The 71210-nt window shown below is 52.3% G+C and overlaps 2 long non-coding RNA genes across 5 annotated transcripts; both read right to left on the bottom strand.

Moving 5' to 3' along the window:
* Positions 1 to 18702: 18702 nt before the first annotated feature.
* Positions 18703 to 36215, bottom strand: LOC122450993. Of its 3 annotated transcripts, none has more exons than XR_006272284.1 (6): positions 35505 to 36215; positions 31638 to 33053; positions 29942 to 30936; positions 20788 to 26953; positions 20045 to 20339; positions 18703 to 19706 (listed from the first exon to the last, which is right to left on the bottom strand). It is a non-coding gene; the product is annotated as an uncharacterized LOC122450993 (long non-coding RNA). The 3 variants fall into 3 exon arrangements; XR_006272285.1 differs by having other exon boundaries at positions 29942 to 31724; positions 32724 to 33053; XR_006272283.1 differs by having other exon boundaries at positions 29942 to 33053.
* A 2290-nt stretch (positions 36216 to 38505) lies between these two features.
* On the bottom strand, positions 38506 to 55994 carry LOC122450992. Of its 2 annotated transcripts, XR_006272281.1 has the most exons (5): positions 55558 to 55994; positions 49767 to 49859; positions 41876 to 41956; positions 41009 to 41090; positions 38506 to 39708 (listed from the first exon to the last, which is right to left on the bottom strand). It is a non-coding gene; the product is annotated as an uncharacterized LOC122450992 (long non-coding RNA). The 2 variants fall into 2 exon arrangements; XR_006272282.1 differs by lacking the exons at positions 38506 to 39708; positions 41009 to 41090; positions 41876 to 41956 and adding an exon at positions 47109 to 47837.
* Between the last annotated feature and the right edge of the window lie 15216 nt (positions 55995 to 71210).

The raw sequence follows: 71210 nt of genomic DNA, 5'->3' as shown, positions 1-71210 counted from the left end.
ATGGCTTCCAAAGAATGATGATTCCGGTGTTCAGCATTGAGACACCTTCCTGCTGTGCCCTGGGAGACAGCCAGAGACACAGGGCCTGTTTTCATCTGCTCTGTGTCACTGTCTGAAGTGCCTGAGGGCTCAGCCTACTGCCCAGAGGGGCCCCGAGCAAACACCAGGGACAGACAGCACCACGAGGCTGACCCATCTGTGGGTGGGCAGGGGCGGGGCATGCTCCTCCCTGGGTCTGAGGTGAGGTCTGGGTGTGAGTCAGCCCGGACGCCCCCCTTCTGGTCAGATTCAAAGCCCCCACTCTGTTCTGCCCCCCTGGGTCTCCCCATGGGCCCCACTGTTAGTCCACATCACCCCACCTGGGACGCCCCTTGTGCAGCCAGCCCCTCATCCGGGGCCATGTCATCACATGTGCCCACCAGCCGGGTATCCCCAAAGCCGGCCTTGCCTTCCCTTGCCCCCGTTTCCAGTGGGTGCTGAGGGCATCGGACGCAGCTCGAGAAAGACGGGCCTCATTCTGCTGCTGAGCCACGTCTGCCTCCTGCGAACTCCAGGGCAGCCGTGGGGATGTCAAGTGGGAACCCCCGGTCCACGTGCAGACACATAAAGGCCACATGGCCTATCAAATTCCCCTTGTTACTGCATATGCTTTATGACATTTTAGCAAAAGAATACCTAGTGTTAAAAATGAAGTGCTGTAAATAAGTGGAATATCCAATTTCATGAAATAGAAGACATTTTACTGTCCAAATGTTTTCTTAAAGTTTTGGATTCTCACACAGATGGACTTTGATACAACTTCTCTGTCTTGAGTTGGTATATAAAAAATGCAACACAATATGCTTGTAATTTTTATTGTATTTTTCCAATTACAAATAATACTCACTGAAAAATATTTCAGAAGTTTAAGAAATTTTAAGATGAAACTAAAATATTATTATTCTGGTATAGACTCTCTCAGGCTTCCTTAAGGCCTCTGTGAGGACACCTACATTTTTGCACAGTCACCCATGTTTTTGGGGGATGGCACTGAACCTCCTCTTTTAAGCTGCTTTTTTATGAACCACTGTGTCAGGAACGTTCCCTCGGGTCAGGAAATCCTTGTCCAGAGCCATCCTGGGAGGCTCTTTCCCTGCCCATCACAATTTGAATGTCACCACGTTTGCTGTTACAAATAATTCTCCAAATGAACTGTCTTCGGAGATAAATCTCCTCACAAGCTTCATCGCTTCCTCACTTGGGGTGACTTTGTGAGTAGGAGTGCTGGCTTCCAGGCCTGCATCTCTGGAGATTTCTGGCACATGTGACTACATGGTCCCGGGAAGGCCGGCAGGGCGGGCACGTGAGGACCAACCCTGCCCTGTGCCGCACTATTTACTTCTTTGCCAGCATGTGGGCCATAATCGACTGTGATTTTAATGGATCATGCAAAGCCCTGATTTTATACATCTGTCCCTGAACCTTTCCCTGTAGGTCAACCTCCATGTGAATAACCCTGTTTTATTACTTGACTTCATTTAAAACTAAAAAGCCTTTAAAACCCTTGGGGTGGGACTTGAGGGTGGGGCACCCGAGGGAAGTGGCTGGAGCCTCCCCACAGCCCAGGACATGCTGGGTCCCTGTCCTTTCCTCCGGTGACTTTCTGTAGATGTCTAGATTCTCTGTGGCAGCTCGTGAATGACTTTAGCCCCGAGGGTTCACTCAACTTCACAGCAGGTCCTCCGAGCACACGAGTCCCTCTGAGGACCAGCCTCTCCTCCTGCTCCACGTGGGCCCCGCCGCCTCCCCGCCTCCTCCTTCCAGGCTCAGCGGGACTCAGCACTGCGTCTGCCCCAGGGTGGCCGGGTTGGGGCTGTGGAGAACAGTTGTAACCCGGAGCCTTCCTCCCACTGGCTCCTCAACACGCTCCCCCCTCCACGCCCTGGGAGGCCCCTCTGGGAGGGCTGCACAGCCCCTGAGCAGCACAGAGAGACTCTGTTTGGGAAACAAGTAACTTTTTTTTTTCAGCCACAGGATTTAAAAGCTACCACTGAAAACTGGTAGTCCTGCATTCTTAACCTGCAAATATCTTTGGGAACAAGATTGCACTTGTGAGAAGCCAAGCCTGCAATTGCCTGCATCATAAAATCATCCAAAACATTCATGAGTCCCACCTCGGGCTAAGCTGGCAGGGGCGGGGGAGGTGGGTAACCCTAACTCAGTCCCCTGCCCGGTCCGCAGTGTAGACGAAGGCTCTGCACTCTGCGATAGCCCCGTGACGCCCCTGCTGTCCCCCTCTGCTGGAGTCCCTCCTCCCTACCCCAGCAAGAGTGCTGTCGTGGAGATGGTTCAAGGGAATTCCCATCACACAGGCTCAGAAACTGTACCGATAGCCCCTCTAGAGAAGGTTCTTCCGAGCAGCCCTTCTCAGCATCCCTGACCTCCCAGTCGTCAAGGTTCACATGCAGCTACCAGGGAAAGGAACAGACATGCACCCCAGATCATGTCTTGGTCATGATGCACTCACTGTGCAACTGCCTGGTGATACCCAGAAAGTGCAGATGTCACATGTGTCCCCCTCCTGGGGGACCACCCCTCCCTCTGGGGGGAGCACATGACCTCCTGGAGTGGCTCCTGTCTGGTCACCAGTGAAGGAGGAGCCAACCCTGAACACATCCCAGAACCAGAATCAGCCCCTAGACGCCAGCTTTCCGGCAGAGGAAAGGGCAGCCATGGTGGGCCCAGCCCAGGAGACTCTCTCCCCATCCCAGCCCCATGGGGATACACCATTCCAGGTCCCGTCATCCTAAGTGCGGCTTCCTGCAGCCCAAGCCTCCCACCATATCTGCCAGAAAAACATTCCTCCCCAAGACCCACATCTTCTTGTCTGCCTGTACCTCCTGCTGCCCTGCCTGCCCATCCGGCCTGGGATGGACCCGCTGGCCCTGGCATCTCCACGGGAGAGACAGTCCACCTGGAAAGTGTCTGAGGAAACCAGGTGAGGTCCCAGCCGTCCTGCCCTCGGCCTGTGCACACCGTCTCCTGTCCCCACCCCAGGTCTCTATGTGGACAATGCTCGGGGTCTCAGAGCCGGGACAGTAAGCCAAGTTTGGAGCAAGGCCCAGGCAAGCCGGGGGTGGGCACATCCTCCCTACAGTGGTGTTTTGAGTGGAGCCACTGCCTCCTGGTGGGGCGGTTAGCCCGGACCTCAGGACACGGCTGGGCCCCGCCCTTCCACAAGGAGGCTGTGAGGAGAGGTCATGGGGGAATGTTGGAAGTCCTTCCCTGGGAGGGGGAGCTGGACCCTCACACAGAGGACAGAGTGGTGCCAGACACAGACTTCCATGTGGAGAAGGAGAAGCAGAGGCCATGAGACCCTGCAGCACCCACAGAAGTGACCATGTGGCCCTTACAGAGGCAGGGACCCAGCCCAAGGACCCAGCATGGGGCGGGGGCATGGGTTTGCACCAGGCCCCCCCACCTCGGTCCAGCTCTGACTGCCTCACACAGGCCACGTGGACTTGAAAGTCCGACATAAGTGAAAGGTGATTTGTGAGCTGGTGGGGACTAGAATACGCACCATCCATCAGGGCTGCGCGGAGAAGTTGTGGTCACAGTGGGACAGTCACGTATTCTCAGCTTATAACATTGTTATTGAATTGCTAAGTCCAGTCTGAATCTTTGCAACCCCAAGGGCTTTAGCCCACCAGGCTCCTCTCGCCATGGAATTCTCCAGGCAAGAATACTGGAGTGGGTATCCATTCCCTTCTCCAGGGGATCTTCCTGACTCAGGGAATCAAACCCACATCTCCTGCATTGGCAGGCAGATTCTTTACCAAAGAGGCCCCAAGGAAGCCCCATAGGCTATAAACACTCTACAAAATGTGTTTCATATAAAACGGGAAAACACCTACACTCGCTGCCTCCTCTCATAGGGACTTTGAGAATGAGTGAGAATAAAGTTTATGATGCCATTTTGTAAACTGTGAAGTGTGACAGAAATCTGAGATAAATAGGGGTACACCGTAGACGTGAGTGTCTAGGGCAGGCAGTGTCCTCACCAGGATCTCGTAGCAGATGAATAAATAAGAACACCGCGGACTCGACTTGAAGATCCAGCTCTGGGTCCTCCCCATGACAAGTGTGGAGCGTCATCTGAGTGGCGGAGCTGAAGTCTCGTGAGGGGTTCCCTAGAACTCCTTCAGCCATCTAGTGTATTTAGAGAAATGGCACTCATGAAGCAGGATAAAGCTCCAAAGAAAGTATCACTAGGATTTTCACAAATGTGACACTCTTGGGGTCTGTTTTTGTGAAGTTTCCCCCTGTTAACCCACAAATGCATCCTCCCCACAGACTCACAGAAACACACAGTAGTTTATTCTGCTTATGAGACTCACTCGAGTCCCCTGAAACCCCATGAACAATATGAAAAGGCAAAAAAATATGACAGTGAAAGATGAGCCCCCCAGGTCATAGGTGTCCACTATGCTACTGGAGAAGAGCAGAGAAATAGCTCCAAAAGGAATGAAGAGGCTGAGCCAAAGCAGAAACAATGCCCAGTTGTGGATGTGTCTGGTGATAAAAGTACATACAGTCCAATGCTGTAAAGAACAATATTGCATAGGAACCTGGAACGTCAGATCCATGAATCAAGGTAAATTGGATATGGTCAAACAGGAGATGGCAAGAGTAAACATCAACATTTTAGGAATCAGTGAACTAAAATGGACCGTAATGGGCAAATTTAATTCAGACAACCATTACATCTCACTCATCATGACCCTGCTAATCCTGAAGCCACTGGTGCTGTCCCACTGGGTCCTGTCAACCCCATTCGAGGCTCCAGTGCTTCTGGCACTGGCTCTTGAGTGCTGAAATAGAAATCAGTAGGATACAGGGTTTGCCTGGAAGCACAGGCGTCTGAGGGCTACTGAGCAAACAGCTGCATCCAGGTTATGTGAGCTCCAACCAGTCCAGTCCACACTTGGGTGTGCCTGCCATGTTCCTGAATGGGACACTGTGAATTTGACTAAGTGGAGAACAAGCTTCTTGCCTCTTTGAATTTCTAAATATGACCTGCTGCTGATTTTGACACGTGTAAATGTAGAAGAGCACAGCGACCTCAGGAAACCAGGGTCAGTTGATGGCCGGGAAGGGTGGACACCTCCTTCTTGCCAAGGGCACCATCCTGTCTGGGTCTGTGCACAGAGGCACCGGTGTGCAGAGTCTGCAGAACCCCAGGGAGTGCCCACCTGCGGAGTACACGGTGGGGGGAGGGGGAGGGGAGGACCAAGAGGAAGCGGGAGGGGGAAGGGATGACGGAGTAGCAAGAAAGAGATGTTCTGACTGCCGGCATGGTTTTTAAATCGTGAATTTTTTTTAAGATAACAGGTAAGATGGAGAGTTAAGAGCGGCACTCGCTCCTGTCCGCCGTCAGGTAGGAAATCCTGGCCGTGCAGTCTGGCCTCCGCGGGCACAGCAGGATGTGAGCAGGCTGGGGCCTGCAGCCCAGCGCCAGGTATGCGGCCCGAGGAGGGCGCGCCCACGGCAGGTGCAGCTCGGCCAGCGCCCGCGGCCCCGGGACAGGAGCCCTGCAGGTGCGGTCGGGGCACGCCCGAGTCTGCAGAGCCACGCGGCGCCCTCCGCCTGCAGGTCCCGGGGTGCAGTGGGGCGGGGCCCCGGGGGGTGGGCGGGGGAGGGTCATGGAGCTGGCGGCTCGGGTGACGCCCACGGGCAGCTCCGGGAGGGGGTGTGGGCAGAGGGGGTTCCTGGGGAATCCTCTCTGCAGAGGCCTCGCTGGACACTCAGCGCAGCCCCACCCCTGCCTGCATTCTTGGCACCCACAGCCCCCCTTCCCCCGGGGCAGCCGCTCCGACCGCGCGCCCTGCCTGGACCTGCTGCTGCGAGGGAGGAAGGCCGGCGGTCACGTCCCTCAGGTGCTGCCGGGGCGAACAGTCACAGAAAGTCAGAGTCAGGATGTTCTGGGACTCAGGCCCCCTGAGGTTGTGATCCGAGGCTGGGGGCCTGCAGCCCGCGGGGCCTCAGGCGGTGCAGGCCCCGGTCTGGGGGCGGGGGAGGGGACGGGTGCCAGGTGCCGCTCAGCCCCGCCTCTGAGCTGCGCCGTCCCCGCCCCAGCCCCACCCTGCCTCCCCAGGGTCAGCAGGCTTGCTTCTGGTACTGCCCCTCTGCACGCCCCACCGCCGGGGACCCACAGGAGGGTGGGCTCTGCCAGGCGCCCAGGCCCCTCTGGGCCTCACACCGCGTTCCCGTTGTGGGTGACCCAGATGCCCACCCGCAGGGTGTGGAGACACAGGAAGGGACAGACGGGGAGAGGGGCACCTGGAGGGCACCCGGCTCAGAAGAGACACTCCATCCAGGTCAGCCCCAGACTCAGTCATCCAGACGGCCTCCAGTGAAGAGCCGGTGCTCTGGCCATGTGTCAAGGACTCGGACTTGTAGGTGCTCGGATGGCAATGAGGCAGGGCTCCCTGGCGCCCCTCAGCAGGCAGACTCGCTCACAGGGCCCTCAAGGGACAGAGTGTCCAGGGGGTCCCTGAAGGCGCTGAAGTGCCATGTCCTTGGACTCAAGGGAAAACAGCACAGTTTGTAGTGACACGGGGACACTATGGTGATGTGGGGCACAGTGACACAGGGATGCTGTGGTCACACGGGGACGCTATGGTGACGTGGGACACAGGGACACAGGGATGCTGTGGTCACACAGGGACACTATGGTGACGTGGGACACAGGGACACAGGAATGCTGTGGTCACACGGGGATGCTATGGTGACGTGGGACACAGTGACACAGGGATGCTGTGGTCACACGGGGACGCTATGGTGACGTGGGACACAGTGACACAGGGATGCTGTGGTCACACGGGGACGCTATGGTGACGTGGGACACAGGGACACAGGGATGCTGTGGTCACACGGGGACGCTGTGGTGACATGGGACACAGGGACACTGTGGTCACACGGGGACGCCATGGTGACGTGGGACACAGGGACACAGGGATGCTGTGGTCACACGGGGACGCCATGGTGACGTGGGACACAGGGACACAGGGATGCTGTGGTCACACGGGGACCACATGGTGACGTGGGACACAGTGACACAGGGATGCTGTGGTCACACGGGGACGCCATGGTGACGTGGGACACAGTGACACAGGGATGCTGTGGTCACACGGGGACGCCATGGTGACATGGGACACAGTGACACAGGGATGCTATGGTCACACGGGGACACTGTAGTGACATGGGATGCTATGTGACACGGTGTTATGGGGACACTGTAGTGACATGGGACACAGTGACACAGGGATGCTGTGGTCACACGGGGATGCTATGGTGACGTGGGGCACAGTGACACAGGGATGCTATGGTCACACGAGGACACTGTAGTGACATGGGATACTATGTGACATGGTGTTATGGGGACACTGTAGTGACATGGGACACAGTGACACAGGGATGCTGTGGTCACACGGGGATGCTATGGTGACGTGGGACACAGTGACACAGGGATGCTGTGGTCACATGGGGACACTGTAGTGACATGAGACACAGTGACACAGGGATGCTATGGTCACACGGGGACACTATGGTGAATCAAGACAGGGGGAGCATGCTCTCTTGCCTAGGCTCCCTCAGCACTACCAAGTCCCAGGAGCTCACAGGTGACAGGTGAGGCCCAGGGACAACATCCTGCACCTGCCTCTGACCTTGGACACTGTCCCTGCTGTGTGATCAGAATGCTTGTCTCTGGTGCTGCTATGTGCTATGGTTGTGTCTGCTCACACACACACATATACACACTCACACACATACACTCTCACACAGTCACACATACTCTCACACACTCACACTCTCACACAACTCACACTCTCACACAACACATATACTCACACTCATATATATACACACTCTCAGACACACACAGTCACACACACTCATACACACTCACACAACTCACATTCTCAGCCTCACACACTCACACACACACACACTCTCACCTTCACACACACATATACACTCACACACACACACTCTCATACACCCTCACACATACACATACACACAGACTGCCTCCCTCTGCCTCAGGCGCCCTTGCCATCAACTCCCCCTGCACTGCCCTCCCCTGCCATTCTTTGGTGGCACAGGTGTGAGCACAGGTGTCCCCTCTCAAGAGAGGGTGAGGGCAAGGGGCACACAGCCTTGGGGCCCGGGGGCACCCCACAGCCATGGCTCGCTTCCCTGGGATGGAGGCGGCCAAGCCTGAGAGCACCTGGGGCTGCAGGCAGAGAGCATGGAAGAGCCAACCGGCTCAGGAAACACAGGGTCACCCCAGGAGGTCCTGTAATCCCCTCTACCTGGAAGAATCTGCAGCCCAGAAAGGTGCGAAGGGGTGGGGGCACAGCCCGCTGTGGGTTTCTCAGCACCCTCTCCCGGTCACTCTGAACAAGCCTGTTCCTGCAGCTGCCTCTCAGAGCTGGAAAAATTACTACAGTGTTCAAAGTCCAGGAGCAAACAGCACTTGATTTTACAGAAAGCTTGGCATTGGCTCTGATAGAAACACATGACTAGCGACCTCCTCCAAGGAGCCTTCCAGCCTCAGCAAAGCCCAGTTTCCCTGATGACCGTTGTGCCCTCCTCCAAGGTCACCCCTGGGGTCTGCACAGTTACAACCCACGGGCATCGCAGTCGGTTTGCTCCTGAGAAACCCTGATAAGCAGAGGAGGGCAGCAGAGGGACGGGGGTGAGGTCACCTGGGCCATGTAGGAGGGGGAGGTGGGGAGCCTGCCTCGTCCCATCAGGTAGGAAATCCTGGCCGTGCAGTCTGGCCTCCGCAGGCACAGCAGGATGTGAGCAGGCCAGGGCCTGCAGCCCAGCGCCAGGTATGCAGCCCAAGGAGGGCGCGCCCACGGCAGGTGCAGCTCGGCCAGCGCCCGCAGCCCCGGGACAGGAGCCCTGCAGGTGCAGTCAGGGCACGCCCGAGTCTGCAGAGCCAAACGGCGCCCCAGTCTCTGAGTGCCCTCGGTCTGCAGGTCCCAGACCTGCAGCGGGGGCGGGGTCCACGAGGCCCAGGATCGGGCAGCTAGGGTGACACCCATGGGCACCTCTGGGAGCGGGTGTGAGTCAAGGGGGTTCCCAGGGAACCCTGTCTGCAGAGGTCTTGCTGGACACGCAGTGCTGCCCCTCTGCCCCCACACCAGCACCCTGTCTGTCCACCCTTGGCCATCCCTGGGCACATGGCTCTCTGAGCCTCCAGCTGCCACCTGAGTCTCCTTGGCGGGTTCACACCCACCATGGGGAGGGGACTCCCGGTTCTTTGCTGAAGGACTGCCTGGCCCCCTGGGAGGGCTCCCCCTCCCTAATGTGACCTCAGAAACCAGACAGGGTCCCCGGGTCCTGACACACATTCTTTCTCTGCTTCCTCCAAAGGCCTGGATCCTCAGACTGGATTCGCTGTTTCTATCAGTTGCATTGTGAGATAGGAGACGTGGTGCTAAGCTAAGGGTTGGAGTCCTGGAGGACAGTGTTTCATCAGCCGTCCCATTATTGCAGCCACGCTAAGACCAACCCTGCTCACCCCAAGGGAAGCGGGCTCAGCACAGCCTCCATCACCCTGCTGCCAGCCTCTGCTTTATTCTCAGTTTCTATTTACTTGTCTTGTGGTTTTTTTCATTCTACACAAACATAGGTCCATAAACACATAGGTCTGGCCACTTTTACTCACTCTAGTTCCCCTGCCTTTGCACACACTTGGCACTTAATAAATGTTTCCTGGGTGAGTTGATGACTGAATCCCAAGGCTGGGTCGTGGGAAAACCCCTTTCTGTTTTAGTCTGTGCACCCAGGGCAATGATGACTTCTGAGAAAACTGTCGGGCCACAGCACGTGCCCAATAGCACAAAGTGGGAGGATCAGCTCCCCAAGGCCCTGTCTGCCTGCAACTCACCATGAGACCAGGAGCCTGACCAGCAGTTCACCCACCCATCATTTCAGGGGCATCAGTGTTGACCTTTTATGTTGGTCACCAAAAAAATTAAAAATGTCCCTCTGAGACAAAGAACAATGAACCAGGGCTACTTGGGTATCTGGAAAGTCACTGACATGAGTAGGTCTCTGCCCACGGCTGATTCAGCATCTTTACTTGAAGTTCAGACAGTAAATTTATCGCATCAAATATGTCTTCAAAAAGGGAGCAGAAGTAAACAGACTCCTTTTGAAGCACGGAGTAAGTATGGTTGGAGTTCAATACACTGTGTCCTGCTGAGGAGGCTAGATCAAGCCAAGACAATCTTCTAAGAAACTGACATCCTTATGAAACTTAAACATCAGATATTTTCTGATTCCTGAGTTGAGTCCCTGAAGATGGGCATTGCAGGATTCCACCCAGACCGGGGTGAAATTATAAAACTGAGGGTTTCAAAACTCATGTTTTCATGGCTAGCCACCGAGATCTTAACTTTTAAAGGCTGAGAACGTGCAGGTCAACAAGGTAAAAAACTACCTGGGGAAGTCACGCATCCCGAGAAGTCTCTCTTCCCCCACGGCTATGTGTTACAGGCTCAGAAACGGGCACCGTCTGGGCCTGTTCAAAAGTGTTCTGGCAACCTGATGCTTCCAAGAGGCTGCCCGGCTTCCTGGCTCGACATTACCAGGATGAGGAGCCCTGGAGATGACACCCCTGCTGTCTGCACGGCCTCATACCTCCTCCCCCTCCCTTCCCGATGGTCCACCACCCGCAGACCTCCCCCGTCTCTGCTGAGAGTTCAGCCCCAACCCCCGCCCTGCCCGCTCCTCAGCCGATTCCCCTGGGCCCTGGACCCATAATTCACTGCAATGCCCCTGTCTGGAGGGTGACCATCCCCAGTCACGTGTTGGATGCGTGACGACTGTTAGACCAGACTCGCCGACTCCACGGGGGACTCTGCTGATTCCCCCAAAGATCCCAGAATTCAGATCTCCTGCCCTGAGAATGACAGATGTCCATCTCAGCCCTCCGGGAGCAGCCACACCACAGCCTGGCCGATGCGGCACCCCCTCCTCCAGAACCTTCCATTCAACTGCTCTACCCTCCAGACACGGCCTTCTGAGCGGCTGCCTCTCAAACCCGTCCCGCTGCACTTGGCCTTCCGTGCCATGCACACCTCTGCAGCTCACCCCAGTGCCCCCACAGGCCCCTGCAACCTCACATTTCAGTGCCAACAGGCACCTGCCCTCCAGGAACCAGGTATCCCGTGGATGCTGATAACGAGAGAGCACCGACCGCTGGTCTGAGGACGCTGAAGCCCCCAGAGCACAGCCCCATCACTCCCACACAGGTCCCCCGGCCACCAGGACTCAGATCCCGTTCCCTGAAGTGTTCAGTGAGGAGCCGCGCACTGAGTCACAGTTGGCGGGCTGTCTCCCTGGTGTCCGTGCCCTGACCCTGTGCCTGCAGGGTTTTTATTATTTGAGTGGCACTTTTATACTTTGCAAATCACTTTTATATCCATGACTTCATGAAATCTTACAGCCGTCCCGGAAGTGGACGGGCAGACAGGGTGATTAATGGTGAGCAAACTGAGGCGGGGAGAGGTCAGACCTCAGCCGCAAGGTGCTCACTGGGCGGTGCCGTGGACAGGGTCCCAGTGCCAGCCCGAAGTCACCCCAGCTTCGCGGGATCAACAGAATCCACAGGCGGCATGTATTGGAACACAGACAGCGCCAAGAGAGGCCTGGCTCAAGAGCAGAAGACACGGAGCCTCCACAGCAAGGCAGCTTCGGGGGTGAAAGCAGCTCTGAAACATGTGCTGGGTTGTTGTGCTTGTTCTCACGGCATGCTGCGTGCTCTGGTGCAAAGGCCTAATTACCCTAACGCGGCCTTTAGCTCCCACCTGGCAGAGGTGATGCCTGATGTTACAAAGTCACATCTCTGGCCACGGGCCCACTAGGCCCGGTCACAGGCCTAACACAGGTCAAACGCAGCAGCGGCTCCTGCCAGGGGCATCCCCCTCCATGTCCAAGGACATCAGAGCCGAGGTGACCTGAGACTTCTCGAGGGCAGGGCAGTGGGGCAGAGAGCCCCCCTCCCAGGGCGGGGGGCCAGCTCCCAGGGGACCAGACAGAGCAGAGGGGTGGACTGCCAGCCTCACACAGACGTCAGCTCCCCTGCGGACTCGGAGCCCGTGGTGGGAACTCGCTGCAAACCTACCGGGCTGAAAGGAAATCATTCATTTGCCTGGAGAACAAGATGTACCCAGAAACTCGTCCAACTTCTCGCCGCCACCACCAGGAAAAACACACAGCAAGGAGCTGGACGACGCGGCTAACCATTGCTCAAACCTGCGGCCGGAGCAGGCACCAGCCTGCCCAAATTCCTCCCACCCGCCTGCCCGCCAGGAGCGGCCAGGAAAACACAAAGAGATGTGGAGAGTTCAAAGGCTGAAGAGCTGGTTGTGTCGTTACCACCAGCACGGATGGTAACGGCTGTGAGCGTCCACCAGAGAGCTGACCTGAGGCTCCTTTCCATCTGCATCAGCCACGGCGGGTGAGGAGACTTCCTGGAAGTGGGGCCCCAAGACTCAGTGTGTCCTGCACACGGGCACACTCATACAGCGCACACACACGCACGCCTGTGCAGGTGCACACATGCACGCACACACACACCTGTCTCTCTAATAAGCAACCTGCTGGGAGGAGAGGCCATGAAGACAAACCTCTGTGGAAACCATCCTGACGAAGACTCTGCTCCCTGTTCTGTCAGCTTCCGCGGCTCCTCTTCTCACGTCGATCTCCTCAGAAACAGCACCCTCACAAAACTTCATTAAGACATGGTGCCCAGAGTCTTTTAAGTGAAAAACAACCCTGCCATGACTGAGGGGGAGTGGACACAGACCCTGACTGAATAGAGTTGAGACCCACCCCCCGGCCACATGGGGCTCCTGGGAGTGGATGGAGGGTGTCCCCCACCACACAGGGCTCCGAGGAGTGGACGGAGGGGTACCCCCCAGCAGCATGTCATGGAGACCCCCACTTGGTGAGGGGCTCCGAGCTTCTGTGCTTCACTCTTCCTTTCCGTGTGGAGATGTAAGCGAAATTCCAGCAGCTGTGGAGTCCAAGGACCTGGTTCTTAGCTCAGGAACTTGAGAAAATCTGCAGAACTCAAAAAGGCTCTGAAAGTACAGCAATTAAAAAAAAGCACACACAGCAAAAAATTTAAATAACAGTCCAAATATTAACAACAAGCACGTTGGCAGGGCTAGCTTTGCACCAGCTGAGGTAGAAGACAGCTGTCACGGCCCTCTCCTGCAGACAGAAGGGCGACACACCCGGAAAGGATCTCAAGCAGTGCTTCCACACGTATCACGGTCCTAAGACGTCGCCAGCTGTCGTCTGGGGTTAGGAGAGCAGGGCCCAGCTTCAAGCTGCTGCTACCCGCGGGCCTGATGGGGAAAAAGACAGGTCCCGTCATCACCTGTTTCTGCAGGTAAGGAGCCTGAGGTCAGATCCAGCAGATAAACATCACAGCAGGACAACTCCCCCTCAGCCCCCTGAAACAGCTTGTGGTTTGACTCAGCCCAGCATCTGCACCAAGCAGCCCCAGGATAGTGGCCTCGGTCTGGACACAGTTGGAAGACAGGCTGCTGGCTGAGTCTTGGATTTTCACCTATCACACCTCCCACAGGGTGGCCCCCTCAGTCACCCCAGCCTCGGCCCCTGCCCAGCAGCACACTGCACCCAGGGGCAGGGTGTGGGTGAGGGATCCTGCTGTCCTGGGGGAGGGGAGGGTGGGGGGATGCTCCCTTGCAGAGAACAGCCCCCCTCAGCCACACCTGCAGGGCCAGCCCTGGGCTCCCCCAGCATCTTCTGAGCAAACCCCTAGCAGATGTGACAGCTTCCGCAGCAGGACAGCCACGGTGGGACCTGGAGGAGGACAGACTGAAAGTCCCCCCACCCCCAGCCCACTCTGGGGCCCCAGCCATGGTCCTGCTGTGGACCAACGTCAGCTCTCCTGTGTGGACACCCACAGGGCCAGCCGGGTGATGCGGTGACAGGTACTGATTGTGGAAGCAGCCTCTCACCCATCAGCAGAGAGAAGCATGGCTCACTCGTACAGTGGCTGTGATCCAGCCTTCAAGAGGGCCGCATGCACAAGCCGGTCTGCAGCCTAGGAAGACTGGCCTGAGCTGCCAGGATTCTTCTGAGGGGAGAGTCAGTGATGCCCTGGTTTGTGTGTCCTTAGCACAGTGCCTGCATTAGCTCTTATCTGTATCACCACTGATTTTATCAGCATATTGTGTCCTGATGCATTTTCTCTGCTGTTTCAGTTCCTTGCATGCTGTTCCTATACCTTCATGTTGTTTCCATGGTGGTTGTTGTTTAGTCGCAAGGCTGTGTCTGACTCTTTGTGACCCTATGGACTATAACCCGCCAGCCTCCTCTCTCCATGAGATTCTCCAGGCAAGAATACTGGAGTGGGTTGCCATTTCCTTCTTCAGGGGATCTTCCTGACCCAGGGATCAAACTCGCATCTCGTGCATTAGCAGCTGGGTTCTTTACCACTAGTACCACCTTTATGTTGTTTTCATGGGGAGGCTGCTAATTCTATGTTTGACCCAAATTTAAGTCATCAAACTTTCTCTTTATTAGTCCCACTGAAAAACAACAGTCATCAGATGAAGTGTGTTGAAACGTGGCCACCACCCAGCTAGATGACTCTGCAGGGCTGCAGAGACATGCATGTGCTGGGGCCCAAGCTTGGGTGCCAGTATTTTGTTGTGTGGACTTTGTCTCAAGCTGGAGGGGAGGTTGGCATCTGGGAGTTGCAGGCTCTGGGTCGGGACCCCAGTCCTGCAGAAGCACCGCGTTTCCCTCCTGTGACCATCACTGGACTGTGTGCTGTGTGCATGTGCAGGCCCGGCTGGGAAGGGGAGCTGGTACCCCTAGTAGAGGGATGGGGACCCCCGGCAGCTTGGGATCAGGTGGGCTTCTCAGTGATGGAGCTGTGGGTGGATGGCACCAGGGCTTCATCAACTGTCCCCTGTGTGACCTTGGTGGCAGAGCCTTGTTCCTCGGGTTCAAAGAGGCAGTTCCCAGTCCCAGGTCTTCCAAGAGGCCCCCCAGCCCAGAGAAAGCCTGCCCAGTGCTTCCCACGCTGCAGATAGAGATGAGATCCAATTTTATAAATATAAGTAGATCGTGTGGGGAAAAACAGGTTTGAGTTAGGGAGAAAGTTCTTTATCTTTGCTTAAACAGTCAGATGGGTATTAAGTCCCACAGGGCAGGATGCAGGTGGCTAGGTGACACTCCAGCCAGCTGCTGAGGGCACAGACCCCACCGAGCCCTGGAAGGGGTCTGTGAAGGGCCTGGCAAGGACTGCTGGGAGTCTCTGCCCCATACACGGGGTTCCCCTTTGTCTCTTCTCCAGCCACACCTCCTGGGGTTCACCTGCTCTGTATGCTTTATTTATGACTTCCTGTCTTCTGGAAAGTCACACAGACATGTGCTAACTGGCGGGGCTACGCACGGGGTGTTCGCACCAGGGCACACGTCGTCCTGATTCAGGATCAGGCAGCAAAGATCTGTGTGGCGGCAGAACAAAGGCAGAGGTTGAAAGAATTATTTTGTGTTGGTTTCACTTGAATAGAAAATCCTCTAGAAAGTTTGAACAGTGACCTGGAGACCCAGAGATTTCACACTGATGACATATTCTGTGCTGCCTTCATATCTAGATTAACCCAGGCATTGGTATTTATGCAGTAATTGCTGTGTGGGTCCAAGTTCTACCTTATATATTAACCTCAGGATTGGTTTTTCCTTTGTTACATGGTATAAATCTGGGCAACACATTGTCCTAGTGATAGAATCTAATAATTTCAGACACAAATGATTGGAATAATACTTGCTACTATATAAGAATTTAAAGGGGCCCAGTCCACACTCATGGATTTAGAGTCCATGTTTTGAGAAATGCCATTCTTACTGTCAATATGTAATTCCCAATATCTAATATTAATAATTAGGTCAATTTACTGGCTCACTATTGTAGTATGTATCCTGTTTTGATCTCTTTCAATAAAGTCACCACATACATCATGAGTTTCAAAGGTGATTCCATGAAAGGAGTGTAAGGGACTGATCTGATCAGAAGCCACTGCAAAAAAAAAAAAAAAAAATTTCTATTCTAAAAGGTTTTTCTAAACTTATGCATGTGTGCATGCTAAGTAGGTTCTGTAGTGTCTGACTCTGCCACCAAAGACTGTAGCCCAACAGGCTCCTCTGCCCTTGAGATTCTCCAGGCAAGAATACTGGAGTGGGCTGCCATTTCCTCCTCCAGGGGATCTTCCTGACCCAAGGATCGAACCTTCATCTCTTACATCTCCTGCATTGGCAGGCAGGCTCTTTACCACTAGAGCCATCTGGGAAGCCTTTTAAACTTATATTTAATTGTTGAGCCAGTCACCAGACTCAGCTGGGTGATTAGCATATCTGTGGAGAGCACACGTTTTGCCAAGAGCTCAGGGAGCCTTGAAAGAAACTCCCATGTTAGATCTTCAGGAATGTTTTAGTTGTTTGTTAAATTTCAAATGATTGAATATTAAATTATATAAACTTGCACCTGAATAAATTATATTCAGTGTAAAAAGGGTTAGAACTCAAAACTCATCACTTCCCTAAATATTCACTCTGTTTCACGGTGTCTGGCATCCCTAAGGCCACGTGTGAATCATGAGGCGAGTCAGAGGCTCCTGGACGTGGAGTCCTGCCTGAGCTCACTCACATCTCATAGGTGAATGAGCTGGTCTGAGCTGGGGTGCTGACCCCATAGATGACAGCAAACATCACAGATCAGGGCTTGAGTCCCAAGTGAGGAAAAGAAGAAGAAACATTTATGTTGCAAATGAGACCTGAAGGTGTGTGTTTCTGTGACCATCACACCATGATACAGCAAGACACGTGAGGGCCCACTGCCCCCAGCCCCCCTACCATTCCATCTGGAGAGAAGCCATGCCCCATCCAAGGACAAGTAAGGTCTGCCTCCACCCCGTGTCTCCCCTCTGCCTCTGTGCCACATCAATAAGAAAACACCAGCCCACCATCACATCTGGAACCAGCTGTGAGGTTCCAGCAGAGCCAGCAAAGGCATCCTTTGAGAGTCAGTGGGTTTGTATCAGGAGTGTTGCCTGTCACTGTCGGGCAAAGTGCTCCCAGCCTGAAAGGCAGGCAAGAGGGGCCCCTGTGATGCCACCACAGCTCCTGGGGCAGCACAGTGAGACCAGGGCCACCCATCAGGGGGAGCTGTCCCACCCTGCCCCTGTTCATGAGAGAAGTTCTGAGCAGAGCGTTTCCATTCTCTTCTCCTGTCTTTAGCATCTTCTGAGTGTATTTTTCTAAATTAATAAAACTCTCAATAAGGAACAGAGATCAGGACGAGATAGCTCTGTGATGTTTGCCTCGTACATATGTGGGCTTACCACAGGGTGACCCCCCCCCCCCAGCAGGAATCCAGCAGTAAAATGGTGCCCAGGGCACTCCATCCAGTTTAATGATGCATTTGATGAGAATGACTTCACGTGTCTCATAAACCGATTAGTTATGTTGTTCTACTTCTAAACCATGGTGGGGCTGGGGCTTCAACAGCAGAGGCCAGAGGATCAACTGGACAAAAAACAAAACATGCATTTTTCTTTAAGGATGAAAGGTACAGCGTCAGGATGAATTCAACTGAACACACCACTAAACATCTATCAATACAATAAAATATAAAGAATGTCATGAACAAGCATCAAGGAAAAACATTTGCCTGTTCCAGAGATGTAGGAGGAGTTGACGAGATTTGTCCACATAAAATATGACCCTCTGAGTCTGCCAAGGTCAGCGAGACCCAGGGCGGCCAACTTGGTCTGAACTGGGTTTGTTCGTCCTGCTCATCTGTGCTGGTTCCTCCCTTCTAATATCTCTGCCGCTCTCTTTTACTTCCCCATCGTCCCTCCCTCTTCACTCCCGAGGGGCGCACACCACCCACGGCGAGGGCAGCGTGGTCAGGGTTGAGCACCGAGTTCCCGTCCCCTAATTGGACCCACTATCTCCATCTCCTTGTGGCCCAACTCTCGGGGTGGTGGGAGGACAGAGGCAAGTTTCTCAGATCATCAGAATCACTTTGTTACAAATCAGTCAGAGGGTCGCTAACTGTTACTCATCTTTCCAAATTTCTATTTCCTTCCCAGGTTTTTACAAGCTGGCATCTCTTCACAGGTGAGATGCTGACCAAGTGCATTGGCAGGTTATGGAGGATAAGATTTTGACTACAGTGTAAAATTATATATAGGATGGAGAAAATAAAATCTAAGGCTTTTAATGAATTAATACATTTAAAAGTCTAACAGCAAATATTAAGGTAGGTTAAGCTTCAAATCATCTTCCAAAATAATAATTTCTTCCTGAAGTGAAAGTGTTAGTCGCTCAGTTGTGTCTGATTCTTTGTGACCCCGTGAACTATAGCCCGCCAGACTCCTCTGTCCATGGGATTTCCCAGGCAAGAAAACTGGAGTGGGTTGCCATTCCCTTCTCCAGGGGATCTTCATGACCCAGGGATCAAACCTGGGTCTCCTGCACTAAAGGCAGATTCTTTACCATCTGAGTCACCAGGGAAGCCCAGTTTCTTCCTAGATGTGTTATTGAAAACACTGTACAACTTCTAGAAATACTCTGTGTGTGTGTGTGTGTGTGTTTTTAAGAAATCTTATGTAGTCATGGAAACAGGAATATGGTGAAAAGGAAGAGATCTTTTAAGTCTTTTAGTATAAAATAAAGCAGAGTGAGAAGCCAAAAACAAATGAACACAGAGTAGCTTCTGATGACAAAAATCACAAAAGGAAAAGCTGCAAAAGGATAAATCCTTACTATCACCTTGCTGCTGGGAAGAAACAGTTAAAGTCCCCTAAGTATTTTCTCCCTAAATCCCATTTATCTCATTTTTCTTTATGTACAATTTTCTGAAAAACAAAGCATTTTCCCTGAAAACTTCCCATGCTAGGATTTTCTCTTTCTCCAGGGGTCACTTATTCACATATTGGGAAAATCTGAGCAACATCTGTTCGAGGGTTCTGGCTTTCCGGTAGGATGAAGTGGAGGAAGCACAAGATAATACGCCTGCCCCTGAAAACTATTGGCTCATTTAATTTCAGATCCCTAATCAGCAAAGAAAAATAGCCATTTCTTCACATGACTCAACAAGAAAGGCAGTTGTGTAGAGCATTATTAATTGAGCCTCAATAGAGATGTGCGAGTTTTTCTCCATGCATGTTACACTCTTTGTAAGTCACTCCTCAGACCCATGTGCCAGCGGCTCGATCTTGTCCCCATTCCTTTAGTCGGAGGCGGTCTGTGCATCCTCGGCGACAGATGCTGAGGGCTGGCTGTGTGGCCTCAGTCAGCCTTAGTCCACCTTGGGTGTGGGTGGCTCTCCATCCCCCGAGGACTCCGTGTTCATTCCCTCTCCATCACGGCCCTTACGCCTGGGGAAGTCTAGCAACACCTGAGCTTGGAGGACGGCCGCCTGGCCAACTCAGGACACCGGGGAGGAGCAGGACATAACAGGGCCCAGGCTAGCGGCTCCCCTATCCTGGGCCTTCCACATCCGTGACCATAGGACGTCTATGCAATTTTTCTCCAACATCGAGCTATTTCATTACCTTCTTGTCTTCAAAACTTCATATCTGACATTAAAGTTTCTTTAAAAAAAAAAGGAAAATGTTAAGGGATGTTGAAATTGTGGATGATTTCTGTATATTTTTTAAAGGTTTATTGTTGTGGTGGTGGATCATTTTTTAAATCTTCAATGAATTTGTTACAGTTTGCTTCTGTAGTTTATGTTCTGGTTCTTTGGCCACAAGTCATGTGAGATCTTAACTCCCAAACCAGGGATCGAACCCTCAACCTCCTCATTGAAAGGTAAAGTCTTAACCACTGGATTGCCAGGGAAGTCCCTGACTTCTGTATATTTTAAGGTAGGTGTTCCCTTTTAAATTTTGTTATCCATTTATTAAATGTGACGGAAACAAGAACTTACTTTTGTGACACCCCTGGGGCAGACTCGGAGCGTCTCAGACTGCCCAGCTTGTTCATCAGAGCGTCTCTGACATACCCTAGTCAGGGCTGACGTCTGAGCAGGGCCAGGCAGGAGGTGTTTACACAGACCGTGTCCTGTGTTGCTGTGCGTCGCCAGGGCCGCCTTCTGGCCACTGGCCATCGCTGATGAAGAGAAATCAACAAACAGAGCCTCATCCCAGTTCCTGTGCCGGTCTTGATGACGAGCGCGGCTGCCCAGCAGCCCAGGGGCCGCGCGGTGGGAAGCGTCTCTCTTTCTGCAGGAAACGCACGAGGGCAGGAAGTGAGCCCCGAGGTTAGCTTTCCTCCCCAGCTAACAGGTACCTGGCAGTTTTCCAGATTTTATGACTTCTGTAAGAAAAGTGTACTTTTCCATTGTTACTACTGCAACAATGGTTTTGCCTTCCAATGACAGAATTCTTATCATCTCCTGTGACCCTCGAGTAAGAAGACTGTTCTTTTGTGACACCCACAAGTCCCCTCCGTCAGCAGCGGGATGTCCCACCCATCCCCTCCTCACCCTCCCAACTCTTATGTGAAAAGTGTGGAATCTTACCCAAGCCCAAAGTCAGCGGGTTCTCCCCACCCCACCCCCATCACCCTACTTGGAGAGAAGGGATTACTCCTGACTGTGCACAGATGTACAACTACTAAAAATTTACACCCTGATAAAACTAGCCCTCCATGCCCAACTTGGTGACTTACCACGAAAAAAAGTACTAAAAACCGTCCTGAGTGGATCCTCCCCCTGTGGACAGTCTGAGGCCCTGGCACTCCAGGATCAAAGTTGAACAGAGAAAGAAACCAAGAGAAGTGAAGGAGCTTAATCAGCAACGTCAGTAAGAGGGGAAGTCAGTGCAGGCTTGTTTGAAAGCTGTGTCGACCTCCGCTCACAGGAGGACTCTGTGTATTCTTGGGTGCTGTGCTGCGTAACTTGCGTGTCCTGTTTAATTTGGGAGAAAAGAATTAACAGCTACAAGGAGCCAACATAAGTCTGTGAGGCTTCAAAATGAAGTAAAAGATTTCAAGAGTGCCTCCTGAAGAGAATTCATTCAGAACAAGCAACAAGCTTCTCCACCGAGTGTTAATTATGAAGGAAGTACAGTGATGCTGTGTTTCCATCCATGGCTCCAAGTCAGTGAAGGGTCTTCAAACTCTTGGGGCTCTTCCAGTCCCAGGCCCCCGACACCATGGGAGGAAGCAGTGCAGACTGTAAAGTGCCCGGCCCGCATGCAGCCCGGGAGGGCAGGCATCTCCTTGTTTATTGGCTTGTTGTTTCACTTGAAAGTAATAGTTAATGTGTGTTTACAGGTCTCGCTAGATTCCCAGGTAGCTCAGCTGATTAAAAAAATCTGCTTGCAATGCAGGAGACCTGGGTTTGATCTCTGGGTTGGAGAGATCTCCTGGAGGAGGGCATGGCAACCCATTCTAGTATTCTCGCCTGGAGAATCCCCGTGGACAAAGGAGCCTATAGTCCATGGGGTCGCAGAGTCAGGCACGACTGAGCAACTATGCACAGACACATATATATGGGTCTTACTGCCCGTGGTCCCTATGGGATGATGAGGGGCCGCAAAACACAGATAGGGCAAAGAGGAAGCCCCCCTGCAGGAGGTGCCATCGAAGGGAGGGTCCGGCCAGCCCCCAGGCTCCCCTTATGTGTCTACTTATCTTCTAAACAAAACTAAGCCGACACTCCACTGCTCAAGTGCCCAGCCTCTTGTCACTCACTGTGAGTGACATGTCTCACTGCTCCAGAAAGCCTTGTGCCAGATGAGATAAGGAGGGTGTTTCAGAGCACTTGATTTTCTTTTAAAGTATTCTGATCCACCTGAACATCATGCCCTGGCTGGGAAGGGAACTGTGAATTTCACTGCTGACATTTCCAACCTCCCTTGGTTTACGGGCCCCCACCCATGGCTCCAGGAGGAAGGTAACTGTGCATTAAAACAGGCTCCAGTCCTTGATCCCCAGGATCCACACTTGGGCCAGGGCCATGGAGAGGACACTCGCCTTGGGTTGCTTACTTTCTGAGGCTCTGGCCTCAGCTGAGACTGAAGGGCCAGTTTTCCCAGTGATCTCCTTCCTTAAGAAGCTCAGTCAGCCTCCTATACATCAGTCAAGCCCTGCTCCTGACAACATTGAATCAGTGGTGACTGCCAGCCGTCTTTCCTTTGATAAGATTGACCAGTGTAGAAATGACAGTGACTCTGAGGTGACACTAGCTGCAGACCAACACAACCCATGTCTGAGGACTGAAGGCAATTCGTTAATCTTGGGATTCGCCCCTGACCACGCACAACGGCAGCTGGATGAGTGAACGGAGACCAGAGCATCCGTCCGGGGGCACAGCCTTCAGTTCATTGTGGTCTTTCTTTCTCACTTTAAATGTCCTTAGCCCTGAGGCCTCTTATGCACTTCTCAGGCTCAGTTAAGCTTCCTGGTCTATTGTCTGAAGCATCTTTCTTCTCCTTTAACTACTTGGATATCTCTGGTGACAGGCTGTTACTCCAGGGACAGGCATCACAGGTAGCCGGTCAGGAATGTGACAGAATTGGGAAGGATTTAGTGACAAAAGAGCAGAAGTCATTGGGACCAGAGGAGCTGACATCACAGGGGAAGGTGGGTCACACCTCACAGCCCTGGGAGTCCTGGCAGGCCAACTGCAGGCCCACCCCGAGAGAGAGAGCTGGCCCTGGCAATGGGCGGAAGCTTTGCTAACCATCAACTTTGTCCTCGATTTAGGCTGAGACCCATCAAAGACAGCCCATCCATGAAACTGCCCACTTGCTGCTATTATTAAATGAGAGGAAAGCATTTCCATCCAAAGTGGCTTTGTTAGCCTAAGATTGTTTGCAGATTAATTCTGAAAACTCTCTGCCTATATTTTGATTATCTTCCTGTAACCCTGGGCTGAATTTGCTGATCACTTTTGTTTTGACTGTTCACTTTCTGGATCAAAGCAAAACCACTGAGCTTTCCTCAGTGACCATAGTCTCTTGGGATGGCAGCCTTGCTGGTGACAGGCATGAAGTCGCGGGGCTGAGGGCACATCTGCTCTCAGACACCAGCCTTAATGCCAAGTGCACTTTCCTACCTGCTTCCCTGTCCAGTGGTGTCTGGGCTTACTCTCTGGATCCCAGGCTTCACTTACACCAGCTGAGAAAGTGTTATATGCAGACCACGCTGCACACCCACTACAGGACTGCTGACTGGACTCCCCTTCCCTGGGGACCAGAGCCTCGGCCCTGCCCTGGGGTTCTGCTGGGTCCCCTGGCCTCCCAGCTCCACAAGGATACAGACAGTATCGGACAGAGCAGACATGCAGTTGTAAGGACCCGGTGGAGAAAACTTTGCTCCCAGTACACCCCGACGGCGAGCTCTACCCTGGAGTCTTCACAGCAGGTTTTAAACCCCCGACAATGAGTTTATAATGGAAAAACTGCCGGACCACAGAGACGCTGCTGTGATGTTTATAAGCACCTTTCTCTCTCCTAACACCCGTGCTCATCGCATGGGCCTCCCTTCTCTGTGTAAACACAGAAGACGGCCTGCTTCTCTCCCAGATGGTGGTTGCCCTCCTCCATCTGCAGAAGAAAGCAGGCCCCAGGAGGCTGAGGGGCGCCCCCCACCACCTCCCTACAACTCCAGCCTGGATGGCACTGCCTCCCTCCCTCCTGGCTGTGAGGTCAGCCAACCTGCACATCCCTGAGTGTTTCCTTAATTATTTCCCTTCAAGGATGCACCTGAGGGGGTGGGGGTGACTAAGGGCTGCAGACAACCTGTGAACCATGGGGTCTGACAGAATCTGACCATCAGGCCAGGCTTAAATAAACAGGGGAGAGGCCATGCACATCAGTGAAAGGCCCCTCGGAGGCTGACAGCTTATCTGGTCCAACACAAGTGTGTTTCCAAGGAGATGGACCACATAATAGAGATGAGGAGTGACAAGGATTTCCTGAGTCTTCCTGCCTGGCCACCAAATCCCCCGGAGCTGGGATCTAGGAGGTGGCAGGGCAGCCTGCAGGTTACAAGGAGACAGAGGAAAGGAAATGCCTCCTCCTCCGGGCAGGCGTCCAAGGAACCAGTGCCTCCTCCTGACTCAAGTCACAGGGGGTCACATCTGGAGGGTTGGGGCAGGCGGGCTGAGGCAGGAGCAGCCATGGCCTGGCAGCCCCCCTAACATGGGGTCAGCTTATGCCCAGCCTCTTGGCCTGAGATTTTTCATCCATAAATGGGCCAGGGGTCAGAAGCCAAGACTTGGATGGTCAAGGAAGGAGGAGGGACATCTCCGTCCAGGTGAGAGAGTCAGCTACCACCTCAGAGCCAGAGATGCAGCCCTGGGCAGGTCACAGTGGGACCCACAGTCCAGCAACTGTGTTCACGCAGGAGCTGGGCCACCCGACCAGACCAGTCCTGTCCCTGGGCCCTGAATCAGCTAATGCAAGCCCATGTTTTGCAGCTGGTCTATATCCGAGGAGTTGATTTCAGATAACCCTGCAAAACAGGAAGCAAAGGCTATAATTTTATAGAACTATTTAGCCATCAACCCACGAAGAATAACAATCCTAAGATTCTTTAGTGGAAGGAAAAAGACTCAGAATTTAATGTTAGAAGTGTTACATATCTTTTCCCTGTAGTTTGTCAGTCTTCACTGGGGCAGACATGGGGGAAGAGGAAAGATCGAAAGTTGCCCAAGCAAATAAGTAACTAAAAAACCCCTCAGACCACCCCCTACCCTCAAGACAAAGGTGACATGGTGAGAAGTCAGTTTACTTCACTCTGTAACACATCTTTCTTGAAGGAATACAGAAAGGCTCTTTTGGCAATGTCAAAGTGAAAGCTAATATAATCGTTGAACATGAAAGAAAAAATTAGAATAATGGAGAGAAGGTTGGTCCTTTCCCACAGCATCGCGGGGCCAAGGGCAGAAGTGCCACGTGATGGGCTGCACCATCCACACTTGGGGAGGTGGGCTCCAAGGCAGGACCACCCATCTGGCCTGCAGGCCGAGCTCCTCTTCCCTGACACTGCCCAGCCCCCCAAGATAGCCAAGAACACTGCACATAAAATCCCCCTCATTTCTACACAAACTGAATCTGAACACATCTCAGCAGCTCTGTCTGTCCTGGAGCAAAACCAGCCATCCAGGGAGCGCCCAACCCAACCCGAGCTCGTGGATGCCGGCTGAGGCCCCCAGAGCCGCCGGCCGTCCTGTCCAGCCATTAAACACATGCTATTGGGCCTGGCATGAAGGTGTTGCATGAGAGAAAGAGCCAGAAAACAGCCCTCATAGACAGATGGCTCAGCCCGCCGACTGTACTCTGCACCTCTCTAATTTCTGCCATCATTAATCACGTTCAAAGTTTGCCTCTGAGAGCAGAGTAGGGGCGGGCATAACCCCTGGCCCTGACAGTCCTGACACTCAGAAAACTCCCTCCTCTGTCAAAAGGTTAGAGGTCAAAGGTCAGAGATAGTTGAGATGGACGCTGACTGTGAGCCCAGCCTGGGCAGTCACTTCCACATCCTGAGATGGAGCCTGGTCTGGGTCTCAGCGGAAACCCAGGGAGGGCGTCTGGAAGTGCATCTTCTGTGTATCCACAACCTTCATTTAAGGAGAAGAAACACACCAGGACCACGTGTGGCCCTGCACGCCGTGTTATAGACATGACCATGGACTCAGGGGCACAGCGATGAGGCCCCAGCAGCGCTCAGCCCCCCACCTGCCTGGTCTGAACCCCAGGGGCCCGGGGACTGGACAGGCAAGACGTCCCCACAGCACGACCCCCAACCTCCCGCCTGCTGTATGTCACTGCCTCCTTTTCTCAGAACTTCACATTCCTCTCGATCCCAAATAACTCCATCATCATTTTCACATTTTCAGCTAAACGTTTCACTCTGGAGAAATCTAAGTAAGTGTGAGGCCGGGGGTCACCAGGAGCTGGGCAGGCAACCCATGTGCTCCATGTGTCCTGTTTGTGACACGGGAACGTCCCTCATTCACAGCACAGGGGGACACTCTCCTGTCTTCTTGTTCTTAGAAAAACCATCCTTCTGTCAGCAGGGGACAGGGTCTGGTGAAGAAGCCAGGGGCTCCTCTCGTCTGATGGGCAACCAGCCCAGGACAGTAGGCCTGTCCCGTCTTCCCAGAACCTGACCCACGGTCAGGCAAGGAGCAAGAAAGTCATTTAAATGTGCCCCACACTAAGGCTTCCACCCTTCCCCCAACACAGAACAGCCTCCGAACCAGGTGGGTCTCTACGGTTGGACCCCTGTGCCCCCAAACAAAAGAGCAATGGGAAGTCACTATGCTGATAATGTCCACATCTAAGTTTTTTCCTTCAACACACTGTGTATCTCCCAGGACAGTGTGTGGGGGACACTGTGACAGAGAAGCCAACACAAGTGACCTAGACACCGCGTGCAAAGGAGAAGGTCATGGTCACTGTTAAGTGGTGAAAGTTCATGGAAGCAGCAAGCCCCCCACCAAATCCTGGGCTCAGGGCCTCCCAAAGCATTTGTTAGCTTTAACCAGAAAAGTTACAATCTTCTAATGCAACTTGAAATCACTTTGTATAATGTTCTAATATGGTTTTCCTCACATAGAAAAGCACTGAAACCCCACGCGACCCTTGTAACAGCCAAGGACACGCCCCACAAGCCCATTATCAAAGGACAGCCATGCTCCCAGAGAACCTCATTTGGGTTTGGCGGTGCCTTTGATGTGAACGAAATGCAAACCCGAGGGCCCAGCTGTTGGGTGTTGCACAGACACCCCGGGGTCACTGGCTCCATGTAATCTCCTGCTGGAGTCTCGAGGATGTGAGTCAGCCCTTCTCTCTGATGTCACTTCCACGGCCGTCAGCAGCAGCTAGAATGCAGATAAAGTTCTGTAAGCACAAACCTGGCAACGAGACACACTTTCAATTTTGCACGAAAAGACTCAGCTGTCAGACACAGCTGAAACCTCAAGATCAAAATTAAGCAACAACCTGTAGAATGCAAAGGAGCTTCTATGGTGGTGCAAGTGGTGAAGAATCTGCCTGTCAGGCAGGAGATCCAGGTTCCATCGCTGGGTTGGGAAGATGCCCTGGAAAAGCAAATGGCTACCCACTCCAGTATTCTTGCCTGGAGAATCCCAAGGACAGAGGAGCCTGGCAGGCTACAGTCCATGGGGTTGCGAAGAGTCAGACACAACTCAAGCAATTCAGCCCATAGGATGCAAAAGAGAAAGGAACAATTGAACAAGATGTGGGGAAAGAGGAGGAACAGGGTGCATGTAAATGGAGTGAGTCCAACTTGCTTAGGGAGTCACAGGGCACTCTGTTTCTAAGTGTGTGTTGAAAAATACCCTACAAATGTACTTGAGACAAGATCACTTTGTAGCTTTAAAATGTCTCTCTGAAACGGAACTACTCAAACATTCTGGACTAGCATTTGAAATTTAACTTCAGCCTTAACTACAGTAAATCTTATTGCAAAAAGTAATAATAATAATGACACTAGATCAACGGGTTTTTTGGTTACTTAAATAGACTCCAAGTTTTAAACTGTTCACCAAATGTGATAAGGTAAAGAAAGTGCAACAGGTTTATGAAATGCTTTCTAATAATACAACAAATGATTCAGTCCCAAATGTTCTTTCTTTTTCAATAGTTTGTCTACATGTCAGCCTGATTAGGTAGGAAAGCTCCCCACACGCTGATTCTTGTTTAACAGAAGTGGTTGGTGGGTCCATGCTGGAGATGGATCACAGGAGTCCTGCCCATTCTGTGGTTGTGGAGGGAGCTTTGTGTCTGTGTGAAAACATGAGAAGTTTCTGCGGGGAAGGACATGTGCAGGTCTTCAGAGGTGCCCTGAGCTGAAGGAAGACTGAGAGCCCCTTGACCCTTGCAATGCCAGCACCTCAGTGCATCCTGGCTTATTCTGTCTCTGTGCATAATTATCCTTCAGCTGATGTTTGTTGAGTACCTGTGTGGGGTCGTCATGCATCCCCATCCTCAGAACTCTTGGGCTAATTTGGAGCCAGGGGTGGCAAGAGAGGCCAGAGAAGAAGTTCAGCCACCAAGCCAGCAGGTAGGACTTTCTGTCACAGCCCAGGTGTCGGGAAGAGGTGGGGGCCATATCCGACCTGCTCCGATCCGTCACATTTACTATCCCAAGCTGCCCACAAGCCACCATCTTCAGGCTGGGCCTGGGCCCCAGACACAGTTCTGGGGTGCTTTCTGTCCTTGACTTTATTGGTGATGAGATGGGCCATTCCTGCCCCAGACCTGGAATCAGCCAAACCCCCAGGAAGTTTTGGTCTCCTGTCAGGAAACAGTGTTTACAGATCACAGACAGGATGCTAGGGATTCAAAATTCAGTATCTTTAAAGTGATAAAAGAGACTCCAGTTTTATATGAGATGTTTAGTTCCCACAAGCACACAGTTCAGTAAAGGGGGTGTTCCTCGGGGCAGCCAAGGTGATGGGCAAAAGATGCTCAGATCTGCACTGCACCCGGGCCCAGCAGCCTCACCCAGCCACCAGTGGCTTCTCTCCAGTCCAGGCAGAGCGAGCACGTGCTCCTCCAGACAAAGCGGGGAGACGCTCCTGATTCTCCCTGCACACTGCACCAAGACTCACTAAACTGAATGGGATTGCAAGGTGCCCCGGTCATCAGGTAGAGCGACAAGACAGTCCTCACAAATGGACAAGCTTCCTAGAAAATCATCAGTTCATAAATACACAGAGCTGTGGGCTTTCCTGGTGGCTCCATGGTAAAGAATCTGCCTGACAGTGAAGGAGACACAGGTTCTACTCCACAGGTTCTACTCCTGCTCCAGGAAGATCCCACACGCTGCTGGGCAACGAGGCCCATGAACCACAACTACTGAGCCTGTGCTCTAGAGCCCAGGAACCACACCTACTGAAGCCCACATACCCTAGAGCCCATGCTCCACAACAAGAGAAGCCACTGCAATGAGAAGCCCACAACTAGACGGTAGTCCCCACTCACTGCAAGTAGAGAAAAGCCCCCACAGCATCAAAGACCCAGCCAAATAAATGAATAAAGATTATATATATAAAAAAACCACAGAACCGTTTCAAGCACCATATATTTTGATGTAACAGCTTCACATCCAAGAATCCATTCTGGGTAAGTAAAAAAAAAAATAGAGCTTTGAGTGTGTTTGTTTCAGCAAAAAAACATCAGAAACAGAGAGGGGTTTAGAGAAGGAAGAACAAACGATGCCCATGCAATGCGGTAGACTGAGTGTGGCCCCCTGACTCTGTCACCATGGCCAGCAGCATCCAGGGCTTGATCTGAGCCTCTCGTGCCATCCACACTGCATCTTCACAAGCACCGAGGACAAGGCCCCACGTCACAAGGACAGTGGGACAAGGAGCAGCTGGGAGAGGGGTGGGGCCACAAAGCAGAGTCCTGACCTGCTGGCTTCTTACCCCCTACTGTGGGTGGGATCCAGTGACCCGGGCGACTCTGTGCCAGGATGTGGTGGAGAAAGCACGTCTCCTATTCTGTGACTAGACACACACATACTTGTTCACACTTTGGCACAGCACTCATGAAATACTCTTATATGCATGACCACAATCAAAACTCCCCAGTGTAAATAATGTGCATTTTTCTCAAAATCATAAATGGAATTTGCACTTATTTTTGATGCATCTTTCCTTAACCTTTCAGTAGTATATGCTATTTTCATAGTCAAAAAATTGCCATCACCAAAACCTGCTACACAAAGGAAGAGAAGTTGATCCGTGATTTAATTTTGGTTTCTGGATCCAAGTCTGTCTGCATATTAAAGATTTTTAACTCTTAAGCAGAATGCAAATATTAGCAATTTTATTACTCACTTTATGCTTTGATTTTAGGGGGTCTACTTGGCCATGGATGCTGTGAAAAGCTTCCTCACCCTCTCTTCTCTCTGGAAGACCTTGTTTCCTGCCTTTGGATATGTTTTAGAAGTAGGTACGAAAAATCATACATTATTTCAAAACAATGAATTTATTGTTGGGATCCCTGCATACTTATTTCTTTCTGAGCAAAGTTGGTTTATAAAACCAGTTGTTACAGGACTGCTTTATGACAGCTCTTCTAAAATTCCCAATCATTTTTCCCTTTTAGTAATTTGGCACCAAACCTCGGCTGTTTGGAAGTTGTCTTGTTCCCTCAAACACATTTTGGAATGTGCAAACAGTCCAGATAATAAAATTGTGCTGATAACTTGAGACACTAAAAAACAGAGCCCTTCATGACTATCCCAGGTGTCCGCTCCTTCATACACCTTTCTGCGAAGCCTGCACGCCTGAGCTTGGCTGAGCCACCAGCGCGCTCCAAGGCTGGTCTGGGCTCAACCTTCTCCCCAGCAGCGAGTGCGTCCGCAGGGTCTCCATGACACTCAGCTCTCCTGTGTCCGTGGCCGAATCCAGTGTTCAGGGCACTAGATGGGCCACAGTTGTGTCCCTATCAGGGTCTGACCCGCCTAGAGGTCAGCAGGTGATGGCAGGACTTGGAGAGCTGACGGCAGGAGGAAAGGACCCCAGAGAGCGTGGGCCCACTCCCCTCAACGCCTCAGTTCCCCTGCTCCAGGCAGCCTGCTACAGCCAGTGTAGACACCTGGTCCTTCATTATCCTGTCCCCCCCATCCCCCTCAAGATGATCAGAGTAAACATTTTTGGATCCAGTTTCCAGAGCTGTTTGAAAGGTGGGGAGTGAGCAGGCGCGTGTGCACACACGCATACACATGCATGCACACACATGCACACAGACCCCACATCTCCTCCCACTGCAAACCCCGAATCCCAGGGCTTGGACTCCATCCGGCTCCTTTCCTTTGACAAAACTCAGACTGTTGAGAGAGGGGAAATTTGAGTCAAAACAAATCAAACAATTGTGCTGCAGGTCGTGAGGCTGTGTGATTAAGTTGGCCGCAAATAGCACGCGGGGACTGGCCGTCAGAGGGCACGGAGTAAACCCGCTTGTCTTTGAAAGTTTCCCTTTAAAAGAAATATTTGGGTTCCAGTATCAACCGGGAAGCGGCCACCTGCTGACCTTGACTCAGGAAGCAGATAACGCCCCACCACCTGCAGCCCCGGGCCTCCCACTCCGGCCAGCCCGCCCCCCAGTCTCCCAGCTCCATCCGTCCACACAAATTGCAGACTCCCCCACACCCTCTACCCCGAGGACACAGAGCAGCTCTCCTCCCTGCCTTAGCAGTCTACATGGCATCCTCGACTCTGCATAGGAGCACAACAGCGCAGCACCCCCTGCGTCCCCAGGTCTGTTCTTGGACTCCCCGCCCCCACCACTGCCCGAACTACCACCTCCGCTGGAGCAAATGTGAGGAGTAACTCAAACGCAGAGGAACAGCTCTAGGCTCCTCTTGGCTCCGAGGCTGTGCCATTGTTTCTGGGAAGCGCCTCCCAGCTTGAACAATTGTCAGCGTAAGATAGGATTACACCTTAAGCATCCTTTTTGTGTGACTTCAAACTTTTCATGAATCCTGAAGGCTGAAAGAGCCCTGGAACTGCACTCCTTGCCCAGTCTTACCGTGACCAGCCTGCCATGAAGCGGGCAGTGGGCCCCACAGCTTCTCGTCCTGGCATTTCTGAAGAATTTGGGGTATGCTTTGACCCCCTGAAACCATCAAGAAAGAGAGGAAGCTGAACACAGAGGGACATGAGCTTAGAGTCAATGTGATATCAGCATCCTGTCAGGACAGGAGAGGACCTGCTGTGCTGCTTCCTCAGGACCAAGGCTCATGGGTCCCTCTGTCCCCAACCCCGTCCGGAGAACCCACCACCTCCCCCGAGAACGCGCCTCCTGACAGTCGCGCTGTGGCAGAGGGTCCTGCAAACATGACATCACCTTCTAAATATAACAGCAGATTCGAGAGCCACATGCCTACAACATCAGAAAAGCAATTCAAATGCAAAACCAAAGCCTTGCCTTCCAAGTCTTTGTGCGGATTCTCTGTAAATGTGCACCACATGTCGGCTGTTTACAGAGGAGAGGTCCCTGCTCTCGGGATCACACATGTGGCGGACACGCCAGCCTCCCGAGGGAAAGTTTGGGGAGCGCTCACCCGGCGGGGCCCGGGTTCCTGCACAAGCTGCCCAGCGGGTCAGAGCAGGAGAGGCGGGGAACCAACTGAGCCCGAGGCTCAGGGGCCCATGGTCCCGCCCGGGCAGAGGGCACCTGCAACCAGTGATCACCTTCCCAGAGCCGGAGGACAGCGCAAGAGTCAGAACAGATGTGCAGACTCACCGGCTTTGCGACGTTCCCTTGGTCCTACGTCATCGCCCCCTGTGTACACACCTTCATGTACCCACACGTCTACACATACATACACACGCCTGTGCGCACACACACACACCACAGCCCAGGTGTGGTCCTGAGGATGACAGGTTGTCATCAAAGCTGTTGGGGTTTGTGTGGGAATTCAGGGTGGGTCAGGGGGCAGGGGATTGGGGAAAGGACACCTAGGATGACTGGCGCCTGCCCACCTTGCTCTTCCCACCTCCCCGAGAAAGAGGTGCCCGCTTGTCCCTCCCCCACCCCTTCCTACCTGCCCCAAGATCCCCCACACTCCACCCCGGCTGCCTCATACCCCAACCATGCAGTGCAGCCTCTCACCCGCTTTCCTCCTCCCTGTCTTGGGCCTGTCGGTCACTTGGCCTGGGCTCACTTCTAGGACCGCTGATCACCTTCCCCTCCTATTCACCCCTGTCAGGATAAGCAGTGGGCCAGTCACTGTTTTAAGAGCTGGAGGCTCAGAGCTGCCCTCCCCAAGCTTGGGGCCCGGACAGAGGGCACCGGCCTGATGGTCAGAGGCTCTCATCACTGCCTGTGGGTCTGGGCGCGGGTGGGGGCTGGAAGAACTGCTGAATCACCAACTCAGAAGGTGTCTGCGGCTCTGTGTCCTGGGCTCCTAACCCATGTTTCTCTTTGAATCCTGCTTTTCATCTGTAAAATAAGATTAAAACTACTTACATTATAGAGCCCCCATAAGAATTAAGCGAACAACATGTGGAAGTGTTCTATAAGGTGAAAATTGTATTTTGCAAACATTATGATCATGACCAGGAGTGAAGTGAGGATGCAGAAGCAATCTGTTGGAAAAAACAAAGAAAAGAAAACCCAGGAGGAACCCAGTATTAAAGTGTAGCAGCAGCCTGCTCTCTGTGGGGTTCCTCTGGGCAACCCTCAGCCCCCAGCCACAGCCACCTTCTGATCACTCACTAAAATCAAGGCTTGTTCCTCAGATTTCTCACACTGAAGGTCGCTCACCTGAATCAGGTAGAAGAGCTCTCGTCCATTCTCCCCCAAGCTGCTTTCTGTCTCAGAAACCAGGGGCCCAGATGTCAGGAGCATGCCCTTACTCTCTACTGACCCGTCTGAAGAATCTCACTTTAGTTCTAGACTTTTATTATGAAGTTTGAATGAATTCAGAGCTTGAGCAAATATATTTTCTGTCCCAACAGTTGCATTTTTTACAAAAAAAGCTGAAAACAGAAGCCGATAAGGTGAGTTAACTCTAGCATGAAGTGTATGGTAAGGCAGGGGCTTCTCAGGTGGTGCTATAAGAACCCACCTGCCAGTTCAGGAGACACAAGAGACACAGGTCAGTCCCTGGGTCGGGAAGATACCCTGGAGGAGGGCATGGCAACCCACTCCAGTATTCTTGCCTGGAGAATGCTATGGACAGAGGAGCCTGGTGGCTAGTAAGGTAACTGTGTCCTACACAGAAATACACACGACTGCGCCACCCCAGGAGGCTCCTGCCCGGCTTCCTGGCTTCCCCGGGGCTCTCTGCATACATTCCCAAAGGGGAGGAAGATGCACTCCCGTCTGCAAAGTGAGAGATGCTTTAGAAAATGCAACACTGCACACCTGGGGGAAGTGACCGATGTTGCCTTCTGCTCATTCTGAGAGCAGCATCTATCCTTCCCCTCCCCCACCCCCATCTTCTTTCTGCCTATCAGGAAATGTTCCTAAAGTCTCATGTGGGTAGCAGGCTGGCCCTGTAGCCAGGAGCTGCATCCAGTGTGCCTGCCAGGGGCCCACCTCAGGGCCGGGGGATGAGGAGGTCACTGGACGATGCTGCCACCTTACTCAGGTCCAGACCCAGGGATGGCCCAGGGCTGCATGGTGCTGCCACGGCCCCTCTGGGCTGGCGCTCTGGGCCTCTAGGATTAAGAACAGAGCCTGCAGGGCTGAACGTTTTGCCCCACGCCTGGTGGATGGTGAGGGATCCCAGAGCCCAGAGAAACCGAGCTGACGTTTCCCAGGGAGATAAGCAGAGGACAGGCTCCGCAGAGCCTTCAGGGAGCAACGCCAGGCACACACTCCAGAAGGTCCCCAGCCACTCCAAAGATAAAGACATGAAACCCTTGAAGATCTGAATTCCTGCCTAACTTTATCAAGACGGCGGACTTAAGACAAAGAGGCCGTTCAGCAACTCTGGGAAGGAGGCTGCTGTTTCTCAAACTGAGCGGCTCCCGGGGTTTCAGGAAGGGGTCGGGGCATCCGCACTCCGTCGCTCTGCAGCCGGCAGGGCTGTGCTCTTCCACCCACGGGCCTGAGGACCCCCCTATGGAGGCCCTGCGAGGCAGTGCTGGGTTACCCCCCGTTTACAGATGGGGAAACCGAGTTTCAGAGGTGAGGAGACTGCCCGAGTTTGCAAGCCTGAGGCTTGACTGCCCTGCTGTCTGCCTGCTGCCCTGTCTCTGTGTTTAAAGGAGACAGAAACCCACTCAAACCAGCAGAAACAGCCAGGACCACGCTGCGGAGCCCCCAGGCTGACCCTCAAAGTCTGCGGCGCCACCTCGGGCCACACTCGGGCCCTGAACTGAACATCATGAGGGGAGGGGGGGTGGCCTGTGGTGCTGGGAAGGTCTGAGGTTGGGGTGCCTCCAAGAGGAGGAGGCGGGGGAAGGCAGCCTCCCCACCTGAAAGAAAGCTCAGCGCATCTGAAGGTCGGGCAGGGAGGTCGGGTTTGGGAGAAGCACAGACTCACCCCCAAGACCAGAGGACAGGAGGCCAGCCTTGAGCAGACCTTGCAGGCCGGGGCTTTCAGCTGGAAGACACCAGCTTGTATTTTTAAATATTTTTCATACCTTTGTACCTTTACCTTATCAAGAATTCCAAATTTTATTACATGACTACTACCTAATGGCAACCAAGCTTTACATAAAAATGGAATTAACATTATCTGCAGGAATAATCCGCCCTCACAATCAACTGAAGCTCTAAGTAGAAGGGTGTCAAAGTCGGGAAGTACCCATGTACAGTGTGGACTCTGGACAAACACGACTGCCTGGCTTACTTGTTGAATAAACAACATCTGCACCTTAGTCTCTTCACTGGCTCATCAATTCATACCGATTTCTCATGAGTCAGTGCGGACTTACTTACACGTTAGAGATAATATGATTGCAGACGTCTGTTACATCAGTGTTCAACTTTTACGACCCTCCAAGTGATATCAGTCTGCCCGCTTCCCACATAAGACGGGCTTTGCTCTGCGGCTCGGTTCAGCATCACGTATCGCCTGCCTGTCAGGGACATACAGCAGGCATTAGGGATAAACCTAAGTAAAATAACACCCATTCTTGTTCTCACAGGAGGAAAGACACATTGTGTGCTGTGATGAAGGGGAGCTCACAGTCTCTGGAAACTCAAACAGGGGTTCTTAACTCAATCTTGAAAGGGGAGCAATTTAAGTCCAAAAAAGCAGACAATAAAGGATGGGAGTTTGTTTCAAGCAGAGGGGACATAGAATGGGAGTGTGGGCAGAGGAGGCAGCTGAGATTTCTGGCCTGATGGAGGCAGCTCTTTCTAGCACATTCTCATATGAGTCACAATATAAGCCATGGTGTGACCTAAGCTTTCCAGTAGCCACACTAAGAGACTAAGAAAAAATAGGTGAAATCAGTTTAAAATGTTTTTACCCCATTTATCTAAAATATTACCAACTCTACACATAACTGATACAAAATTTACTTTGTTGTTCAGTAGCTCAGTCGTGTCCGACTCTTTGTAACCCCAGGGACTGCAGCTCACCAGACCTCCCTGTCCTTCACCATCTCGCATCATTTGCTCAAATTCATGTCCATTGACTCAGTAATGACATCCAACCATCTCTCACCTTTCATTACCCGCTTCTCCTCCTGCCTTCAGTCTTTCTCTGCATCAGGGTATTTTCCAATGCTCTTTGCATCAGGTGGCCAAAGTATTAGAGCTTCAGCTTCAGCATCAGTCCTTTCAATGAATATTCATGGTTAATTTCCTTTAGGATTGACTGGTTTGATCTCCTTGCTGTCCAAGGGACAGGGACAAAAATGACTAATGAGGCCTTTTACCATCTTTACACCCAAGGAGCAACTCTGCTTGGATAGGCCAGGGTCTGCCGTGAATGTACAGCCCAGGGTCACAGACTCAGGGCCAGGGAAGGGGAGGATCAGATAGGCTGGAGAAGTGAACAGTCCCATGAACGAATCACGAGAAGCGGGGGGAGGGGGGGCAGGGGGGGACACAGGTGGAGAGAGGGGCTTGCAGGGTTAGCGCTATCTGAAGGAGGCTGACACTGGGGCCCAGGAGAAGGAGGTGGAGCTGGAAAGACAAGACCCTGAGGCTGAAGGGTGGGCTGAGTCTGGTGGATCTGCATAGGGAGCTCAGCCAGGGAGCCCAGTGGCAGATAGACAACAGGAACCCGGTCCTCGGTGCAGAGCCGGAGGCTGCAGGAGGCTGGCGAGAGCTCTTGCTGTGCTCACTGCCATGCAACTGGTCACACACAAGACACCCATGTGTCACACACAGACGAGGGCACGTCCCTGTGTCACCGCACAGCCCTCTGCTCTGAGGGTGGAAGCGGCAGAAGCAGAGCTGCCAGTTTCAAGCTCGGGGCCGCACTGTCAGCACTTGGCTGCCTTGGGGAACAAGCTCCAGGGGCAAATCCCAGCTCACAAAGAAGAGGGCCCGGGGGGATTCTCCTGGGCTCCCTGGACCCCACCCTCTTCTTAGGGGATGGAGCAGGCAGACACCACCTGCTCCCCACCTAGACCCACGGCTGGCAGTTTGGACCCTGCAGCTCACGCCTGCCACCGTGGGAAGGAACCAGCACCCACGGCTATGGGTGCTCCCTGAGAAGTGGGGTCTGGTCCTAGGAGCCCAGAGCTGGTTCCACAGAAGCCTCGGGCTCCGGCTGGCCATCCCTGGGAAAATGCCCACTGCAGCTGCCCCTCCTGCTGGTCATTTGGTGAGTAGGTGGGCATGGGCCTCCAGCAGGTGTTCACCGTTCCTTCTAGAAAGGCCAGGTTCTGTCCGGGGCTGGGTTTGTCATGGACACCACCTGTCTGCTTGTGTGCGAAAATGTTCTTAAAGGGAATAGAGAGTAACAGAGGGGATGGGTGAGAACCTGCCTGACCTGCCGGGCAGAGTGTGGACAGGCGCCCCGAGGCTCCGCGTGGTGACCCTGGGAGGCAGTTCCCAGGCCGTGCAGGGCCATGCAGAGCTGTGCAGGTGTGTCCTGGGCAGCGCAGGGCCCTGGGGCCAAGGAGGAGACAGCTGATGTTTGGGGAGAGGAAGCGGTCTTGTGCTCGGGAGGGAGGTCGGGGCTGCCCACAGCTTGGAAAGCCCAGACAGAGGGGACCAGGATGCCGAGAGCTGTCAGGAAACGTGGGCCAGCTGTAGGTCTGTGATTCAGGGAGGCTTTTGGAGGGGCTCTCTACAGGGTGTGGACACGAGGCTGTGGCCGACCAGAGGGAAACAGGGAGACCTGGCGGAGGGCGGGGGGAGCGGCGGGGCCAGCATAGGCCATGTGGGGTGAACCCAAGGACAGCAGTGGGAAGGGAGGTGAGGACCCCCGGGGGGGGCCACAGAGAGAGGAAACAGGCAGGAAGAGCAGCTGGGCATGCGGGCAGGGGGTGGACGGAAGTGCTCACGGGAGCCCCATTGTCTTACTCAGTAGACGGAGTGGACAGTGGTCTCATTTCCTGAAATGGGATTTCTGCGGGGGAGGAGGGGCACCACCACTGATGTCGTAGACATGCTGCCTCTGAAATTCCCGGCAGGTGTCCTGGAGGGCAGGTGGCTGTGAGGGTAGGGCTCTGGGGACAGGCCCACAACAAACTGGGGTTTCTGAGTGACATGGACCAGGTCCGGACAGGCCCCTCCACATGGGGGCAGGTGAGCCAGGCTGGGGAAGCAGGGTGAGCAGGCGGTGGGGTGAGCTGAGGCTGGGATGCTGACTCCAGGCTCTGGGGAGCCCGCCCCGCGCCTGGATGGGGGAGACCAAGGGTGGGTGGATGGACCCCTGAGAACCAGGTCGGCCCATCAGACTCTGGCATCTTCCCATACCTAGACAAGCATTAAGTCGCTAACTGGTGGTATCTGTTTTCAGTGATCAGCAGATATCTCTTGCTGTTAACTGGATTTTTTTCTCAGCCAGGAGCTCCTTTAGGTCCTGGTTCCTCTCTGACCTTTTCAGGATGGCCCCTTGAGCTACTGAGAGGCCACCTTTGGACTACAGTCCTCTGTACAGTCCCCAGATGAAACACAAATCATCCATGCAGGTTGTGCCTTCTCGTCGTTCACACCCAGGAAGTTAACACTTGTCCACAGTGGTCCGGACCCCTCTCCTCCACTGAAGCGGGCAGGTGATAACTGGATGTTTCTGTGAAAGTCCCTGAAGCTGGGGGGTGTGACAGGCAGAAGACCTACCAGGTCTATCAGTTGGCCAGACACCAGCCCCAACAGCTGAGCACAGGTGGGCGGGTGGGCTCCAGCCTTTCACCCCCACAAGTGGGGCTACAGACAAGGAGTCCCCAGGCCAGAAGAGGAGACTGGTGGTTTCAGTCTCCCAGGGGAACGGTGACAACTATGTGAGGAAGGATTGGGTTGGGGCAGCAAGAGCAGCAAAGTCTCACATTGCTCGTTCCCTCACTGTGAAAATCTCATCTTCTGTTTTCTTCTAAAGAGCATTATCTCAAAGGTTAGACTGATTCAGCTAAACTGTCTCCTAAAAAGTTTGATTATGGAAAAGTTTGATGACCACTGTCCTCTCCCTCTGAGCCTCCCCCCCCCCACCCCACAACCCCGAGGTTAATCTTCAGTATAGAAACACCCTCCTCAGTCCTTCGGGATGTCCTCCCCCTCCAGCTCATCCAAGCCCACAGCCAGGCTCATTCCTGTTCTCAGCAGAGGGGATGGGTGCCTCTGCCAGACTTCCTGCAGCTGCCTTCTCTCAGAGCCTGTGCTCCAGTTTCCCAACTTGAAAGGTGTCCCAGAAAGGCTTGCCTCATCCCGTTACCCGGGGGAGCCTAGCATCCCCAGGGACAACAGACAACAGCTGGTCCAGGCGCAGGCATCCAAGCTTCTGAGGCCATGACCAGCAGACCGCGAGGATCGACTTGGGGAAGGCGAAGCGGCTTTCCCCAGCCACCAAGCAGGGCTGGGTGGATAACAGAGCTGTGGCTGGGACCCGGGGTCCTGGTCCTGTCCGGAACATGGGCCATCCTGTGCCAGCTCCCGTGACGTCCTAATCATTTCCATCTTGGTAACGGCTGCCATATCACAGAGCTATGACTTCACAGGAGGCTGGGCCAGATGAGAAGCAGAGCTGCGAGCAAAGAATGCTTGTTAAAGCAGAGCTACTTTCGGTCATGGAAAGAGGAGTTTCAGAAACTGATCTGGCCAAGAGCTTCCTTCTTCACGTTCTCAAAATTAGAGCCATGTCCAGCCCCTGTGCTGACAACACCCAGGACAGTCAGGATAAACGAGCCTCCCAGAAACCTCGTGAACAGCAACCTGGGGGATCAGCGGCCACCTGTCCTCCAGGACAGGGTCCTAAATTCCCCAGTCCACAAGCCTTCCTCCACACAGGAGGGACCCACTTTCTTACGATTTGGAAATAAAGAATGTTTATTCTCCTGAGGCCACGTCTCGGGGTGCAAAGTGGCTGATTTCTACAGACAAACACTGACAAACCATTTACTCAACCTGAGCAGAAATCAGGGCTGAGTATCCAGCATGAAGGGCTGGAGGCAGGGACATGGGTGAGGAGCATGAAGAGGCCGCGTGGGTGCATTCTGCAGCCCCCAAACCCCTCGGACCACAAGATGAAGAGAGGGCGGTCCTGGCAGCGTGTCTCCGGGCCTGGGGGCAGGAGAGTCCCTCACTAGCACTGGTGTGTGGCTGCCCGTGGCCACATGGGTCAGGCAGCCAAAAACCACATCCCCGCTTTCAGAACCCCCCTCGCCTCCTCTCACTGCAGCAGAGTGAGAGGGTAGAGAGAATTGTGGCTGAGACCATCTCCGAGCAGAGTGGTCACTGCAGGGGGCGGGGACTCCCCACCAGAGGAGGACGCGGTGGGCAACCAGGTGGCCGCGGAGATGCTGCGGGCCGTGGGTGGGGGGGCTCACACAGGAAGCACCTCCTGTGAGTGAGAAGGAAAGTGTGCGGTCAGCACGGGGGTGGGCAGCTAGAGGAAGCAACCCTGAACTGTGTCCTGAAACACAATGTGTCCGCTCTGACCAACCGGGAGCTGCAGGAAAAGTGTTTTGACTTGTATATCCTTTCCGCAGACAAAGAACTCTGTGTATCAGTATCTATTTAATCGGCTGTGCTTTCAGGACAGCTGCTGAGAGATGACCCCGGTCCTAAATAGGGACGAGGCTGATGCTAACACCGGATAAACACAATCCACCTGGCAGCGTCTACACAGTGAACCCCACCTTCGGATCCAAGAGGCAAGTCTCAGCTGGCATCACACAGACCCCTCAGATGACCGACAGCTCGGGAGGCTGTCCTGGACTCTCCTCAAGCCGCCTGGGTCCACTCACCTTCATCTGCCCCAGTTCTGAGAACTTCAGAAACTGACTCCACCTCACCTGTGAAATGAGAATGGTGCTAATACTCACCTGATGGTCTGAGAAGCAAGGAGGACCATCTTGTTTGCACAACATCATCAGGAAAGAGAAGGACGCTTTGTTTCAGGTATGACTATAAAATAATCATAAAATAATACTACCTTTCTGTTACAAGTACAGCAGAATCCCAAGTCTACATCCCCAACCTTTTCAAAGTAACCGGTTAAAATTTTGAAGCTGGTACATTTGAAAATATTGAGCCACAGGAAACATGAAAGATCTTCTTAGGTGATAATTTGATTCTGTTAAACTGAAGGTGTTCTGTTTAACTGAAGGTGTTAAACTGAAGTGTCTGCTCAGGGCCGTCAGAAATAAATTCTTCTTCGACCGGCGGCTGCCAGCCGGGATGGAGCAGGAGGAGCAGCCCAGAGCCACAGGCCCCCAGAGGGCTGTTCCCTGTGTGGGCGGCTGTCCAGGTAAACCCTCACTTCCATGCTCTTCCCCACAGTGGCCTGGGGACCCCTCGGACCATTTACTCAGGAATTTGAAAGGATTTCTGTTTTTATTCTAGAAAATTATATTCACACAACAATGTGTATGCAAATGCTTCTGGAAGCATTATTTGTAATAGCCAAAAATGGGGTCAACTCAGGTGTCCTTCAGCCATGAGTGGTTACAGGAAAGGTGTTCCTTCCAGACTGTGGAAGATGCTCAGACTGGAAGGATACAGAGAGCGGACAAGGAGGACAGGCCTCAAGGAATGATGCTCAGTGAGGACGCCTCCCACACACACTGGACAACACTCGAAGATGGAAAAGAGACTGTACTCACCAGGGGTAGGGGTGGGGGTGACCCCAAAGGGAAGCACAGGGACCCTGTGGGGTCCCTGGGGACAAGTAAACAGATAAACAGACTCACCATGGGGAAGTCTGCAGCTGCACAAACTCAGCTTTAGGTTGTGATGCGGAGGTGTCGGTCGGCAGGTTCATGGGGCGTTACCTAGGGAGACCGGGTAAATGGTCATGGGCGTCTCTGCATCATCTCTCACAACTGCACTGATTCTTCATCTCACATAAAAAGTTTAAAAGCATATACACACTACTCTGTGTATGTAGATAACTAACAAGCACAGGGAATTCCACTCAATAATGACCTATAAGGGAAAAGAATCTGAAAAAGAGCGGACATACATATGTCTAACTGAATCCCTTTGCTGTACAGAAGAAGCTAATACAACATTGTAAATCAACTATACTACAGTAAAAAAAACTTTTTTTAACATATTCTTTGGGGAAAAATTTGTGACCCAGAACTCAGGTCCACAGCTTCCTATAGAGCTTCCTACAGAGCTGGCTGGCCCCTCTCTTTTGGAATCGCCTACTGACTTTTATCAGTAAAGAGCCTCCAAGAGCAGGTCAAAGACCCAGGCTGGCCCAGCTCCACTGGTGCCGGTCACCCTAGGGAAGTGCTCTGAGGCCAGGCCCTCACTCATCCTGGGTGTGGCCCCCAGGCCTGATAGGACACCTCTGTGACTGTGGTGTGAACAGGTGGGGCCTCCTCCATCCCCCTCCAGAGTCACCGCCCCAGGCCAGCCGTCCTGGACGACCCCTTCCCTGCAGGCCAGTTCCTGCTGTGCCTCCCAAGCTCTGTCGCCTGCAGCCACTGGGGGTGGGGTTCCATGTGCCTCTCTGTAGGACTGAAGCCCCAGACAGGCCGAGAAGCCTGCTCCAGACCTAAAGTCCGGACTTAAGCACAGAAGAACGGTGAGCAGCCATGGGCCCTGCCTGACACGTGTGTGTGAAAGCGTGTGGTCAGCTCTGTGTCCAGCACAGGACTTGGCCTGTCTGGGGTCCTGGCTGCAGTGATGATGGGCTTGCACCGTGGTGATCACACTGACCCAGGTGGTAGAAGGGACAGGCTCTCCGGAGAGGGCGTCCATGTCTCAGGTTCCCTTCCTGTGACCCTGCCCGGTGCTCTCACCGGGACCATATACGCAGACTGGTGGCCGGCGAGATGGGGCCCAGGCCACTGACTGACAGGGCCGTGGGCAGCCCAAGGGCCGGCCAGGCCTCCTCCCCTCTCTGCAGACAGCAGTCAGGCCTCCTCCAGACCCCGTGGGTAGACGGGCACCTCCTGGCCTTCCCTCATGCTCTGTGATGAAAAACAGGAGGAAAACAGCCGGATCTGAGCTGCCTCTGAACAGGATGCGTGGGGGTGTCGCCCGAGTGGAGTGGAAGGATGGAGTGGGGTCACGACCCTCCCTAGGAAGGTGGGTGTCATTCGGGGGTGGCCTTCCTGCTGACACTCGGCTTCCCAAGCCCACTGCTGTCTGTGACCCACACGGTCATGTTAACACAGAGACACGCGGGAGGAATTCAGGTGTAAAACCAATGACTAGACACCAGCACTGACGTCTACAGTCACGAGGGTGTTTACTCCGCGTGCAGTCACTCCCTCCTCCCGCCCTGCATCTTCCTGCCACCACCGCCGCCCACCTGCCCACTGTGAGAAGTGGTCCCCAGAGGAGGCTGAAATACCCACAGGGGCCGGAGGGTAGAGAGGCCAGACTCTGCACACAGAAGCCTCCTGGGAGTCAGCGCAGGCTCAGGGCTCACAGCCCATGTGGGCCAGGCACTGGACGGGAGCCGGCAGGGGGACAGAGGCACTCGAGGGATTCCTAGAGCCCCCGCACCTCATGCCTGATGGTTCCCCTGGGGATTCTATGGTAATAAGATGGAGATGCAGGATGCCCTAGGTCAGCCTCCCCTGCTCTCATCACTGGTGAGGACATGAACCCCTCCAACCTGGGAATCCCCAGACGTTCACCACAGGATCAGAGATCAGGCCAGCAGTGTCCACGCAGGACAGGCTCGAACAGGAAAGCAGGTGCCTGGGTGGGCCCCCTACGGGGTGTGACCCTCTGGGCATGTGGTCACCACCAGGCGCATGATCAGGCTGAGAGCAGGGGTCCGTCTCCGTGCCCAGGACCATAAGGGATGGGGATGGGGGCGTCCCCGCAAAGAAACCCACTCTCGCTCGCAGACTCAGAGTAGGGTCCCAGAGAGGCTGTGTGACCTCCAGCAGAATGCCTGACTCCCCTGAGCGAGCCTGTGATGGAGAGCAGCCCCATAATAAAGAGCAGACGCCAGCACTCCCCTCCATCTGCAGGAGGGACCCAGACACCGGCATTCCTGCCCTCTGTTTCCTCTGCCTCCACTGCGATGTTTTGGGAACCTCTCCGCTGGCCACAAGTTTATATAACCTCTCATCTGCCAATTCTCGGAGAGAAAAACGCTTGAGGTTTTACAGAGCAGTTACGTTCACATAAAAACAACATCAAACCCTGCACTGTAATATGCGAAATAAATCCAATTTTCATCACTAATGATAATAGAAGGAAACACCATTGGAAAGAAGGCTGTTTCGTGCCTATAACCGTAAAGAGCCTGGTAACTGTCAGAGAGCCTCTTGATGAAAGTGAAAGAGGAGAGTGAAAAAACTGGCTTAAAATTCAACATTCAAAAAACAATGATCATGGCCTCTGGTCCCATCATGGCAAATAGATGGGGAAACAATGGAAACAGTGACAAACTTCATTTCCTTAGGCTCCAAAGTCACTGCAGATGGTGACTGCACCCATGAAGTTAAAAGACATGTGCTCCTTGGAAGAAAAGCTATGACCAACCTAGATGGCATATTAAAAAGCAGAGACATTACTTTGCCAACAAATGTCCATCTAGTCAAAGCTATGGTTTTTCCAGTAGTCATGTATGAATGTGAGAGTTGGACCATAAAGAAAGCTGAGTGCTGGAAAATTGATGCTTTTGAACTGTGGTGTTGGAGAAGACACTTGAGAGTTGCTTGGACTGCAAGGAGATCAAACCTTACAGTTCAATCTGCAGATCAAACCTGCAGCACGCCAGGCTTCCCTGTCCATTACCAACTCCTGTAGCTTGTTCAAACTCATAGCAATTGAGTTGGTGATGCAGTTCAAACGTCTCATCCTCTGTCATCCCCTTCTCCTCCCACCTTCAGTCTTTCTCAGAATCAGGGGCTCTAGTCAATCAAACCTCTAGTCAATCCTAGAGGAGATCAGTCCTGAATGTTCATTGGAAGAACAGATACTGAAGCTGAAGCTCCAATACTTGGTCCACCTGATGCAAAAAACTGACTCCTTAGAAAAGCCCCTGATTCTGGGAAAGATTGAAGGTGGGAGGAGAAGGGGATGACAGAGGATGAGATGTTTGAACTGCATCACCATCTCGATTGCCGTGAGTTTGAACAAGCTACAGGAGTTGGTAATGGACAGGGAAGCCTGGCATGCTGCAGTCCAAGGGGTCGCAAAGAGTCGGACACGACTGAGGGATTGAACTGAACTGAACCGTCAAAGAACCTCCAGGGAGGACCAAGTAATGTTCCTTTTCCAGTTGCCTTCCCATTAATTACCGTGTTGAACACGAGTCTGACTCTGGACCTCACACACTCCTGTTCCCCGGGCACCCTGTCCTGGAACGGCTCACATGACTGCAGGGCCAGCACCCACATGTACAGGCGGACGCAGGGTGAGCACACGTCTGGTGCAGCTGAAGCCTGGGGTCAGCTGGTGAAAGACTGAGGCAGTGACAGTGGGAAGTCTCCTGATGGGACAAACACAGGAGTCCATGGGCTGCTGGTCACCCAACCTCAGCATCCAGGCTTCTTGAAGTGGGTGAGGGACCCGACCTGAAGTGGTGGGAAGAGTGTTTCAGGCAGAGGCAAATATTAACGTATACCTGCCTGTGTGCAGGCGCATGCTCAGTCACGTCCAACTCTGAGATCCCACGGACTGTAGCCCACCAGGTTCCTCTGTCCACCGGATCTTCCAGGCAAGAATACTGGAGCGGGTTGCGATTTCCTCCTCCAGGAGATCTTCCTGACCCCTGCATCTCTTGCACTGGTAGATGGATAGTGTACCAGTAGCATCACCTGGGAAGGCCCAAGAAATATGAGCACAAAGCATTGGCTGGGAATTAAACCCAGGTCTCCCAAGTAAGAGGCAAGATTTCTACCACTGAACCACCAATGCCACTCATTTCAAGCAGACGGAGCAGCAAACGTAAACCCTCAAAGTGAGGAGAGCATTTGTGGAAATGCACAGTGACCGGGGCCATGATTGGAAAGGCGGTCAGTCAGGAGGCACACAGAGGCCTCTGGACCCTATCTTCTTGAGAGCAATGGTGTCCCATCGACATGTGGCTGAACCACAGCGTGCAGGGTCCAGGACACAAGGCAGGCAAGGGTCAGCACCTCCCAAGGCCACCGGAGGTCAAGCAGCAAAGTGAGGAGCTCCGGCCACTCGACAGACGCCAGCGGAGTCACTGGACACGGTCAGGCAGCGTCCAGCTCACCCCATGCCCGAGCAGGCGCCCAGGAGCAGCCGCCCTTGCTGTGGTTCTTGAGAAGGAGGGCGCTTCCTCATGACAAGCAGTTTTAAGGTGCCTTCGAATCGCTGGGTTTGGAGAAGATTCTGCACAAGGGAGGCCACAGTAGAGGGGGTGACGGCCGCTGGCCAGGCTTCCAGGCTGGGTGACCAGCTCTCAGGCTGAGAAGCCACATTTATTTCTCTCAAGAGAAAGCAAAATGACTGCTAGAAATGCCACTGGTGTTCAAAACCCACCATGAGCGGGTAGAGGGAGCAGAAGGAAGCCCCGTGGCAGCTGAGGGCAGCCCACCTCCTCGGGTCTCTGGAAGAAGTTTCTCCCCCAGCACGTGCGGGCATCACAAAGGACTTACAGGGGGTCCTGGGTGAAGTCCGTTAGGTCTGGCTTGGTGGGGATTTTATTGTTGCTTTTGGTTGTGGGCTTTTAATCAAATTGAACAAATAGAAGCACTTAAATTGTAAGTGTATTATCGTAGGAAGAATTGTGACCAAGTCACTTTACATCGCTACAATCTCCAGGTCAGAAAATTGTAAAGATGAGAGATGATTTCCGAATGACAAAAACAGTAAAATTTCCAATTTATGTCGTCTAACTTAAAGATGATGATTATGCTGCCTGTTGCAGGGAGGGTCGGGGGGGGAGGGATGAGAGCGCTTATGTTTTTTTAATCTAGTTAAAGTTTCAAAAACTAATGTAGATTAAGTGGGTCTGAGTGCAATTAAATTTATGAATACAGAGAAAAATATGAAGTTTTATTAACTGTGGAAGGAATGTGGGTCCTTAGCTGCCCAGCCAGTTCATGAAGACCAAGGAGATCAGCTTACAGGGGTTAAATAAACACACTACTTTTTATTATAGCTCAAATGAATCCTCTTGCAGCAAAGCACCGAGTCTACAGTTGGCTTATGAGGTTTTCGTCTCCGGGGGCTCTGCATCTGCCCAGAGAGCAGGACCCACTCTGTTTGGGGCCTCAGGCTGGATTTTTCACATCCCTGGATGGTACTCGTCCTATGTCCTAAATGGAAACCACTGCATAAGAAGCAGGGAGTATGAAAGGACACATGTATGCAAAGAAGAAAAGTGCAGGGGGTGGATGGTGGGACCAGACTGGGCCTCAAAGTTCTGTGCTCAGAGAGTAGAGAGTGCCCGGATGTGAGCTGACATGTGACATGTGATCATGGACAGAGCAACTTTCAGAAATCTTAGCAAATGCACTCGGGCTGATCCTGGAGACCAGGCAGAGTGGGACCAAGGCTGGGGGGATGCCACCCTCCCAGTGGCTCAGCTGACCCCCACCCCCAGGACCTCCCGTCCTCAAGGCTGTGTGGCCAACCAGGAGCTTGTTAATTGTGCCAATGATTGGTTTGCCAGCAGCTCTTACAGATTAATATTTCAGGAGTTAGAGACCCAGCTGAGCGTGAAAAGAGCATCCACTCTGGGTTGGGAATCACATTTCAGTTCTGCAGAGAAAGAGAAAAAAGTGTTTCTTGAGTGAAGAGGACGAGACTCATTCACCTCCTGCGGCTGCAGACTCCGGCCTAAATTGGCTCCGGAGCTCAGAGCGGGGCACTCATCTGTCTGCCAGGGCCCAGCGCCACGGGGTCCAACCCCACGGGGCCCAGCACCGGGCCAGCCAGGGTTGCCCTGTTTAGAGAACTGCCCTCTGCACTTCAAGTATCTCTTAGTTTTTCTGCGGGAAAATGGCACATTGCTTAAACTTCCTGTGGTTAAAAAGTGCTTTTCAAGAATGTGTTTCCGAAACTAAAAAAAATGAGCTGAGACTGTGTGATGTTTTTCTTACAGGGACCAGAAAGGCCTGGATTCTCTGTGTCCACGATGGGCTGGTTCCGAGCTCACAGTGAGGGCAGGCTGGGGGCACTGGGGGCTGCAAACACCCTACCCAGGGTCCCATCCAGACCTCCCTGGAGTCCAGGCCTCCCAAGTTCCCCCCAACCCTTGTTTCTCTCCGTACCCCACTCCCCCACCAGATCTCTGGCCCCCTCACCCACCCTGGCTCCCTCCCACTCCCCGGGCGCCCTTCCCCCATCCGGGCCTCCCTCCCAGACCCCAGCTCCTTACACCCCAGGACGGTTCCCGCACCCCGCGGGCTCCCCCGGGCACCCCTCCCCTGCAGGCTCCTCCTCCCTGGAGCGTTCTCGGGCCTGCCTATCATCTTCTCTAATTGTTTCCAGATTCGTGTGGGAGGTCAGGCCGCGAGCGCTGCTCCATGCCAAGTTTATAAACAGAGCAGTGTTTCCAGATGTCCGCTGGCTCCAGCCTGGCGAGCAGGTTGATTGGGACCAGAGCAGCAACAGGTGGAGCGCAGACAATGAATTCCTTGACACTTACTTACTCCCTCAACTCTCCTCCCCCCGGCCCTCAGCCCCATCTGCCACTGTCCCCACAGATCCCCAAACGTTCAAATGAACTCGGAGCCTGGAATGCAAGGAAAACAGTCATTTCCCTAATGAAGGCGGGGGTTGGTGGAGGGGGGCAGCATCCCCGTGGACATCAGAGCCCGCCTGGGCCCACAGGAGGAGGGGTTCGGCGGGGTGCCCAGCCCCTCCCTTGCCCAGGCCTCCAAAGCTCTGCCCCCAGCTCATGGCCGCCCAAGTGGGGCAGCTCCTCTCAACAAGTGTTCTGGGAAACGCCCGGGCTTCTCAGGAAGAGGACAGACAACAGGGTCCAGGCCCGCTGCATGCTCAGGGATTCAAAGGGACAGGGTAGGCTGGAGTCTGGACCTTCTAACTGGACAAAGTGCACCCTGGGGACCCTGGGACCACAGCACAGTGTCCTGTCCATGGTGAAGTGGCTGGGCCAGGGGCTCAGTGAAGGCAGCACGTCAGACGCCTCTGCCCAGAGGGCCTAGCTCACAGGCCCTGCAGCAGCCCCCACAAGGGCTTGGATCCAAGTCGTGGGTCCTGGCCGTGGACCCAGAGCCCCTGAGGGCGGGAGGCTAAGCCTGTGACCAGATGGAATCCAGGCTGGCTCAGGCGAGAACCCTCCCAGGTTTAAGTCCCAACCTACAGAAAGTGTTGTGAAAATACAGCACATAAATATCAAAAGCACGTCTGTGAGTGTCTCTGAGTTAAGACTAGATTATCTTCTGCCAGGCTTTGAATCTGACTTTCTTCTTATAAAACGTAACCTGACCCTGGGCTTTGAAGAGCCGGGATCTGGGACCAGGACTGAGCAGTTCATCTGAACTGACAGGACACCGGTGCGGGGGTCCATCCACCCACCCAGGCCCAGCCCAGGCCCGACACCCTGAAGGCCTTGCAGCACCACCGCTAACATCCCGCATCACAGCCGAGCACACAGATCTAGAGCAGGGCCTGCAGGCCTCAGTCTTCAAAGGAAAGAGTACACACTCGTGTGTCTTTAATTACCTCCACTCCATTTCTACAGGGCGTCTCTGACTGCTGCTTTATCCACAAAGCTCCAAGTACTATAGAAGGAATTCCTAAGGAAACAAATCATGCCTGAAATGAAAGAGCAAGAAAATGAGTTAGAGAGAATAAACTCCTGAATGGGAGGGGGAGGGGAAAGGAGGGGGAGGGGAGGAAGGGGGAGGGCAGGGAGGGGGAGGGGAAAAGGAGGGGGAGGGGAGGGGAAAAGGAGGGGGAGGGGAGGGGAAAAGGAGGGGGAGGGGAGGGAGGGGGAGGAATATCAGAAGGAACTGGGTTTGTCACAACTAACAATCCTGCATGGCACCACCCGCCCACCAGGGAGCAGGTTCTACTCCAAACTCAAAGCGCCAGTGGCTGGAGAGGACCCCCAACACAGCCGGGTTCACCCCAGCACCTTGTCCCCGGGGACCACCCCCATGACGGGGAGAACGTCTCCACTTGTGCTCTGAGACCAGGTGTGGAGCTGTGTTCCCACCACAAAGCACAGAGACCCACGACCATGGCACCCCCCCGAGCCCACCAGAACAGGGCACACAGCACTTCCTCTAACTGCAAGAACCTAGCTAAACCAAGAGCAACTTCTATAGCTTAAAATCTCAACATCCTCGCTAGGTGGTTAGTGGAGGCTGGAACTTGTCCTGTCTACACGATTATAAATGTGCAGCAAAAAAAAAAAAAAAAAGTGAGCTAGTGAGAACATTAGAAAGTGTCATGGAATTTCCTAATTTCACTGATGAATGAAAACCCCTAACGTATCAGATGCAGAGTGCCACACCACGTGGGCAAGCTGGCTCTCCACGTGCCCACGTGACTGAGCCTCTCTTGAGGCCAAAGTGCAGAACCTACAGGAAAAGAAGCACCTTAGAGAACTTGAGTTTTCAAACTGGAATTTATTACACCTTTTCAAATGTAGAGCAGGATATTCCAGCAAACACAATGTGTTTGTGATTTTTATAAACTGATGGTTCTTAGGCGGAACAATGAGCCTACGTGTGCCGAGGGCCCTTAAAGCAGGGTGTTTACTAGGGGTGCAGTCCTGGGGAGCGAGCTTAAATGCTTCCTGAGATGAAACCCAGGCAGAACTGAGCCAGTTAACCAGCCAAGTGCCTCTTTATGTAACATTTGAAACACTTCTAACCAGAATTAAGGGATTTTTTCTTTCCCCTTCGACTTGGCAAGCAACTGAAAAGACCAGTGCGGAGGAGGTGAGAAATGCCATTTCCAAGTCCTGAAGCCGAGTCAGCTGCCTGGGTGACTTAACCCGATCCTGGCACAATGGGCCGTTTGTCAGCCCCCGACTCAGACGCACGGATGCAGTCTGTACTGCGAGGGGGGCTGACAAGCACATCCTTCCTCCACGTTTGGTCCTGAGCGCCTGCCTGCCACGCACTCCGGTGCAGTCACACCCATCACTGTGTCCTCCCAGACAGAAGTCCCAGCCGCACCCGCCTGGCCGTCCTCGGGTTTCCGGGTGCCAGCCCCGCCCAGAGAGCCACTGGCCACCAATGGGGGACAGCGCCTTGGGCAGCCAGGTTGGCCTCTCTTGGGCTTTCTTCCCCTGGGCAGGGCACAGCCCAGAAAGTTCAGCCTCTGGTCCCCAGGGTGGGGGCAGGGGTGCCTCTCAATGGGAAGAGACCACAGCAGATCCCAGCACCCAGCATCATCAGACTTCCAACTCCGCGCTTTTGTGGCTCAGTTGGTAAAGAATCTGCCTGTAATGTTGGAGACCTGGGTTCAATCCCTGGGTTGGGAAGATCCCCTGGAGAAGGGAAAGGCAACCCACTCCAGTATTCTGGCCTGGAGAATTTCATGGACTGCATAGTCCACGGGGTCGCAAAGAGTCAGACATGTCTGAGGGACTTTCACTTTCACTGCCAAGGCTGCTCAGTCTCGCTGCGTCTGACCCCATTCGTGTGCTGATGAAACAACTCTGCTGAGAGAGCCCCTGTGATCCCACGCGTCTGCTGATGAACCAGCCTCTGCTCTCAGCGGGGCATCTGGGGTGTGAGAGTCATGTTAAGTCCATTTAAATTTACTGGGATGACCGCACACTTGGCGGTTAGTGCAAAGGCCCTGTTGTTGGAGATTTCTAGCCAAGGATTTGGCCAGACACCAAATCTAATCTCCCAGGGGTGGGAGGAAAGCAGACAGGCCTCTGACCCTACCCTGAAGGGGTGAGCCCTGGGCACAGCAGGCCTGGGGGTTCTGCGTCCTCCAACCCAGCTACGTAACTCAAGGTAGAAAGAATGTGCTTGTCAGGACAAGGGGCTTCCCAGGAGGCTCATGCCAATGCAGGAGGTACAAGAGGTGTGGATTCAATCCCTGGGTGGGGAAGATCCCCTGGAGTAGGAAATGGCAGCCCACTCCAGTATGCTTTCCTGGAGAATTCCATGAGTAGTAGATTCTTTAAAAGTCTATCAAATGCTGTTTTGTTCTGTAACAAGGAAACTAGAACTCCTGGATCTGAAATGAAGATTCTTAGAAATTCTACAGAAATCAAAGCAATGATACCATGAACTGGCAGAACGGGATCCAGAGAAAACCACTAATTTTAAAAAATAAAGTTAATTCCATCGCAAAGAACAACCAGAACCAAAATGTTTAGATGATATCATGCAAGACATTATTTGGATGAAATATATTTCAGTTTAAGATTTTTAAAGAATGTTTATTCTCTTTCAATGTTGCAGGGCTTCTATAACTTAGGATGTTCCCAAAACAAAGATGTGTTTTCACTGGGTGGATGTACCCTCTGCAATGTAAGGTCACACCTGGTTTTACTCACATGGCCCCGAATCGCACCCCCTGGAGCCCAGTGAGGACCACTGGGGACACCCCATCTCCAAAGTCTTGACTCTGACACCCAGAGTGTGGAAATCACCTCTGTCCCAAAACATGGGGACGTTTTCCATACATGACTGAGCAACACGCCCCTCCCAGCCATCACTTGCAAATAAGTGAATCGTAAATAACACAATGAAAACTTGTCCTGATATTGAAATAAATTCTTGCTACACCTGGACAAAGTTATTTTATTCAGAAAAGACCAAAAGTTACCGGTGCCCACTTGCTTCTGATGAATCTTCTGATGAAGATTCTTAAATATCCAGAAGGATTAGGAAAGCAGTACTTAGCAGTAATAACTTATTCCCAATAAAAGTGATCTCTGGCCAAGACCCAAAGAAAAGTTATGTGACCCAGATGAGGCTCTGGACAGTTGAGAAGGGCCTGCTTTCCTAAGACTCAGACGTCCTTGAGCAGAGTTCCCGATAACTGCCTCCAGGGCACACAGCTCCGGAAGCAAGGACACAGAGATGAATGGGGAGACAGAGACAGACAGAAAGACAGAGACAGAGAGAGGCAGGAAGGGCACGTGGATGCCTTCACGGTTGTAAGAAAGGCCACTTGAGTGGGAGCTGAATGTGTTTCCCGAAACCAGGTCACCTCAGGTGGACACCCAGGATCCCAGTCCCCCGTCCCCGGGGGACCCAGAGGAACCAGCAGAGGTTCTCTGGCACCAAAATGCAGCATTTCCCTAAGAGAAGCCACGAGGAGAAGCACTGGGCGACCTCACTGAGGACCTCCTGAGGGAAAACTTCCTGACTCCAGGCTGGGAGGGACGGGACACCTGCACACCCTGCCCGAGGCCACCCGCCCGAGAAAGGCCGCAGCCCTGGTGCTTCCTGAGAAACCCTCGCGAAGCCTGAGAACACTCACAAAGAGGAGAGGGTGCCCTCCCTCCCTTTGGGGGCTGAGGCTCACAGCCTCTCACCACCACCAGCAAGACGGGGCACCAGCAATAGGGCCGTTGGAGACCAGGAGAGGAGACCCCGACTGGCCCATACAGCTTCTAACTGCCCAGGGCTGGCAGCCCACGGCCCCTGGAGACCTGGGCCCGGAACGCGTCTGTGGAGGAGGCAGAAGAGACAGGAGGGCTGGCCCGTCCTGTCCAGGGAGGCCTTTGTCTGGAGGGCAGGGTGTCCAGGTACGACTGAAGACAACACCCTGTCAGGGGCCGTGAGGACTACAGACCATGAGGGATTCGTCCATCAGTGGCCAGTCAATGGCCAGAGGTTACTTCTTAGAAAACAGGATAGGTGTATGTTGAACTTTGAAAAAAAATGCTGCACTTACTTTAGAAGGAGCTAGGGAAGCTGAAATATTTTCAAATATATAAATCTTAATCCAGAACTGAAACAACAGTTTAAGATGTAAAACGCAAAATGCAAACTTTTTCAGATTCTAGATCTTGCAACTTCTCTGAACCATCCAGCATGTGGAGAGTACAACAAACCTGCTTCAAATGCCACAGACTCAACAGGCAAACAGGCTGGAACTGAGGTTGGGGGATCAGAGCCAGTGAGGACCCTGACTGCACAGCCCAGAAAACCCGACTTTTCAGTGAGCAATGCTTGACTCTTGGGTGTGAGTGTGGACACCACGGAAGTTCCCGGGAAGTACAGTCAGGCCATTTGCTTGAGCAAGACTGTCCTAGAAAAATAAAATCAGAAGAAGCACAAAGTCGTGCCGGCTCCAGCTCTGTGTCTGGGCAGAGCTCAGGCAAGGGTTCTCAAAGAAAAACTGGTTGTAAGTAATTTACAAATAATATTATAGGTGAGATGGCTGAATGGCATCACCAATGCAATGGACCTGAACTTGGGCAAACTCCGGGAGATGGTGGGGGACAGGGAAGCCTGGCATGCTGCAGTCCATGGGGTCACAAAGAGCTGGACACGACTGGGCAACTGAACAACAATACAATAGATAAAGATGATAAACATACTATTTATTAGGAATTCAGAATTGAATTTCTAGAAGAACTCACATCAACACTGGGCATTGGCAAAGTCAAAAAAAATTAATTCATTTTCATTGAGCACTTGCTCAGTGCCAGATAATTTCACAAATTTCCCCCTAATTCCTTGTTTCGGTGGCTGAGGCTGGAGTTTGCGAGGTGGGGCTCAGGCAGTGAGGGGCTCGGTCCACACCCAGGACTCGTGCTCACCAGGCTCTAGTCCCTGTCTCAGCTGTTGCTGTTGCTCAGTCACTAAGTCATGTCCAACCCTTTGCGACCCCATGGACTGCAGCATGCTAGGCTCCTCCCTTCTCCACTGTCTCCAGGAGTTTGTTCAAATTCATGTTCATTGAGTTAGCGATGCTATCTAAGCATCTCACGCTCTGCCACCCGCTTCTTTTGCCTTCAGTCTTTCCCAAGGTCAATCCCCTCCACACACGAGGAAACCGCAGAGAGAAGGGCCGAGCATGCAGGGCAGGGTTCACTAGAAAGGACACCCAAGCAGATGGCCACAGCTGGACCTTGGTCCCCGAGTTTAAATCAAGGGTTGCCTTGCTGTGTCGGCCCTCCTCCCAGACAGACATGAGGCTCTGCCTGCCCCGCCAGCCCAGGCACCCCCACTCTCCCATCAGCCCTCAGCCCAAGGCCACCAGGTCCAGAAACCACGGCTGTGTGTCCTTCGCACCAGGAGCAGCATCTCTGACCACAGGCTGGGCTGCAGCCCAAAGGGGAGAAGCACTTCCTCCTCGGGTTTGACCCCAAGCCTTGGGGGGACACATGGAAACAGGGGTGTTGCCAGCTCCCCAGGGACACCCTGAGGACCAGCTACCCTTCTGCCTCCCCCTCGAGCTCGCCGAGCCAGGCCAGGGATGAAAGGGCGGCTTGTTCTCGGCCACCCAGGGCTTCTCCGAGCTTGGCCACGAGACTCTACCCTGAGTCCTGCGGACACAGGGAAGCCAGGGTTGCCCCACTCACCTTTCCACCAGCCTGAAGGCCCTGAATGCTCAGCTCAGTCTCCTTAGGAAGAGTCTGAAATGAAACCGACATGTCATCTCATCGTAACGACAAGGGAGGCTCCAGGAGTCACACGTTCCCCCATCTCTTGGGCTGCAGGAGTGTTTACAAGGCTTCGGTCACCAACAGGCAGGCTACATCTTCCTCCAGTAAATGGTCCCAAACAGACCCCCAAGGGCCCTTCCCCGTCCCCCACTCAGGCGCAGTGGGGCACCCGCAGGAGGGGCGGGATGAGCGTCCTCTCTCCTCCCGGCCGCAGGCCCCGTGGGAAGCCGCTGAGTCACCAGTAACAACAGTAATCGGGAGGCCCTGACATCATCTACCGGGCATCTCATGTCCGAGCTTTACATCTGTGGCCTTGTTTAGTTCTCACTGGTACTTAGGAAAGACATTCTGAATCCTCACCAGAGGGGCAGAACATGCCCCGCTTTCAGAGATGACCCATCTGGCCTGCCTTTATCGAGCTGCCAGTTGCCCAGACTCGTGGCTTGTTGGCAGCAAAGCCAGGGTGTGAAGTCCCTTCCTCCTCTGCAGGCATCCACCTCCCTCACCGTCCACAGGGGCCAGCAGGACGCAGTTCTGAGAGGAGGCAGGAAGACTCTGCAATCAGAAGGCGAGTGAAAATTTGCTGCGGTCCATACTCCTCTTCTGCAGGATGTGACGTTGTGACTATTTTACCTACTTCTGTTACTTTCTTTTATCTACTTCTTTGTTACTTTCTGAGTGGTGGATTCTGATTTTCCTGCACCAGACAGGATTCATTCAGTAACTCATGGGGCTTGAAAGAGTCTCACTGGCAGAGCGATAAAATGGCATAACTGAGAACGGAATGCCCACTCCACTGTAACTCACATTCCAATGTAATATGTATATTCACTTCTTTGGTTTGTTCCCAGGGAACTGAAGGATGGCACGAGCAAGACTTTTGTCCTGTGGTCCTTCTCTGGTTCAGTTCACTTTTTTGGGGGTGGAGTGGGGGGGGGGTGGCAGTGATGAGTGTAGAGCAGCAGAAGGAACCCAGACAGGAGAGGAAAAAATGTCCTTTGATGACAATGTTGCAAGTCCACAGCAACCCCCCCACCTCAAACCAGCCTGACTTTTCACCTGGCTTGCTGTCAGCCAGCTATTTTACATCTCTTCATAAACTGCGGAGAAGGATGGGTATGCAAACTGCAGTTGTCCGGTGGAATTTCAGTAGAGTTCACTGTTCCTGTAGAAAAATCAGGTTTGCCTACACAAACTTACTCCAAATAAATTTGTGCTTTTCACCTTTCCTTTGGACCATTTTTAACACCTGCCTGGTTCCCTCAGTGGTTAATGAGTAAGACAAAATCTTCAACACGTTTACATCACTATGAGAATCTCACTTTCACCTTTTCATGAAAAATATCTTTTGACAGAGATACACCCAGAAATTGACCCATGGGACTTCTTCCTCATTGTCTGGGGCCTCAAGTCCAAGTTAACACACATCTTCCATCTCTAATCTGACCTTAGGCCTCTTGTCTGGCTGACTAAGCCTCTCACAACAGCCCCCATCCAGAATCATTAGACGGCCAGCTCTAAATCACTTTTCTTGGATCTCCTGGGTCCCTTTGAAATTCACGGCGGTGTGTCGGCACCATTGGGATGGAATTTCCAGGTCATAGGCGTGTCCCACCTGGATGAAAGGAGCACAAGTGCACTTTTTTTGTGCCTCAAAGGAAGATGCTACTTTTTTTTACAAATTGAAGATTCATAGCCACTCTATATTGTCAGCTAATGGTGAGCATTTTTTAGCAAGAAGCTATGTTTAAATTAAGCTACACACATTGTTCTTTCAGACGTACTAGCGTTGCACACTTAATAGACTATAATGTAGAATAAACAGCTTTTATTTTCACTGGGAAACCGAAACACGTGCGTGCCTCATTGTATTGTGGTATTTGCTTCATTGCGATGCCTGGAACCAAACCCATGAGATCTCTGAGGTGTCTCCCTATAGGATCAATGGCCTTGATTTTTCTAGTGGGAAAAAAAGGCAGGTAAAGAAATATTGTAAAATATTTTGAGTTATTTGGGAAGTTATCTAAATCAGTAATACAGTTCCAGCATTAGTTTTCCAAGAAATGCCTTACTCTGAATTTTCTTTCAATAATAACATGGAAACAACTCCATAAGTGAAATAGTCTCCAGCTTTTTTAAAACAAAACATGTTTATAGAGACAGTGTCTGGAGTCTTGTGCATGTGAGCAGGATATCACATTGTGGATGCCAGTTGAGGGTTTTAAGGCAGGTTCAATTCACATGAGTAAAAAAGCAACATTCATTTACAGCAATTTTAAATCTGATCGTTCAGAGAACTCACTGGTTTAAATAGCCTTCTCAGAATAGGTAGAAATGTTACTGAAGTAATTGAAGATTCAAAGGCAAATTACTTAACAGGTTACTGACCCACGAATTGCTTAACCAAAAGCATCATCTACTTCAATACTCTTGTATAACTGGAAATTAATACTAAAGTAAAAACTGGGGAGGCAAAATGAATTCTATCCTAAAAGCTGTTCAGTAGACACCGCAAGGGTAATTCTTAATACAATATACTAATTTTTCTTCAGTTCTTTCCCTGAATGGCAAAGAGGAGTTTCCTCAGTGACTTTTTAAAAGCAATTTGCTGTAAACATGAATTTCTTTTGAAACAAAAGATTGACACTCACAGCAAATTTCCAGTTAATCTTCTCTGAACATTGATATTGTTGGAAAGTACAGGTAACACAGCCAGCAGAGCCCCAGGGTGTCGGGTCATTAAATTAAAACAGAACTGTAATACGAAAGTGAAGGAACCCACCCAGAAGCATGTTTTTGCCACCATGAAAAATGCCTGGATGCTAAACAAGCAAGCATGGTACCAAGTTCAAACAAACTTCACAGAAAGGGAAACATTCACGAATCAGTTAACAGCAGTCCATGGGGTCGAAAAGAGTCAGACATGACTTAGCAACTGAACAACAGGCCTACCCTTAAAGATCTTCTAAACAAGTTCCTTCAAGCAGACAGGGAATGATAGAAGAAAGAACTGGGAAGGAAGAAGGAGCAACAGAAAGATTAGAACTGGGCACACACAACAGACTATCCTTTTCTCAAGTTTTATCAATTATATTCAATGATAAAACAGAAATCATAACATGTTCTAATTCATAAGAAAAAATTATTTAAAAGCAAGGAAGGAAAAAGCAACTAAATGGATGTGAAGTTTTCACTCCTGAAAATAGTAAAATATTAATACCAGTTAAGTGTTACAAGTCACATATGTCCATCTGGGTACCCAGAGCAGCCACTACAAAACCTGTACACAGAGACACACTAAAAAAATGAAAAATCACTTTGGGAATCCTAAAATAGTGCTAATGTACCAGGAAAAATGCAAAGAAATACAGGATCAAGAGTTGGAGAAAACAAATAATAAAACAGTCCTTTTAAGCACTAACATACCTGGAAATCACCTTAAATGCAAATTGCCCACATACACTAATCAAAAGATACTGATTAACAGGCTGGAAAAATAAACATGCTCCAAATGTACACTGCTTTTACCAAAACAACCTCTCTTCTTATGTAATGACACAGGCAGGTTGAAAGCAAAAAATATGGAAATAAATATATAAACATGATTTTTTTTAAAAAGCGGTAATAACTCTATTAATAGCTAATAATGTAGACTTCAGAGCAAAGAAAATTATAAGAGAAAAGTTTAAAACTAATCTTATATAATCTCTTCCAGATAATGAAAAAGGAAGAAACACTTTCCAACTCATTTTCTGATGTCAGTATTATCTTGAAACCAAAACTAGACAAAGACAATAAAATAAAACTATACATCAATATAACTAATGAACCTAGACAAAAAATCCTCATAAAATATCAGCAAATTAAATCCAATAATGTATAGAAAGAATGGTACAAAGTGACTAACTGGGATTATTCCAAATATGCAAAGCTACTCAGTATGAAAATCAATCAATATATTCTACCATATCAACAAGCAAAAGAAAGCAATCCTATTATTTGATGCAGAGAAAGCATTTGACAAAACATTACACTCGTTTAGGGCTTCCCTGGTGGCTCAGATGGTAAAAAAAATCTGCCTGCAATGCAGGAGACCCACTTCTGATCCCTGGCTCGGGAAGATCCCCTGGAGAAGGGAATGGCAACCCACTCCAGTATATTCACCTGGAGAATCCCATGGACAGAGGAGTTTGGTAGGCTACAGTCCGTGGCATCACAAAGAGCTAGACACAACAAAGCAACTAACACACTACACTCATTTATGATTTTTAAAAAAGGGGGGGTGGGAATCAGCAAGAGAGGGAAATGATCTCAATTTGACAAAGAGCATCTAGTATCTACAGCTACAATCATTCTTCATGGTGAAAGAATGTGTGCTTTCCCACTAAAATCAAGAATAAGGTAAGGTTCTACCCTTGTCATTCAATACAGCACTGAAAGTTCTGCCACTGCAGTGACAAGAAAAATAAAAGATATTAGGAAGAAGTTAAACTATATTTGTAGCTGACATGATTGTCTGTTGTAAAAGTCCAAGAGGATCTACAAACGAAAATCCTAGAAGTAAAAAGTAAGTATAGCAAGGTCACAAGATACAAGATCAGCTCACAAAAATCAATAACATTTCTACATACAACAATGAACATGAAATTACTAAATTTAAAACAATAATCATTTGTAATCACTGCAAAGAAAACACAATACTTTGATATACACATAATAAAACATGTACAGAAAGTGTACGCTAAAAATTACAAAGTGTATGCTAATGAAACAAAGTGCTAATGAAAGAAGACAAACATTGAGGCATACCACATTCATGCATTGGAAAATTCAACATCATAAAAATGTCAAGTCCCAAATGAATCTATAGGTTTAATTCAATTCCTATCCAAATTTAGCAACACTTTTTGTAAATAGACAAGTTAATTCTAAAATTGTTATGGAAAGACACAGGCAAAGGTAAAATCACTTGAAAAAGAAGAGTAAGGTGGGAGGAAACAGCCTGACGTCAAATTATATAACACAGCTACAGTAATCGCAAAGAGTTGTAGTGGGAGACAGTGGGACAGATACACGGATCTAAGGAACAGAAGAGCCCAGAAGCAGAGCCAGATAAATATTCTCAGCGGAGGTCTGACAAAGGTGCAGAAGTGACTCTGAGAAGGAAAGCTAGCCTTCTCCAGAAGTGGTTCTGAGGAAACTGGGCAGGAGGGGAGGGGACTCACCCTACACATCTTATATATAAGTTCATTCAAACTAGATCATAGACTTGAGTGTAAAATGTACAACTATAAACCTTTTATAAAAAGGACGCAGGAGAAATCCTCAGGCTCTAAGGTTAAACGACGAGTTCTTAGACTTGACACCAAAAGCACTGCCATACAAGAAAAATTCAATACACTGGACCTCATCAAAATCTAAAACCTTTTGCTCTGTGAAAGTTCACTTGAAGAGAATGAAAAGATGAGTTACAGATGGAGAAGAGGTGTTGGCGAATCCAGCATGTGACAAAGGACCAGTATCTAGAATACGGAAAGAACTTTCAAAACTTAACAGTAAAAAAAAAAAATATCAATGCAATCGGAAAATGAGCACAAAGCATAGTGATATTTCACTGAAGAACATACATACATGGCAAACGAGCGCGAGGGGAAAACAGTCAACATCATTAAGCATTAGGGAAATGAACATTTAAGCCTCAATGAGGCCACTACACACTTATCAGAACACTGAAGGGTTGGCCAGGGTGCGGAGAAACTGGGTCATTCATACATCGCTGGTTGGAAGGTAAAATGGCACAGCCAGTCTTGAGGACAATTGGGCAGTTTCTTTGAAACTAAGCATTAAACTACCATACAAATCATCAATGGTCCTTTTGGACATTTACACCAGAGAAGTGAAAACTAACATTCACACAGAAACCTGTGTACAAACATTATGGCAGTTTTACTTGTAATAGCCTAAAACTAGAATCAGCCCAGATGTCATTTAGCAGGTGAATGGATAAAAACTACAAAACAGTCATACCATGGAATATTTTTCAGCAATAAACCGGAACAAACTACTAATACATGTAACAATTTGGATGAATCTCCAAAGAATTATGCTAGGCAACAAAAACAGTCCCCAAATAGCGTAGAATTTTAGAAACAGAGGACAGATTGGTGGTTGCCAAGAACTGGGACAGGAGGAGGGGGGCATGTGGTCACAAAAGGCCACAGAGGGACCCTGTGTCGGTGGAACTGTTTTAGTTAGTGTCTGGACTGCAGTGGTGTCCACATGACCCACACATGGATACAGCTATGTGGAACAAATAGACACATGCTGAGTGCAAGTCACCGGACTGAGGTGAGTGAGTTGTGTCAATATCAATGTCCTGGCTGAGCATCCTTCTGTGGCTTTGCAAAATGTTACCGTTGGGGGAAACTGGGTAAAGAGTACACAGCCCTCTCAACCACATGTGAATCTGCAGCCTCCTTAATAAAAGTTTCAATTACAGTAAAACAGCTGTGATAGGGCCAGTGTTGAGCACACACACACACATGCGCACACACACACACACACACAGGTTCCTGCTGGCCCCTGAGCACAGCAGGAAAATGTGGTGAGCTCCTGATTTCAAATGCTTTGTCCCATCATTAAATCAAGGAGCTCCTGGAAAACACAAGGTGAGTGTGTGGAATGGAGGGCATGACGTCAGAACTGTCCTCGTGTCTGTAATAGATAGGAACTAACAAAAATTCAGAACCACTAAACCCAACTGCAGCATAAAAGCCTTTCTTACAAACCCCTGTGTAGTAACCCTGGTTAACAGGCGGTGACCTCACACGCATCACCAGGTGTAACGTCCGCTAACCTGGAGAAGGAGAGTTCCTTATCCGTTAGAGATGAGCAAACTGAGGCTGGAATAAGTAAGCAAGGGGCCATGCTGGTCTGGTCTCTTTGGAACCTCCTGCTTGTCCCTTGAAACTTTGGTAAAAATCTAACCGTGTGAAAAGGGAGCCGCGATTGTTTTATGAATAAACTGAGAGGTCCGGCACTCGCGGCCAGACCTCTGAAAGGCAGGACCCCTCCATCACAGGAAGCCACTGCAGAATCCTGCCATCAACGTTTCAACAGGTAAAGAGAGCACAGGGTGGGGCGAATCAGGCGAACCTTACGTCTGCCTTTGGCGGCTCTAAAGGAACCTCATTTTCACTCTGAGTTTTGGCTCCATCTTCTTAACCAAACCACCAAGCGGAGCCACTAACAGCCAACTCGCCAAATTGGACCTCGGTCCTCTCTGTGAGTCTTGGCCCAATTTCTGGCAAATTCATCAAGATACAGTCTGTGGGAGGAAACAGTGCCCTGGTAGCCTATTCAAAGCACTGTGATGCATCCGAGGCTCCTCAACATTCCAGCGCCCTGACGTCCAGCCACCGCCTGGGCCCATTGACCTCAAACGTTTAGACAAAACTCCCCAGGAAGCTGATCAGCGGAAACGCTACCGGCCCCAGTCAGCCTGCCCCATCCCCACCGCCAAGCCTGCCCTCAGACAAGCGCAGCTCCTTCTCAGTTCCACTTAAGGACTTTTGCAAAAAAAAAAAAAAGCAAGTCCCGGCTTTGGGGCCAGGGAACCCTGGCCAGGACAACGCCCCCGGCCAGATCTCCAGACCGGGCGGCTGAAACACTTTGGGACTGAGGTGGAAACCGCCTACACTTCGTGTTAATTGTTGGTGAAGACAACCCAAGCTCCGCCATCATTTTCTATTGTCCCTCTTTACCATCTTTTCAAAATGACTTTGTCATGGTTTATAGCTGGCTGTTTCTAGCTAATGAATATTCAGAACCCCAAATCCTTAAGCCCTCATCCCCTGCCAGAGGAGAGAAGGAACCACCAGCTCCAGGGAAAGACGGGGGCCAGCCAGGCACCCGGGCGCAGACGACGGGGCCAGAACCGGCCAAGGAAGCACATACACCCGCCGAGCGGGGTCGGAAGTCTACCCTCCAGCCCCGGCCTGGGCCCCCCTGGGGACCCAGGAAGGAAAGGCGCTCCTGGCCAGCGCTCTATGACAGAAAGCGATGCGGCCCTCTCAGAAACATGGCAGGAGGCTTCCGGCTGCGAGAATTAGCGTCGTAACGCGCTTTGAGAGCGGCGGGGGCGGCTGGGGGTGCCGGGGGCGGGTGGAAGGTTCTACCCACTGCACAGAAACTCACACACGCCGTCAGCACCATTAGCAGAAACAGCATCTTGTTCCCAATTCGGCTGTAGATAATGAAATTAGCCCCCAAATTACCATAAAGTGGAACAAGTAGGCACAAAAGCGGGAGGTGGGTCTGGAGGCCTTCGCCCTCCCCCCTGCAGGACCAGTCTCGGCTCTGGCTCTTAGCTGTTTAAATTCAAAGCAACGCTTCTGTTTTTCTAAGTCGCCGTCTTGACCCCAAGCAGATAAAGAGCGCCGCGTGACACATTCAGCAGAGTTGCAGTGTTCTTGCTCTGTTTACATCAGGAAATCCAGCGGGTGGGGACTGGCTGGGCGCCGGCCCGGGCGCTGGGCCTGACTCCATCCAGATGTGCGCCGGCTCCAGAGTGGCTGCCGCGCGCAGTAAACGGGCACCGAGGCGGCCCCGCGGGCGCACAGAGGCGGCGAGAGGAGGAGGGACCGCGGGCGCGCGGAGGAGGGACCGCGGGGGCGCACGGGGAGGGGCGCTCGGAGGGGGGCGCACGGGGAGGGGGCGCTAGGAGGTGGTTGCGTGGGGAAGGAGAGCGCGGGGAGGGGCCGTGGGGCAGAGGTCGCAGGAAAGGGGCTGCGCAGAAAGGGGGAGCTGGGGGAGGCACAGGGAGGGGGCGCGAAGGGAGGGGCTGTGAGGGGAGGGGGCGCACCCAGGGGGCGTAGAGCAGGGACCTCGAGCGCAGCGCCAGCGACCCCGGGAGTGGGCCCCCGCGCCGTGTGCATTTCCCTGTAAATGTGCTACACTTTAAAGAACAGGGAGCGCAGTATATCACTGGGAATGTTGGCCGTCTATTGGTCCCTGTGGATACTGCTGGGTTAGTACGACTTGTAACCAGAGCAAGAGAAACATAAAAAAAAGCCGGGAAACACTGCCAATTAGTCATTACAGGGAGATTGTAAAAACAAGAGAAAGAAAGAGGGGAAGCAGAAGGAATAAAAGAATAAAATGCCCCAGGAAAAAAAAGAAACTAGATGCGCTTTTGTTCTGGAATACAGTGAACAAGCAGCAAGAGAGGCTTCTGGCTAACCAGGGGTCCTGCAAACCAGCAGGTTCCCAGGGTAGCCCTGGAGGGACCCCACAGCCATCTCCGGTCCGCACCCCTCTGCTGTGCTTGCAGGACTCGGGCTAGCCAGTGGGCAGGCAGTGTGCTGTGGAGCAGGGCCGAATTGTGCAAAAGCCAAGTTATACATTTATTTCTGCTCGCCGGAGGCCTACATTACATGGTCCTCGCTGGTGAGTTACAAGAAAAAGAAGACAGGAACCAGTTTCTTTTTCTCATAAGTTCCTACCAGCCACCGACTTCAAGTACACTGTGGCCATACTTGCTGAACATTGTTTTTAACTTGATGGTAATTCTGATTGAAATCTCTTCCCCCACCCCGACTTTTGCTGGGTTCATGGCTCCAAGAACGTGGGATATCACAGCTGAGATGGGTCTGTGGGTGCCTCCCTGGCCTCCGTCAGTCCTTTTGTCCCTTCTCCAGATTGAAGCCCCAGTGTTTTTTGCAGCAGAAGCCCAGGGTGGACAGAGCTTCTTCCAGGGGACAGCCTTCAAGCAACGGGGCGGGGAGGGGGGCTGCTGGAGAGGAAGTTGGGCCCCCTCCCCGGGGACTAGGGACACATGTTGCCAGCCAGAGAGGAACTGCTTATCTCAGCAGCGGAGAGTCGGCACCCCGCCAGCCCCTCCGCCCACAAGCGTCGAGTCCCACCTCCTCTGAGTCATGAGGACAGCCACATGGCCTGAGATCCAGGCCCTGGCAAGGGTGCAACTTTGCTCATCAGCTGGGGTCCTTCTTGGTGCCTGGCCCCAAGTCAGCAGATACACAGCTCAGCTTCACCAGCACAAAATGTCTTGCATAAGATCTGTTTCAAAAACAATTACATGAGCAAATTATCTTGGCTCCTAGCAGCAGATTTTTAAATCTGGTAGCAAGATCTCAAGAAAAAGAATGATTAAACCACAAGCACTATTTTAAAATAACATTAAACTAGACAAGAAATGAGGAATTCTCATAGAATCATGAAGAACATGTTCTCCCCCGCCTCAGTTTAGAGCATCCCCCATGTGGGTGTACAGGAGCACCCAGAGACTTCCCCAGAAGTTAAAGTAAGAAACTTGCTTCTACCTATACCTTGATGGAAACCAAAGGAGTAAAGATCCTTCATTCAGCAGGACTTTCCCTTCCTATCTCAGAGCTCTGACATCCATCAGTGGAAAGGTTACAGGAGAGACTCTGGGAAAAGCCATGAGCTGGGCTCTGCCTGCCCTGCCAGCCCAGCTGGCTTTGCCCACAGCCCATGGTCCGCAGGGGATGACTGCATCCCCTTTGATCTCAGGATTCAAATGTGACACCAGCTATGGCTGGAAGCCCGTGCCAGGGGCTGTTGTGTCTCCCTGTGTGTCTGTGTGTGGAACTCGCTGTCACCCCACCTTTGTCTCCGCCCGATAGCCCTTCATTTAAAGCATTGCGTTCCCCTCTTTGCGGATGTTGGTGAGACGGTGTCTTGAGACCTCGGCCTCTACCCCCTCACACTGCCCTATTCCACGTCATCATGTGTAATGGCTCGTACTGGAGATTTTAAACAAGAAGCTGTGCTCTTGACGTTTCTTCCGGCCCGAGTGCTTTCCTCCAGCTGCAGAGACAGGCTCATCATCACTGGAAACGCAGGGCCTCGACAGCCCTCTCCTTGGACACAGGCCCGAGGCTCAGAGCCACTTGCCTCCTTCCTGTTCTCAGGGGTCTGCCCTGACTTCCACCACAGACCTCTGGGCGGCAGCCCTGCCCATACTTGAGACGCAGCCACCGCAGCCCCAATACCACGCCGACCCGCAGCCTGCTGCCCCTCCAGGGGAGACTCTGTCAGGGGTCAACTGGGGACTGTGTGTCCTAGCGGGGACTCTCTGTCCTGGGGGACTCTGGGTTCTGGGCAGACTCTGTGTCCTGGGGGATTCTGTATCCTGGTAGGGGGACTCTGTGATCTAGGGGGGAGACTCTGTGATCTGGGGGGGAGGGGGGCCTCTGTGTCCTGGGGGTGGACTGTGTGATCTGGGGAAGTACTCTGTATCCTGGGCTGGAGGGGGTGGGGGGGGGACTCTGTGTCCTGGGGGAGAATATCTCTGTCCTGGGGGGAGGACTCTGTATCCTGGGAGGGGAGGGAAATCTGTGTCCTGGGAGGGACTCTGTGATCTAGGCAGGAGACTGTGATCTGTGGGGGGCCTCTGTGTCCTGGGGAGGACTCTGTGATCTAGTGGGGAGACTATGATCTGGGAGGGGCCTCTGTGTCCTGGGGGGGACTCTGTGATCTAGGGGGGAGACTGTGATCTGGGGGGGGGGCTCTGTGTCCTGGGGATGGACTCTGTGTCCTGGGGGGAGTCTCAGTGTCCTGTGTCCTGAGGGGGTGACTCTTTTTTCCTGGGGGGGGGGGGGGGACTCTGTGTCCTGGGGTGGGACTCTGTGTCCTGGGAGAGGTATCTGTGTTCCTGGGGTTGGGGACTCTGTGTCCTGGGGGAAATTCTCTGTGTCCTGGGGGGGACTCTGTTCCTGGGGTGGGGGGACTCTGTGTTGGAAGTGAAGGGAAATCTGTGTCCTGAGGGGGACTCTGTGATCTAGGGGGGAGACTGTGATCTGGGGGGGGGGGGCGCCTCTGTGTCCTGGGAATGGACTCTGTGTCATGGGGGGAGTCTCTGTGTCCTGGGGGGAGGACTGTGTCCTGGGAGGAGAACTCTTGTGTCCTGAGGGGGTGACTCTTGTGTCCTGGGTTGGGGCAGGACTCTGTGTCCTGGGGGAGAGGTCTCTGTGTCCTGGGGGGAGATTTGTGTCCTAGGGGACTCTGTGTCCTTGGGGGAGTCTCTGTGTCCTGGGGGGGAGGACTTTGTGTCCTGAGGGGTACTCTATCCCCTGGGGTGGGAGGACTCTGTGCTCTGAGGACAGCCTCTCTGAGGTCTTGTCCTGCATGGTGATCCTTCTGTGGATGCTGACTCCCAGATGGAAGCTTAAGCTCCTCCTTGGTCTCTGGTTGGTAAATTCTAGGCAAGCTTTAAAATCCAAGCAAATTTATTACTCTTCCCAGGGACCGCCCGCCCCCACCGCCAGCCTCTCCAAGGATGCCTAGCATCCAGAGACCCCTAGGCTCCCCAGAGGTACCCGGCTCACTCCCAATCATTGGTGAGCAGCTGATCTTCATTCCAAGGACCCCAGCCTCATCCCACTGCCAGGGCTCTTGTATCTCGGGGGCTCTGCATAGTTCAGATCTGCCCTCAGGCTCTCTGCCCTTGTCTCTCCCATCACTTTTGGTCTCTTCTCAGCCCAGTGAAACCCTTGGACACCCCTGCAGACTCTTCTCCTTTCCCTCCCACCTCCTCTGCTTCCGGGATCACCAGGGCAGGACCACACTAGCCAGTGTGCGTCTCCAGGATGGTCACCCCACTCCCCTGACCAGAGTGTGTTCCAAAGGCACCCCCCAACTCCCAGAGCCGGGCCTTGTCCTCCCGCCAGCGGGGGAGCTGCAGATGAGGGTCATCTGCCCCTTCCTCCCGTGGCCCCCATCATTGCTTGCTGCTCTCACAACAGGCCCAACCCTGCAAACAGCCCTTGCTGGACACTGCTTGGCCTCTCAGACAGAGAGAGAGGGCTTTCTACTTGGAAAACAAACAAACAGGTTCCCAGAGCCCCCAGGTCTTGGCATTGTGTGTCCTCTGGGCTGTGACTACCAACTCCGGGCCCGGGGGCAGCTGACACCCGGCATCAGATATATGAGGGGCCACACAATGTCAGGCATGGTCGAGTCCACCCGTGACTTTGTCACAGACTGCATGGTGTTCAGGGAGGACCTCTCAGGGACCATGGTGTGCTCCTTACAGGAGCCCAGCAGCTGTCCCTTAAATAAAGCTGAGCTCTCGGCAGGCTGAGAGCCATCTCTTCTGCTGGATGAGGCTGGAAAACAGGAGTCAGGGAGAAAGAGGAGACAGAGGACGCGCTCTGGTTGGACGTCACGTTGTCATCCGGAGTGTGGGCTTGTGTTCTGGAGTCCTCCCCGCCCCACCCAGGTCCACCATGCCCGGTACTCTGGCCAGTCTCCATGGCTCTTGAAACAGACAGTCAGAAGCCGTCAGGACGGCTCTCTCTCCAGAGGGACTCATCCTCGTTTGTTTCTTCACTCTTCTCAACAGAACTTCACAAGCACGTCTTCCAGTCCGTCATCAGTGTTGAGAGCTGTGTGTGGAGGTACAGCCCAGGGAGTCACGAATCCAGGAGGTCGTGCTGAGGGGAGGACGGTGTGCCCTTCCTGTAGCAAAACGGCCTGAGACCCAGACGGCCTCCCAGACAAACTTCCCTTACATCCTTGCTTTAGCCACCGCCGATGCCGATGCTGGGCCACTAAAATCAAGCCCCATCCGCAGTGATGGGAAGAGGCCTATCATTCATGGGGTGGACCAGGCCGGGACGGGGGTGGGAGGAGGCTCTCACAGTGGACAGAGACCTTCTGCACCCCGCCCCCACTGCACCCCCGTGGGCTAAGAAAGCCTTTAGAACCATAGGGATGAGCCAGGTCACCGAGTTCCTGCTGTACCCGCCCCCCCCCCAACCACTGCCGCCACCCCCAGACAATGTGGGTGTGTCTGCAATCGGAAGGAGACATTCCCTTTTTAGTGTGAAAATAAATTCGTGTTATCAGTGTGAGAAGCAGTCATGAAGGGCTGCCTTGGGTGCAAGGGCTGCTAAATAAAGAAGAACTGTCCAGGGAGTTGAAGCTCAATGCGGAGCCCCAGCCCAGGCCGAGAGCAGAGCCAGGAAGCTGGTGGGAGGGGTTTCCTGGAGCCAGAAGTGTGTCTGGCAGAAAGCATACCCACAGCCCTTTTTTGGTTTCAATTCGCATGACATCACAATCTATGAATTTGCTGTGATTGGATTTGAATGAACTTGTAGATTCAAAACAACCCATTTGAAACGAGCTTCCCAAAGCAGCTCCATCTCTCTCCAGAGGCCGTTACATTTTGTGTGGTTCCCTAATGCTGTCTCTCTTCTGGATCCCAGAGGACACGGGAGGGCCCAGGACCAACACAACCAAGTCCAGACCATGCACACGCATATACACACATGGAGACACACATGGACATGGACACACAGAACCGCAGATACACACATGAACACACAGACACACACATGGACACAGACACACGTGGACACAGACACATGGAACCACATACACACACGGACACAGACACATGGAACACATACACACGTGGACACACAGACACACACACGGACACAGACACACAGAACCGCAGACACACACGTGAACATGCAGACACATGGACACAGACACACACAGACACACAGACACATGGAACCACAGACATGCATGGACACAGACACATGGAACCACATACATACATGGACACAGATACATGGAACACATACACACATGTGGACACATAGACACACACATGGACACAGACACACAGAACACATACACACACGTGGACACACACACATGAACACATACACACAGAACCGCAGACATACACATGAACATGCAGACACATGGACACAGACACACATGGGCACACAGACACACATACATGGACACAGACACACAGAACCACATACACGCACATGGACACAGACACACAGAACACATACACACATGTGGACACACAGACACACACATGGACACGGACACACACGGACACGCAGACACATGGAACCACACACACATGGACACACAAAAACACAGACACAGACACACATGGATACAGACATAGAACCACAGACACACATAGACACAGACACACGGAACCGTTTACACACAGATACATGGACACACAGGGACACAGACACACAGAACCATGGACACACACACGGACACACACACAGAGACGCATAGAACCACAGACACACAGAACCACGTACACACACATGGACACACACAGAGACACATAGAACCACAGACACACACATGGACACAGACACACACATGGATGCAGACATATGGAATCACAGACACACAAGTGGACACACAGACATACGCATGGACACATCATCCTCTTCTTTCTTTCTGGGGGTTGGGGGCGACTCTGGAAGGGGTTTACCCACATTTGTACACACCAGGGAAAACAGCGTCCCACAGGCCTGTGTGTACACAAGATCACTGTCGAAGCACTGGGTTAGCTGTCTTTCAGACGTGGACGACCGTGCAATCAGCACAGGGCCATGGATTCTGTTTGTGATAAAATACAGGCCTGCGCCCTCCCCACCCCTGCACACATAAACTGGCCCCAACCCCAAACCTGGAGATGCCGAGGACCCCAGTCTCTGGACACAGGCTCTCAATTGTGGATGACTTGGCCCTGG

This window comes from Cervus canadensis, chromosome 12, assembly GCF_019320065.1.
Source record: "Cervus canadensis isolate Bull #8, Minnesota chromosome 12, ASM1932006v1, whole genome shotgun sequence".
Taxonomy (NCBI): domain Eukaryota; kingdom Metazoa; phylum Chordata; class Mammalia; order Artiodactyla; family Cervidae; genus Cervus; species Cervus canadensis.
This window is presented reverse-complemented; position numbering and strand designations above follow the sequence as displayed.